The sequence below is a fragment of the Papaver somniferum genome, chromosome 5 (assembly GCF_003573695.1).
Source record: "Papaver somniferum cultivar HN1 chromosome 5, ASM357369v1, whole genome shotgun sequence".
In the NCBI taxonomy this organism is placed as follows: domain Eukaryota; kingdom Viridiplantae; phylum Streptophyta; class Magnoliopsida; order Ranunculales; family Papaveraceae; genus Papaver; species Papaver somniferum.
In genome coordinates, this window is record NC_039362.1 from 111457070 (window position 1) to 111529158 (window position 72089).

The window sequence follows — 72089 nt, forward strand, 5'->3', positions numbered from 1 at the left end:
TCTAAACCGAGCATGGGCTTGGTAAAGAACCCAAACCCACATCCATATTCGATGCATCAGAGTTTGATACACCCGTTCAACACCCAATATCTGTTCAAGATCCAACATCTCATCTTCCCAGTACATCAACATTTGAGATAGCTGCTCCACACCAAAATCACATCACTTTTTTTCTCCCCCGTCGAACCGATTCAACACCACATTCATTTCCCCTTCACTTACATTACTCCATATACTCCTCACCTCTTCACATAACTACCATCATTAACGCAATAATCAAAAGTCTATTCGCTACCTTTCTCAATCTTATCTATGTTCTTATCAAGAATTGTAACCCTAGAAGATAAGATTTAGAGAGATAGAGTTAGGGTTAGCTGCAAAATTGGGGGAGCATCAATTCAATGAAGTTGCAGAGGAATTGAAGGCAGAGAAAGTCAATATAGTATGGTTGGTGAGTTGGGTTCTTATTAATTGTCGAATTAAAGAAGGATGGAAAGAATTTTGTGTATAAACATGACCTTCTTCTCTGTAACAAATCATCCAAGTTAGCTAGGTCAATTGTCTAGTTTAATACCATTGTGTTTGCATCCTGTTAATCATGTTCTAATTTCCTTTGCCAGGGTTTAGATGAAGCCCTAGCTGATAGACACATTTTTGTGTCTAATTTGTCCTCAATGTCCGTATTGTTGGAACTCTATTTTTGTACTAATATTGTGTTTTTATGTATTTTTAGGAAATAAACATTTTTGGAAAATTCGGCTCGAAAAGTTGATTTTGGCACCCGGAGGACAAGTGTTATTCGCACCCCCAGGTCACCCCCAAGGCAGCTGCTATTCGCACCCCTACTCTGGATAGGGGGCATTCCTTCTCAAATTCGAATTATGAAAATTGGCGGAAAGAACCATGCACGCAGCAGATTTGGGTTTTGATTTGTGGACGATTTTTAAAGAGATTCAATCGCTGAATTCTCTTGGGCTAGGCATGTTAAGGCTAAACAGGGTCTGCAAGGACGTTTGGATCGATCATATTGGGATAGAATAGCCAGACTAAGTCGAACAGGGAAGAGAGATATTTTGGAAACAGAGAGAATATCGAGTTGTGTTTTTGGAAGATACTCGAGTAAAGAGGGAAGATATTGTACCTAGGAGGATATATATCGATCCTAGAAGATTGAATAACAAAATATCTGTTATTAACGCGTAAACAGAGTCCACAGGGAAAGAAATTTCGGACGTAGCCGTGAAGAATAAAAGAAGATATTGGGAGATATTCCGTGAGATTTGGTGGGGTTGTTACGTATAAATAAGCTTCCTTTGAGTCAGAGAAAGTTTTATCAAGAGTTTGGAGAGCTTTGGGACGCAGCAGGAGCAAAGAAGAAGAACCAGCAGCAATGTCCACCTGCTGCTGTTGAAGAGGAAGAAGGAGCTGAAGAACACGAAGAACGGACCAGCCAGGTCCGTCGTTCTTCAGCAGCGTCAACAGCACAGCGGAAGTGCCGCTGTTTACAGCGCTGAGGTGGTATCGTTTGTTTGCTACACATCAGTTTTGTTTTATACAACGAACTGTGACGCTTATAACTGTTGCGAATCTCTGTTTTAGCATTTTCTCATCTTTTAATCAACTTTTTGAGCTATAAAAATGTATTTTGAGAACATGATTAATATGAGTAGCTAAATCCCAACACTGGGATGATGGAGGAAGCCGTTCTTTACGCATACAATAATTATATTTAATTCTTTGTTGACTACTTGCACTTTTTATAAATTGTTTTATGATTTTTCTTAATTGGTTGTGATATCGTATGATGATGTATGCTTGGTCTTAGTGCTTTTTATGCGTCTTGCTAGTGATATACAATAAATCTTCTAAAAATCTACTTTGGCAAGAATAAGAGTCGATATCATTTGAGCTATAATTGTTTGGAATAAATATATGAATTGTGTGAATGATTAATGGTGGAATCCTGAGTCCTAGTGTCTCTTGATCCTGTGACAAATATTGTGTATATATTTTTATTTATAAATCTTTTCAATTCCGAGCAACGAACTCTTATTTACCGCACGAAAAATACTACAACACTAGCTTGCTGCTATGTTATTCATACTTTGTGTGATGTTCTTGAATGCTTAAAACTGTTTAGGATAGAATTGATCATAGTGCTTCAACATTTTGCTCTCACAGTGTATCTCATGTATCCATTGTAGTTAGAATACCACTGTGTTGATTGTGCTGCAACTCATGCTAAACCAGACTATTATTGATCCTTAAATTAGTTGTGCTTTAACTAGACAGTTAATGCTTTAGAGAAATACTTTATGAAAAAGCGGGGATCTAACAACCACACCCAATATTTCGTTTGGCAATCTGAATAGACAAACTCCAATATACTTTCAAGAGAATCAACTAAACAGTTAGACTCAATCTAAACGTTGACTGTTAGAGACCCGTTGACTGTCAGTTTGATCGTTAGTGACTGTTAGTTGACTGGGATGATCCCTATTTTTCCTAAATTGATATTTTGGACCCTTTATGGTCCTAATTGACCATTGAATCCTTCTAAAGGTTGTAGATATTCTTAAGACTTAGCTAATGAATTATAAAACCAATCTAATTAAATTAGTAGACCTTAGATATGCTAAAGATAGATGATGAAAAGGTGTAGAACCATAAATGGGTTTATAACCATTATATAATTCACTTAGATTATAACTGTAACTTGTATGAAATTATGTTGAGCCTTGTGTGAGCCTTTTGGATAGATTCTTAGAGATCTTGTGTGATTAACAGTTAATCTTTAATAACAACGATCGATTCAAAGGATGAACCAATGGATTGTGGATCTCGAGGTAGGCGAGGCTTGTCATCAAATCAGGTGGGAACTCTGTAACCTTCTTGTAATCATTAAGTGTTCCTTTATTTACGAGCATGATGAGACTTTACCATTTATGTGCATGATTGCATGTACTTTGATGTATTGCTTATGTGTTCTTGAAATGCAACGTATGTGATATCTGCGATTGCGATGTTTTCTATGAGTGTGTTTGTGTGTGATATGCATTATGAGATTTCCTTGCGAGGAGTGTCTGTGTTTCCCCACGGCTCCTTGCTAAGTTAAGTAAGGCGGATGGTCTTCCGTCGGCAATATTATTTAGTAGGGCGGATGCTATTCCGTTTGAATACTATATCTTTTAAATTTTATGGTCTTAAGAAAGTAGGGCGAGTGCTCTTCCGTTTTAATATTACTTAGTAGGGCGGATGCTCTTCCATTTGAATATATCCTTTAATTTTATTGTCTTAAGATAGTACGGCAGATGCTCTTCCGTTTTAATATTATTTAGTATGGTGGATGCCCTTCCGTCTTAATATTATATATACTATTTTATTTGAGGAAAATCACTAGTGTGCATATTATACTTGTTTTTTCTAACTTTCTGATCTTGATGGTAATATTCTGAATCATGGTTTGTATGGGCGCTCTGTGTGGATAATGTTATTATTAGTGATTAGGGTTGCTTTCGCGTCGTTTTCTCCAATGAGTTTGGCGAGGTTAGAGTGACACTTGCTTCGTGTTGCATAAATTGTTGAATGGTTAGTTTATTCTTGTATTTTTTTCTTTAATTTATAATCTTTTAGAACTGTGAAAAATGTTAGTGATTACTTGAGAGTTACATGTTTTCATTGAGCACCCTTTTGGGATGATATGCTCACTCGTTCCCACTTCAGTATTTTCAGTTATCAGAAGAGATGACGTGAATGAAGATGTTTGTTTCCGTAGTCCAAAGCGATAGCATATTAAGAATGTTATGTATCTTTATATATATGTATTCTTTGTTGTTTTTAAAACAATACACTTATACATTGATATCACTTGGGAGCGATTCAGTTATACAGTATCAGAGTGCTTGAGGATTAGTTTTGATTTCTTTTTGTAATTATGTTCCTTAAGATCGATGCTCTAAGAGTTGTTACTTCAGGTTTAAGCTTTAATCTTATTGTCTAAGCAGGTTTAGTAATTGGGGCGTCACACAATCCTGCTATAGATCCCAATAGAGATCAGTCATGCTATAGATCCCCAATAGGAATCATACCACCAATCCCATTAATTTTTTCAACTACGAAACAAGTTTCACAAATCTACTTCCTTAAACTCATGTAATTAAACATAGTTTTCTAGGTATAGAATCAATCCTAAGTTCAATATACAATCTAGTAACAAAGTGTCTATGTCGCAATTACGAAGTTCAAAAGATAAGCGATATACTTCGTAATTCAATATACCTAAGTTGTGATACAACTTGTATATTCTTCCTTGACACTTTGATCACAATAGGGTGATCAAATCTGTAATACTAGAGTTCCATATATATAATTTCGCATGTTATGTTTTCAATCCAAACGACTTGAAAGTAACATAAGTAGAATTGGAAACAAGTCAAGTTTACGTATTACTAACCTCAAGTAGAAGGATGATGTGTTTGTTGATGTCGGTACGTCTACGGATTCTCCAGGTCTTCGGAGTAATACTTGTATGTCTCAACATTTTTAGACCTCCTAGTCTAATCTAACGAAGTTGATTCTAATAATCTAATCAAGCGACCTTAAGATTTGAAACTAAAACATGACAACCAATCTTGACATAACAACGCTCCGCGGATTCAACCAAACAATGCTCTAACAATTATGAAGTTTACTATTTTCAATTTTTGTATTAACCAATCTCTCATTTGCATCTTTTATGGATTCTATTCTACTTTTTTTTGTATCTGTGGTTAGCTTTATCATCAAAGTATCGATTATTTATGTCTCCTAGAGCAATGTGTTGCTCTTCACTTTTCATCTTCCAAAGTTGTTCTTTACATTGTGACATTCAGTTAATTCTCTATTTAATTCTCTATTGAGTTTTTTGAGTTCCCTGGATTTTATAATTTAGATGACAGATTTCTATTGGCTCCATCGAGTTTCATTTTGGTGTTGTCGATGTTGGTATTGATGGTACCACACACCTCTCTATTCCATTTACTAAAAGATGAAATTAACATGTGTTAGTCTCTTGGTTGGGCAGAAAAGCTAACGAACCCCGGATATTAATGTTCCATGAAGCTTCTGTATGAATTTGCATTGAGGATGGTCCATCCAAGATCCAAAATGCTTGGAGGTTTGGCAGCATCCTTCTATCTGGTATGATTGCTTAGGCCGATGAGAACATGGTCAGAACGTAAGGGCGGAAGATGTGATATATTACATCAGGGAAATGTGTTTAGCCATTCACTATTTGTGCCTTATCAAGCCTCTGTTCTGTAAAATCATTATCAAATCTTCTATATTTGAGGTGACTAGAGTTTCTGTGGATCCTATGTCATGTAGATCTATGTTGTTTCCCACATCTAGAAATTTAGATGCGAGTTGTTTTCTTATTTAGGACTATGTTACAGTCACCAATTACAATCTTAGGTTCATTCATGTATTGGTCATATCGCTAACCATTTTTTGAATTATGTGTTATTAGAGTCTACTTTGCTTATGGTTGTCAAAACTTAAATCATATCACGTGAAAATGTCTGATGATCACTTGAATTATCAATCTCCTTAAATACTCATCCTACATTATTTCTTACCAGATTTTTCTTCTACTGCTAGTACTTCAATCATGCATGTCCTCCTCAAGTACGTGGAAATGACAATAGCAGATCTGTAGCCCATAAAGCAGATAACATAAAGAAATGAATCATCAAAATCCCATTTTTATTTTATGTTTTGGAATCTCATAAACCACAAACATTTTAGCAATGACACAGCTAAGTCAGTGGGACATTCATTTTGATTAGCACTGCACACCTAATTACAAATTTTATACAAAACTTTTCCTTCATTTCAAGGGTATAAAGTATGAACCAGTATCGAATATCTTGTGATTCGGTTTACAGGTATAGATTTTTTTGGAATGTTATAGCTAGAGAGAGGCCTAGGGCATTGCATCGGACATGCAGCGAGCTGCGAGCCCTATAAAAAGGAAATAACCTAATCCTTTTTTTGTCATGGTTGTAAATGCTTTCATTACTTGACATCACAATTGTCCCATATTCGCCTTTCACCTTCAATTAAATATATACGGATTAGAAACTTAATGATCTTGACATTTAAACACGAAAAAGCGTACCTTTTAGCAAGTGTGGGAGCCAAATTTTAGACAAGAGAAGAATATATGATTTGGCTGAATAACACCTATATCTATTAAGTGGGTTTCTTATTTGGCCGGAAGCTTTTGAACCATACGTTGGATTATGTTGTCTTTTGTTTCTTTTCTTCACTTTTTTGAGCAACCATTTGAATTTGACGACTTTCAATAATCATGCCTGGTTGTGCCGATATGCGAGTCAGCTATCCCATTGACATTTGTATTTGGATCATTCAATCGGCGCATGGCTAGTACACTCAACATCACTTTTGATGGTGTTAACAAGCTTGATCCAGCGCGCAATAGAAAGCCTGGCTGTCGATGTTTCAAACATTGCAAAAATTGCTGATTATAACGGTAAGTGCATAAAAGCAACATCTAAGATGACTCTTGATCACTCCCAACACATGCAAGATAAAAGACAGTTCGTCAAAGATTAGAAGTTTCCTTGCCGTATCAACAGACAATCCCCTAGGTTGGTGTATTAGCCAAAATGAAACTTACAAGTACGAAGTGTAAAGAAAAAGAAACCGGGAAGGTTCGAGGTAATTTAAAGGTGAGTTAATTACTATCCCGTATGCTATGAATGTCATAATGGCCTCCCGCTATTATACAGCCCCCCTAAACCTCTATTGTTTTTGTGAAAACAGACGACTGCTGACTGCTGTAAGAGCATCCACGGTGGCTGTAAATTCCGCAATAGTCGAGAAGTTTTGCCGTTTGAACGTGCCAAAGATGGCAAGGAGCTTAAGCCCCGTATGAACACAAAGTCGATCTAAGATTTCGTATGGAGTTGCTCATTTTGAAATGCCGCACTTACAACTTCTATAATTGTCAAGTCTTATAATTTCAATGTTGAACTATTCATCTCGTAGAAAAAAAATGTTGAGCGACACCGAAGATCCAACCAAATAAGTTTGGGGGTGGAGTCTTCGTTATAAAATAATATTTATGTTTTTTCAAAAGAGTTATCATCATTTTTTCAATTTAGAATGACAAAATGATAGTAACATATTTTGCAGAAAGGAAAATAGTACATTAGTCGGTTACTCATTGTTTTTTTCTTTATTCAGCCAAATGTCCGTTACATGTTAAAATTTGTAGCATGGCCTTGACTCATTGTAATGCTAGCTCGCTCCAAAGCACCAACGGTCTATCAATGGCCCCATGCCATATAAGTCTTATTCTCTTCCGGTGCTTCCACAAACATTAACGTACACAATTTGATTTTATAGTTGCAATTTGCAGAATAGTATCTCTCGTAAAACCTGAAGGAAGGTACTTTCCCCTCTTTTCTCTGCATCATTTCTTACAAGTTACAAGTTAATTCAACTCTGTTGAAAGAAAAGAAAATATTAAAAAAAAAACAACTCTGATCAGGTGATATAGTCAAGAACAGTAAGTAAACGTTGATGTAAAGCATGAAGGCCACATGTCAAAAATCAAAGACCAAACTGAAATTAAAAAATAGAGAATACCATGAAGTAATGTAGACTGGAGCGAGACAGTTCCCAATATTCGCTGCCATTGGGAAACATAAACATTTCACCACTACACATTTCCCCATTTTCTTCAAGAGATTACCAAGTCCTACAGTATCTTTTCTCTTTTTGAACAGTGCGGATTGTACTCCAGGAAGTTAGGGTTAAGCAACTTTCACCTCCCTTATCATCTCAAATCATCTCATATCATAAAAAGCGGACATAACCCTAGAACACTCCATCTGTACTTATAACATAGTTCACGTGTCAAAGTATGGGTATTAGAACCATGTGTATTAAACAAACTCCTGAAGTACATAATCAAGATTCTCTTCTCTGATTTTTTTCTTATTAAAATTCATTTATAATATTTAGTCTCGTAAATACTCCACAACAGCTCAACCTCAAACCATTTATTTATTTAAAACGCCCAAAATTGAAAATTACATAAACGAGCTATACTCTCTGTTACAACTCATTCTCAAGAACCTTTCTTAATCCTTGATCATCGTCACCACCATCATTGTCCTCATCGTTGACGTATTCGTCGATATCTCGATGATAATCGAACTGAAAAATCTCTGTTTTCGATGAGAAATTTCTGAATCTCATGTTGTTTATTTGCTTAGATCATCACCGGCAATGAAGAGGTGCTAGCATGCTCAACATCATCATTATCTTTGGTTCTGGAAGAACACTTTAATTTGAGGTATTTAAATACGAATTGATTAAACTTTCTATCCTGTTCTTGTTTTCTGATTTGAAACGCTCTGTTTTTTGTTTTAGTTGAAATGAGTAGTTCAGACTTCAGATACCGTTAGATTTGCATCAAACGGTGGTTGAGTGTTTAGATTGTGCAGTTTATGTCTTTAGCTGCATTTAATGCTAAACAGTAATAGTAGTTAGTTCTGAGTATCTGATCATTCACACGAACTATACATTCAAACAATGATATTAAATAATAATCATACAAAACAATAGGGGCATTTGTGTCATTTGCTTAGAAAACCAGCATCTCTGAAAAAATCTGAAAAATGCGTTCACAGTGTATTTCTCTGGATACGACCAGCACGAGAAATTGGCATATCTGATTTGATTTTGCTTCGTGCTCTCCAAACTGAACTGATTAAGATTCAGTAACTCATATCTTAGACATGCAAATATGGTGGCAGCCTCATTTGATAAATTTATCGCCAGATGGTTGGAACTTGAGATTTTTGGTGGTTTCATGTGGGTACTGAAAATCATTTCTAGGCTTCTAGTGGTCTTATTTGTGGTACTAACGGAGTCCAAATACCTTTCGGCATTTTTTTTAAATCTTTAGTGAGTGAAAGAAGATCGTGGGAGTTTCTTTAGATCATTTTATGGTACATGCATATAACATGACGTCGAACCACTTAAAATCCCATAACATGACGGAGGAAAGTAGACAAAGCTAACAAAAAGCCTTCGACAAAACAGAATTTTAAAATGCTTTGCAACTCAATTTGAAAGAGTCGATGGTTGAAGTTGAACCTAACTGACAACCTAGTAATTGGTGGTGGTCCTAAAAGAACATATTCAACATAAAAATACCCCCTTAAACATTAGCCCTTTTCTTTTGTTGTTAAACACTGGCTCTATACTAGTCTCAAAAGATAGATTTGACTACAAGATACCTAGCATTATTAGTATTAAAGTGACTTCATAGAACAAAAAAAGTCTTCTCATCTGAGACTCAAAGAAAATGTTCCAGTGTTAAGTCGTAGATCCAACTATTTCTTCTCCAGCACAAATTAATCTTGTAATTTTCTAATTTCGACTTTTAAACAAAATTTCTGATGAAAGTGTTTGCTAACTACTCATGACATGCTAGACTTGGGTTAAGGCTCAATAGATTTTTTTTTCAGTAATTCTTATGTGGAATTTTTGAGTAGGAATTTTGAGAAGTCTTATCTTTTCCAAATATGATTTGTGTTTGATTTTAGTTAGTAGTCACAACATGCAACTTTATAAGTTCACATATATGGATATACCCTTGTTATTGATGATCTAAAGGAGTTTGATTAACATTCTTAAAAATGAATAAATGCCGCCAAGTTTAAAAGAAAAGTTAAAATCCAAAAGGAAACTAGAAAACTATGAGCCCAAATAGCTAATTTCACTATTTAGGAACGAATCCATGTTATCAGCTTAACTAGTTAGGTTAATGGTTTGGGAATGAACACAAGCACATAAACCTAAAGTCACAGGACAAGGTATAATTTTAATTTAGACTTTAAGCAAGAGAACTAACAACTAATTGATCTAATTGATAGTGGCCTCTCAAAACTAAAATAAATCGGAAAAATCATGAATAGACATTGACATGGTCCTAATCATGTGATCGAGTTCGTGCACCAGCTAACTAGCTAGCTTGCAGCCTTGCACTGGCCCAATATGAAGAGATCGATACCCAAGGTGATGAATTTAGAAATACCATCATTAAATGTCTTATGTAATATTGCCTTATGCATCGATGCAAAATCTGAGATAAGAAAAGTGCTAATAATTGAACTCCAATCATGTCTGTCTAAGGTGTAACCACAAGCGAGATTATATTCATTAGGGTGGGGCACACTGGTCTACTACACCCGAAAGATTTTAAACTAGCTCTTAGTGGCATCAGTAGGCATGGTGCCGGACAATGACCATCAATGGGCATGTAGAAGTGACATAAGCAATGTGGTTCATCGATTAATAATGAGTTAGAAACTTAGAATAGTAGCAATTAGCTCAGAACTCAAACCAAAGCAAACACTAGATAGTACAGATCAAGTAATTAGGTCTGTGTTCCTAAGGCTCTCACTCTCTGTCTGATCCAAATTAAAGGTCATGTATAGGAATGAAAAAGATTCATAACACATGAAAGATGACATTAATATCTGACTTTTCTTGAACCAATTATAAGATTTCAAATAGTTAATAGCAGTGACTAGTGAGTAGTACTGGTGATCAGATGAACAAAGGGTTCTTTTTTACTGAGATAAGCCAAATTTGGTAGGGACATGAAGGACAAAGTTATATCACTCCTCTTTGTTTAAGGGCACGATATAAATAGGACCTGTTTTCATGAACAAGTGTTTTAGGGTTTGTTGCCTTAACCATGTTAGTTCTCTGATAAAGAGGTTGGTTGCTAGTCTAACTCATTAAACACTGTAGTCTGTACCAGCATAGATGCCCTATTTAATGACATTTCCTCTTTAAAGTGAAAATACACAACAACATCACTCGATTACTCACATAACATTTTCATCATAATAATCATACAAGTAGTCACTAGATTACTCGCATAACATTTTAAAATTACTCTGAAATTGAAGAGTAATGTTAAAACTTCTTTTGATGTCTTCTTCTTGTCAATTACCAAGTGAGGTATAATTTTTTATACAACTCCTCAGGAGCTGTTTCTTCAAGATTTCCCCAAATAATGAAATTTCATATGCATATACATGACTCCCTTACTTATTTTCACATGTCATAGGTGGGGTCAAATGGGATCCAATCTTATTGACATGTGTCGCAACAGGAATGTATGTCTGCCCATGACAATTTTATCATTTGTTTTTTACTTGGCCAATCTAGGTCGATGGGGTTTTGATGATAAACTCCGTTGACAGAGCATATTTTCTCATGTTGGTAATTTGTATGATTCATGAGAAGAGCACTATAAAAAAATTCCTAAGTGTTCATTTTCTGTGTGCCACTCTTGCAGGAATTTATTAGTTAACAGTACAAATCCACAGATCAAATGGTAGAAAATCCATCTCAAGTACCAAGTTCCAATCAGTTGGTAGATCAAGCCACGGAAAAAACTAGATCAACAACATCATCAAAGAGAAGAAGACATCCTCATGTAAATGATGATCATGCAGATGGTAATGCTGAAGTCATTGAATGCTCAGATGATCATTGTTCATCATGCACAGCAAATGCAGTAGCTGATTGCATAGCTGTTTGTTGTTGTCCATGTGCCATTGTAAACATGTTTATTCTAGCCTTCGTGAAAGTACCTTGGATGATGGGAAGAAAATGTTACAGATTTGTGAAGAAAAAGGGGAAAATGTTGGGAAAAAGTGATAGTAGCAATAGTAGTAGTACCAGTAGTAGTGGTGGTAGTGGCTTTAGTAGAAGAGAGTATAAGGATGTAGTGATAGAAAGAGAAAGGAGTAACACGAGAAGGGAAAGAGTAATGCTAGTAGATGATGAAAAACTGGTGGAGTTTTCAAGTGGGTTATTTGTAAATGGTAATGGTGATGATGGTCAACAACAAAACTTTTGCGCAAGGTTTGAAGCTGAAAAGGTATGGTTAGAGTTGTATCAGTTAGGTCATTTGGGATTTGGAAGAGTTTCCTTCACTGGAATAAGTACACATCAAGGGAAAGCAAATTAGGTACAAATAGAAGAATTTTAAAGGCTTACATTCTTTTTTGTTCTTCTTTTGTTCTGCTTTTTTGTTTTGACAAAATCATGTCTTATCAAAATAAGTTTTAACAAAACTAGAATTTCTTGTACACTAATTATATACTAATTAATCATATAAGGAGGGAGAAAAAGCCTTGATTAATTAAGTAATTACCTTGTTTTTTCTTCTAAATTGATATATCTTAGTATAGACTATTAACTTCGTACCTTCTAAATGTATTTCTTGCCTCCAAAGTGGGATACTTTTTGTTGAAGATGTAATTAAAATGTAAACGTTTTATACGTCTGTTGTGAAATTGAGGTGAATAAATATAATTTTGAGATAAAGTTGGTCTTTCCTTCCTTTCTTCTCCTAGCAAAGCATGCTTATGTGAACACTGATTTTAAGATTTTTAATTTATATGTATTTCTGAGTATTAGTTTAAAATAAAAAGGCTTAAGCCCATAATAGAGATTTTTGTCTTCAAGGATAAAGTTAAGAAATTGAGGTTTGATGTGTGTTGTATCCTCCCATACTGCATCTCCTGGAGCTGCATTAGAGCCCCGAACTATAATCAGTGTGTAATAGGAAAGTCGGCTTTAAGAATAGTTCTTGAGTTCAGTGTGTAATAGGAAAGTCGGCTTTAAGAATAGTTCTTGAGTTCAACACATCTACATGTTCTATCACAAATTGGCCAGTATGATTCACTAGGGTAGCTGAGGTAGTGTAGTAGCATCTAACCTAATCCTTTTCTTCAACTGTGACCACATGAAAGACTGGATGCATTCTAGACCCTAAAGGAAGTTTAAACTTATGTGCAACAACACCAACTTTCTGTAACACCTCAACAGGACCAAAGTACTTTGAAGATCTTTCTAAGAGCTATTGAAGCTTGCCTATAAGGATGTAACTTCAGAATCACCATGTCTCCAACTTCGGGAACTCTATCTGATCTTTTCTTGTCAACAAAAAACTTCATCATATTATGTGTTTTTGATAATTCATCCTAGAAGACCTGCAACATAACATCTCTCTCCTGCAAGTAATTCTCCAATGTTGTTGCCACAAAAGTGGAAGTAGAAATAGGACAAAACAGGTGAGGTGGTTTGTACCCATAGAGAGCTTGAAATGGAGACATCTTAAGACTTATATGATAGTTAGTGATGAACCATCATTCAACTAGAGCAAACCATTGTACCCGTTGCTTAGGATGAGAGCTTGTCATACATCTCAGATACTACTCAACACAAGCATTTTTCCTCTCAGTTTGACCATCTGTTTGAGGATGGTAAGAAGTACTAAGCTTCAATGTATGATAAGGGACGTATTTAGGGGCATCTTATGCGAGTCTTGTTGCTAGTCTATATTTCTTGGTTAGTTTCAATTGTTAGGATTTACCTAGTTTTGTTAGATGATTAGATAAGTCAGAAGAGTAATAAGTTATCGAAACTCTAGTGATAAGTCAATAGACTTATTCGTGAGGTTATTTAGGAGTTGAGTTGTTAGGGATAACTATACACGTATGTGTAGTTCAGGTATAAGTAGTCTTTGTTTCGGTCATTGTAATCTAGCTTGCGAGCTCGTCTATTGAATTATTATTAACCAGTTGGTTGTTATTTGGGTTAAACTCCATTGTTACTTTCTTTAGATCTTGGATTAGAGTTTGCTCCTGGATTGAAGTGTTTTATCGGTTACTTTAAGGAGTGGATTCTCCTTATTTTCAAATCGCTTCCGTGTGCCATATCAATGTAGTGCCCAAGGATTTGAATATCGCGCGCCCACTAAAATTAACTGATAAAAATCTTGTATTTGTCACTAAGAATAGACCTAGGAAGACCATGCAGTTTAAATACATTACAGAGAAATTCCTTAGCAACTGTGATGTCAGTTAATGGATGTGTAAGAGAGAAGAAATGGCTATACTTGGAGAGTCTGTCCACAACCACCAAGATGACATTATTCTTGTATGACATACGTAACCCTTCTATGAAATCCAAAAATATGTGTTGCCATGCAGTGTCAGGAATAAGGAGAGGTTGAAGAAGATCCCCCAGAAGTGAATGCTCTCCCTTGTTACATTAGCATACATCACAAATAGAGACAAATTGAATGATGTCATGCTTCATATTAGGCAAAAAAAAGTGAGCCTTAGCTCTATTATAAGTACCCAAAATGACAGAATGGCCACCCATAGAACAAGAGTGTAAAGAATGCAAGACAGGAGTTCTGATGTCATTACCCGAACCAATGTAAAGCCATCATTTGAATCTGAAAATACCCTGCTGGTACGAGTAATGTTGCAGAATTGGAGTCACAAGGAGCTGAGCAATGAGTTATTGAGCTGGTGCATCTGACTCATACCTAGATATAATATCATATGCCCATTGAAGTTGAGATAAAGACATAAGAGAGAAAGAAGTATTTGGAAACCTTGATAAGACATCAATAGCCTTATTTTCCAAAACCTTTTTATATCTAATCACATAATCAAAACCTATCAGTTTGATGAGCCATTATTGCTGTAATGCAATACACAATTTTTGCTCCATCAAGTACTTCAGACGTTGATGGTCATATTAATAATAAACTGATGAGTTCTCATATAATACTTATATTTCTGGACAACCATGACAATAACAAGAAATTATTTCTCATAAGTGGACAAGCCTAAAGTTTTAGGTCCCATGGATAAACTAAAGAAGGAAAATGGTCTATCTTCTTGCATAGTACATATCCTACACCTCTAGAGCATGCATCAGTCTCCAATGTGAAGGGTTAATTTGGAGAAATCTGCTAAGGCCGGAACTGGTGCAGAAGTCAATGTAGACTTGACTGTAGAAAAGGAAATAATGGCTTCACGCTCCAAAAGATGGAGTCCTTCTTAAGCAAGTCGGGTAAGAGGTTTAACAATTGCCTCATATCCTTGAATGAACTTTCCGTAGTAAAAATTTTACAAACACTTTTGTATTCCCAAAAAGGTATTGTTGCACATAAAAGCTCAATATAATTATGTGAGAGTCACTTTTCTATAGTTCAATGTTAAATCCATCAATTTTACTTAAGTTTAAGTATCAACTTTGATGATAGATAAATCTAAGAGCATAGATTATATATTAGCTTGTTATGTAGAATTCCCATGGATCGTGTTCTTGTCTCTTTCTTAGGAGTCAGAGAGGCAGGGAGAATATAATACAAAGAGCATAAGATTTATTGATACCCCCATCAAGTCATTACATTTTGGACTTTACGAATGATGTGGTTGCACCAAGTCAATAACTTACGATGAAGGTGCATAAAAAGCAACAATAATAAACATTTGTTCAATCATTGAACCATTAGTCACGTAACCATTTGAAGATTGGTACATCTCGTGGAGCAGGGGATCAACAGATGGAGATGTCAATTCTTGTCTTTCTTTACAACTAATAGGACACAACAATTTGGTATAGTATTTGAGCAAATTACAAGCAAACAAGTTGATGGGAATAAAGTGTAAGGAGATATATATAACAGAACTATGTAAAACAAATAGAACATCTGTTAATTAGAGATCCTCATCTTACATGATTTTTGGATATGATGAGGATCCAAATCTATATTTCTTAGAACGCACAAGGGCGATTATTTTCATACTTACCACGAGATACAAGCCAACGTGTATATTTATGTATTACTCTTATTTTTGAGTTTCTACCATTTGGATTGCAAAAGTAATCATAAAAATCATTGTCATCGTGAAAGAAAATGAAGTTAGAAACTTTACCTGAGTTTGTCTGTTTTTCCTTGAAGATGCAAGATAAGTTTTTGATGAGATTGTTGTACCCAGTTATCATCATGTTCATTTTATCTAGTTGGACAGTTTCCCTAGCCGATAGCTCATTGTAATCCTTTGTAGTAGAATGATTACTTTTAGGAACCCATATTTTCTAAGGTTTCTTCCAGCTCTTCTAGGAGTGTTTTGTGCCAATACTCTTGCTTGCAGCTCGTTCATTAGTGGAGTAAGCAGAACTGACAGTCTTGGGATACGATGCCTTGAAGCAAGGATCAACACTCGTTTTCTTGAACTGAGAGGTTTAGAATTTTGAATATCAGTAACACGTTTTAGGATGATATTCAAGGTTTTTTGTAGATTTTTGAAAAGACTATCCTCAAATCTAAGCTTACACTTTCTACGAACGTGTCCTTCTATATTGCAGAAGTAGCAAAAATTTTGAGTCCTGATGGGTTCAGAATGAGTTGACTTGACATAAAAAACACCAGATGAGCCTTCCCTTTTTGGAGAAATTGTTTTTTCTTGGTCAGAGAAATTCAACTGTTCATTCCTTACCAAAGTAGTGACACTTTGAACATGATCTTCTGACGGAGATTTTGTTAGTTTATTGATGGCTTTCATAAGTGCAATCAAATTAAATCACTTATTTTCACACAATTAATTGGTAATATAATGGAAGTAAGGATCGTTCCCACGAAGAGCAGTGAGTTTTAGTTGTCAAAGTGTCACAACTAAATAGAGATATGATCGATAGAGATATGATAGAGATAAGTGCAACCTATGTAAGTTGTGAGCAATAAATAGAGATATGATCGAGGAATCCTTATTCGTTACTAAACTGTCAATGAGTTAATATATTCATCTATTCTTCATTAATCATAGATTATCACCAACCGTAGGAAAGAAGCTAGAGCAGTGTTATCCTCTAAACTTTGGTTACTGGATACCGAAGCGCTCGAATACCAGATTCTATTCGTCCAAACCACCAAGTAGTAGTGCACTCAAGGTGTATCTTGGTCGAATGCTTTATGTTTTATGACTTAGGTCAATCATAGTAGTTAAACTCTTAGCGCAAGGTCCATTTTCTAGTGTTGTTTCTACACGCGATTGCTCCACAAAATCCCTCTGCAAGGTTTCACGCTTTCTACTTGTGTAGGGGTTATTCAACAATTACACGGATATCCTAACCCTTTACTAGATTTATATTAATCAAGAAACTAATTTAGTTTGCTACCTAGAACAATCAATCATAAACATTATTATAGTAGAAACAAACGATAATCATATGAAGAAATCAAAATAGATTCATATATTAATTCGAATCAAGTTTAGAACTTAGAATTCATCCTCAATCAATAGGTGTTTAGCTACTCATGGATGTAGAAACAACCATGATATACATATAAGAAAAGTAAAGAGATACCATTACCATTGATGAACCACTCTGAAACCCTAGCTTACGTTCCGTGTGTTGTTTCTCCCCTCCAAGACTCAGAATTTTGTGCCCTCCCTTTACATGGCCAAATAACTCTTTATATATGTTTACATTTCTTGGCATTCAAGTATCTAAGTAGGTTCAAGAACCCGACCCTGAACTACGATAGAAAGACCTAAAAGATAGTTCGTGAGTTTTAGCCTTCATGATACACGTACCAGTATGCATACCATCTTTTTAGAAAAGTAACCAGGAACTTTTTGGTATCTATACCAGTATGCATATCCTCCAGTTCAAGAAACTCAGAGTTTTCATGGTACATGTACCAGTATGCGTACCCTCTTGTCTTCGGTATTCGATAAACTTGTTTTTCCCATAACTTCTTCTTCCGAACTCGGAATGACCCCAATATTCTTTTTCCATTCTCTTTGTAATTGAATTCTCTTCAAGATATTGATAAGAAATACTGAATTCGAATGAGTTAATTTTGGTCTTTGGCGCATCTCTTGATTTTGATCATTTTTGCGCGGTTTCGTCGCACTTCTTCCACTTCTCTTCGACTTGGGAACTTGGATACTTGGAATACTTCTCTTATTGGATCTTTTTAGCACCTTGTAGCTCCTTTTTGGATGATTCACCTAATAGAGACAAATAAGAGAAAACAAAATTAATAATACGAAAATATGCAAGAATAATAGCTAAAACAAATATGGAATGGACACTAAAATCATATGAATTATGCACTTATCATTTATTATGAGTACCATTTGAAAACGTGGGGGTACCAAAATACACCACCAACTTTTTTTTAGCCAACTTGTATGGACAAAACCTAAATACAATTCCGAGAGTTCAACTTAATGAATCTCAATCGAGGAATAATATTCAGAGTTATATCTATTTCTCTCACAATCAAAAAGTTGACAAAACCAAATCCGTGAACCTGATTTACGTGTGAGAGTTCTTGGACGATCTCAAAAATCAATATCCAAGAATCAATCAAGTCGTATCCAACAAACAAGGATGGATGTATCTATTTTGATTGATTTACGTACAACATGTGATATTTCAATTATAAAGATAAATAATATAATGCAGAAAAGAAATAACACATATACCAAAAGTTTTGTTAACGAGGAAACCGCAAGTGCAGAAAAACCCCGGGGCCTAGTCCATATTTGAACACCAAACTGTATTAAGCCGCTACAGACACTAGCCTACTACCAATTAACTTCGGACTGGAATGTTAGTTGAGACCGAATTAGACCCTCACAACAATTCAGTTACAGTCGCGTTCCTTGCGCCTTTTGAATCCCAACAGGACTCCGTGCAAATGATTCCCTTAGTTGACGTCCTTTATAGCCTAAGAGGCTTCAACTCAATTGAAGACTTTAAACCAATCTTCCTCCCACGGATAAGTCTATATGGTGATTTCCTTTTTGATCGTAGATCAAGGTGAGACTGGAAATCAATAGCAATAGACAAAGTCTAGCTAACCTCAAAATTCGGACTTATGCTTCCCGAAGAGCAGCCAAGATTATTAGTCACCTCACAAGTATTAAACCTGTGGAATCACAAAGTCTGAGACGAAGAGAACTTTGCGATTTCTATCTATCTTGTTCAAGTGAGCATCTCAACAATCAAACAAGATCAGGATACACGAACTATTAAGATAAAAGATAGTTGGACCTGGCTTCATGAATCCCTGTGAAGTATTTTTAGTCGCTAAACCCTAGAAGGGTTTTAGGAAGATGACGACTCTAGTTTACAACTAGGACACACAAAGAGTAGTGTCGGTATTCATAGATCCCAGTTGCTTGAGGTTCCCCTATTATAGACTTTCAAAGTATAGGTTGCTTTAGGTTTAAGATAAGACAACTTTAAGATGAACCGTAACCGAACCGTGTACAAAGACATTGTTCATGGACGGTTAGCCGAAACCAGGCGATTGAACCATAAACCTAATCATTTTCATAAACCATTAAGACTCTCAAGTATAAATCACAATCATAGGTTATAATGTGATCAATCATGTCTATATAATTTTTTTTTAGAGATTTATTCAAATGTTAATTTTCTCGCAGAAATAATTTTATGTGCATCTGAAAATATTCGACAAGGCAAGTACATGTACCAAGTACCTGTACTCAACCTTGTTCGTGATTATATTTGTCATGGTACATGTATCGGGTATGTATACCCTTAAGACAAATATAAATTCCGAATATTACATAACTTTTCCATTTTGCGTACCGGGTATGTATACCACACCGGTTTCAAAACTAACAATTCTTTTTTTTGTATACATACTAGGTATGCGTACCAATCTAGGTTCACGAGTTCACAAACTATTTGTGGTATGGATACCGGGTATGCGTACCACTAAGTCTCTATCGACATATAGCTACTCTGGTACATGTAATGAGTACATGTACTACGGTTCCGGACATATAACAGTTTTCACCACTATGTAAGCTGGTACGCATACTGTCATGTATCCAGATTTACAGTAGTTCTATATTTATGTCCAAATCAATTCAAAACATTCCCAAATAACATCAACGATACATATCACTGTTCTAGGCTATTTTCGAATGATAATTCTTGAATCACAATTTAGATTATAAACAATAAATTGACCTTAACCGAAATTCATCAAGTATGAACAAACGTTCATTAAGCTTAGTCATATATATTTCGAGAACTAATTACCAAGATAAACATGAATCGAAATTCTTGTTATGCTTGTAACAGTTTAATCAGTCATGCGACAACGTTACATGGATAGAAGGATGAATATAATTTGACAAATAGGTGATTCATTTTTCACTTACATTTTGTTGAAGAAGTTCTCTAAAAGGTTTGGTTGATCTTCACTTCAAACGGTAGAACACAGTGATGTACGATTCTCAACTACATACTTCTATCATAATCCGAGACTTAACTAATTGTAGATTAGAAATCAAGATATAGTTTTGACAACAAGATTGAGATATCAACACTCGTGAGTTCGACTGAGCAATGCTCTAACACCATTGGCAATAACTTTTTCTAACTCCTTAATTTTTTCAGAAGACATGAATAAGGATAATTTTTCTGATTCAAAGACAGTACTACAAGTAGTAGAGGGAGCATCTTGTAGACGTATAAGTTCCAAGGCACTTTCGTTTAGACGCAACTCTAGTGAGATAATTTTCTTATCCAACAGAGCTTTTTCTTCGAGAATGATCCTTATTCGTGAATCGTTTTCATTAACCTTACCATGAGAGTATTGACTTTGTTTTTCATCCTGTTGACCTCAGAAGCATGAATTCTGAGATTTTTTTAGAATTTAAGCATTTTCTTTGTCTGCTTCCGTTTATACTTCCCAGTCAGACTCATCAGTGAGAAAATATGGGTTAATAAAACTTGATTATTTTATAGGAATAGAATGTTAGCCTATTTTTGAGAAGGATCCGACCTTGTTAATAGAATCCATAAAGATAGCGCTTTTGACAATTGGTGATACTTTATCAGAGTTTGAACTCTTGTCCATAGATTCAGATCGCTGCAAACACATACTTGTTAGGTATAACAGTGTTTGCCTGCTCTGATACCAATTGAAAAAGAGAGGGTTCCAAGTACACTACTAACTTTTTGTTTCGGCAACCTGTGTGGACAAAACCAATACAATTGCAAGTAGATATAAATTAAAGATCCTTAAACAATCTGTATTTAGAATTTTTCTCTTTCTCTTCCACAATCAGTATTTCTATACTTATAAGGTCGTGAACCTAAATATGTAGAAGAGTTCTTGGACGATCTCACGAATCAATATTCAATAACAATCTAGTCGTATCCAAATTAAGAGGATCTGAATTCTAACAATTATTAAACTTGTAATCTATATTTAAGATACGAAATAAGAGGACTTAAACTACCTAGATTTAATGAGTATTACTTGTGTTATTCGTATTATAAAGATAAAACAATATAATATGAAAAAGGAAAAACACAAGACACCAAAAGTTTTGTTAACAAGGAAAATTGCACCTCCAGAGAAACCCCTCGGACCTCGTCCATCTATGAATACCAAACTGTATAAAGTCGCTACAAACACTAGCCTATTATCATACTTCAGACTAAATTATAGTTGAAACGGAATTAACACTCCAAGCAGTTCAACTGCAATTTTGCTCCTTACATATCTTGAACCTCGCAAGGATCTATGCAATTGATTCTCTTAGCTGAAGTCTTTTACAGCCGAAGAGTTGCTTCAACCCAAGTGAAGACTTTTGATACCAATCTGCCTCTAACAGATAAGCTTATTTGATTTCCCTTTTAATCTTTCAATCTAGGTTGGAAATCTGTTCGCAATAGACAAAGTCTAGCAAGCCTCATGAATCTGAAACACTTACATTCAGTTATCTAGGAAGCCTGGATTACTAAACACCTCTCAAGAACAATCTAAACAAATCAATAAAAAAGAGTTGTAGGTATCTATAGAAGAACTTTGTGATTTTATCTATCTCGTTCCCGATCAAAGATTGACGAAAACCTCAACGATCAATAAGAACAAGATTATGATACAAAAACAATCAGGTAAAACATAGTTGGACTTGGTTACACGAGTCCCCAAGTGAAGTCTTCAAGGTGTAAACCTAATTATGTCTCACAAAGGGAACTTAGGTTAATAAAGGGCGACTCTGGCAAGCAACTAGGACGCAGAAGTGAAAAGGCAAGGGTACCCAAATGTACCTCAAGCTAAAACTTTTCCTACCTATAAGTCCTTTCTCCGAAAGTGATTGTTTATGGACTGAGTCGTGACAATGCAACTAACCGGTTCACACTTCGTGTGATCGTCTATGGATACGAGATCGAGATAATACAACAATGAAGTATGTTTACTTGATAAAAAGGTTCGGACTTAACCAAACACAATAGGATTGCTTATCAAGTAAATAGGAATTAATGTTTGTGTAATTTACTTTAATTATAATAAAACAATTATAATGCAGAAATATAGTGTAACACCCCTTGTTTTTAGCATGGCGCATGCTAAAAGATGCGCCATTGCTCGAGATGAAGCTTCATCCAAAGCTTCCGTTGCATGTGAGATGCATTTGGCCCAGGGCCAATATCCGGTGCCAAGTAAGGCACATCGCGTATGCATATTGGCTAAGGCCAATATGGCATTAGTTGTAGGCTACATTGTCCAAGAACCAATCTTGCATCAAATGATGCATTAGGCCAGTTGGGTAGATGGCCTTGAATATGTACAGCCAACATGGCTGGACATCGGGTTGGGAATGTACAACCATCACGGCTGGGCATAAGAGTGGCCTACGTGCCAAAGCTATAATACAACCATCCTGGCTGGACATCGAGTTGACATTTGAATGTCCTATGGGCCAAAGTCAGAAATACAACCATCACGACCCTTCATCGGGTTTGGCTCAGGAAGTGTTCAGCCATCCTGGCCGGGCATAGGAACTGGCATGTGAGCCAGAACTGAATGTATAACCATCTTGGCCGGTTATTCAGGAAAATACATGGCAACGTCCATGAATAGTAAAAGTGGGGAGTTGATGAATGATTTTTGCTCCCCCAATTTAAGTTGTAAAAATGTCAAATTAACATATATAGGGAGGGGTAGTTGGTTGAAGGTGCATATGCGGACCATGTACCAAGTAAGCTTCACAGCTTAGCCGAAATGCTATGAATGATGCCTAAGGCTCATTCTAAGTTGCGTAGCCTTACGAATGGAGCATATGATGCTGAGGCATCACTATGCCATTCCACGGACTCGATGATGCATCACTTGGATGTACTTGACGGAACAACCTGTACGGACTAGGCCATTACCACTATTGCTTGGCCACGGACTAGCAAACGAGTTGTATTAAGTTTCTGTCCCTTCGAGGATGAACTACGGTATGTGCTTGATCCCTTTAGAGTAGGGAAGGGTACGTAGGCAGCCACAATGAGTTGCAGCATTGTCGGTCCAACACTTTGTCGCTTATATCATCTAATTGGGAGATGATTGCGACATTCTGGCCTCTCATATCATCTGGCTTGGTAGCTCGACGCAAGAGATGATTACAGCAAGACTTGATGAGGAATGTTGCAGGCCATCAAGTGGATGCTCATACTTCCTATCAAGCTACGAAGAGTCGGTAAAGCGTAGTAAGAGAATGGCAATAGGCTTAGAGCGGCCTATGCCTAAGTCCACGGCTTATGCCTTAAGTCTGGATATGACTCGAGAGCTGACGGTTGCTCATCCAGATAGGAAATTCAGTGATGAAGTCTCTACGTTGAGGCACAGCCAGTGATGCGTTCAATACGCATTGGCCATAACCTCTATGGCTTGAACTCTTGGCAACGTCCTTATGGCCATATACCCTCCTGCGGACAAGGGTGACTTTGGAACGGTGTGGAAGCTAAGTTAGCTGCATCATGCTCCACGAGCATGCTTGCAAGGGCAAGATGGACGTGCATTTTCCTGGGGATGAGGCCCGAATCGTAGCTTCATCATGGCGCACCGAAGGAGTTACGGCCTGCGGGGAGACGCGCCAAAGGCGTAATTTTCCGATTCATCACATATAAAGTAAATGACACAACAAGATTTTGTTAACGAGGAAACCGCAAATGCAGAAAAACCCCGGGACCTTGTCCAGAATTGAATACTCTCAGGATTAAGCCTCTACAAAAAATTAAACCTAACTTCGTATAGTTGAGACCAAGCAACTAAACCTATAGTTCACCTAGTTCCGTCTGTATTCCCACGCCTCCAACTTATGAATAAGTCACGTACTTGGAATAATTCCTTTGGTTCGTATTCCAAACAGTAAAGGAACAACAAATCTCTTTGGTATCAACTCTATTCAACCAAGTGATGTGAGTCGGACAAAGGCTCTTCTGTTTATCTTAACATAAACTCCTTCGTCAGGTTGTTGGATCTATCTTATGTTCAATCACCAAAGGTAATTGTTAATATTTTTCAATCAATACTTTTAATCATAAAGAATTCAATTGATGCTGATCTACATAACTAATCAATCCAATCTACCACAAGGATAAACCGATTATAGTTGGATCCTCTTATACCGAAACAAGTATTGTGCATACCAAAGATTATGAACCCCAAATCAGAAATCTTCAATATCTTCTTTGTCTTCAAATCTTCTTAGATCTTCAATAAACACCTGCACACAACAACTTGAATCTCTTGTGATCAATCACGCACAAAACGGAGTCTGTTAACAATGGATTATCATAAGATCGTCTTTAGCACTAACAACAGTCTAAAGATCCCTGTCGAAACTTCGATCTAGTTTGAGTGAATCTTATATCAGAAGAGAAGATTATCAAGCATAAACAAACTAGGTGCAATCAAAGTTCAACCACTGTTAGTCAATCAAATCAATCGAAAACACAAGATAAACCGCAATTCTCTAGTTTCCCACCAACGGTACTCGTAGATCTTCTCAATCCCAAAGAAGACTGTAAACTGAGCGGTCGTAAAAGATTTCGCCTAATTAGGTTACTCTCCTCTCCGAATATGCGGCTACACCAGTAACAACACAACCGAGGAAGTTTGCTGTCACGAAGGATTAGTTTGTTAGAAATGCAAACTTCAAGTATTTATAGACAAGGAAGTTTGGACACCAAGGAATTTCCAAAACCGAAAATATTCTCAAAGATATTCAATATATTCCAAATTCGGTTTTCATAATTCCTGGAAATGCTCTGTCCAAAATAATGACCGAAAATCTCTTTGGAAAATCTCAACTAGTAAATGCACATTACTAATTCTCATTTTCCTAAAATAAAATTAACAACCTTAATTAAAAGATTCTCAACTTATTTATATTTCGATCCTGGGATTTTCTTTCTGTAGCTATTAAGGAATAACTTTGAACAATAAAAGATAAACATTATTGTACGTGTTCAAAGTATGCCGACATCCTTACTTTGTAAGTCCTCTTTCATACTTACAACCTTGAAACCGATTTGCCACACTTCCAAACAATTTTAGAATTGGTTCATCTGACTTTCAAGAACTATGTGATTGATTAAGAAACACTCAATCACAAATCACGGGTTTAACGGTTCTACCAAAACAACTTTCGGTTCTACCTCCATGTGAGTACTGTGCATAGTCATACTAGCTTTCCAAAATTCGGTTGACTAGGTACTAGGATCGGTTCCCCACATATATATGGTATCCAAATCATATGTGTTGCACATGTCCATAGGATCGGTTCCCCTTTGCCTAAAAACGTGTTGCACATGTCCATAGGATCGGTTCCCCTTTCTGCTACAAACTTGCTGCACCTCATATAAGGATCGATTCCCCTTTGTTATGTGTTGTACCTCTTCATAGGATCGGTTCCCCTTTACCCAAATTCGGTTCAAAAAAACACAAACTCGATCATACCATCTCATGTGATTACTTAAGATCGGTTTCACTGATAAAAGTCATACCAATACATAAGTCAGGCCTTTGTGAATAGTTTTACCAAGAACACAAACAAATCGTATGAACTTACTTCCTTAAAACACATGTAAAACATTGTTTCCTAGGATGAAATTCTCACCTCATACCCATACATAATCAGAATAGCATTTAAACGATTATGTCGATGTCTTATCTACAAAGTTTAATGGTTAAGAAATAAACTTCATATTGTATTCCTTAATACTATGTCTATCTAGAGTGTTCATGCTTCGCAGTTTCGTTTTCAATATGCATGACTTGAAAAATACGTTAGGGAATGAAACAGTTCAAGTCAAATATCACTAACCTCAAGTGGAACGATGATGTTGTCATTGTAGCTTCTTACTTCTTCACTTCTTCAAGTCTTCCCAATACTTGTAATGTCTCATATCCCAATACTTTCAAGCTAACCTATACGAAGTTGACTCTAGTACATAATCAAGCGACTCTTAAAATGAGTTTTGATTCACTAAAATATGACAACCAAACTTGACATACTAACGCTTGGTGGATTCAACCGAGCTATGCTCTAACAAGAAGTATCAGGGATTAATAACTATAGTTGCAAGAGCATCTGTATTTAGAGATTTTCAAGGTTCTAGGTAGCTTCGAATTCAAGCTAATTAAGATAAATTGAGATCCAGGTAAACACTTTCTCAGTTTAAATGAAGTTCTTATTAGGAATTCATGTGATCATGTGAGAAGTTCGCCTTGAAATTACACAGAAGAATATACATTATAGTCCAAGGTACTGGAACTGTGTACATTGATATTTCATGGCAAATATGCCTTATGAACTTATAAGCATAACTCGTGTTCATTAACGCTCAAGACTTAAAACGTAATTCACAAAGTAATTTAGTGAATAAAGTTGTCTTGGAAGTGTTTATAAGAGTTGTAGCAATGCCAAACGTATTTAGGAAAATAGTTTATGAGCATCTTCTTAGTTCGATACTGGGTAGGTATTATAGGTGTACGCATACCTATAGACCAGTTTGTGAACTCATGTTGTTGCGGTACACGTACTGCGTATGTGTACCTTTAGTCGTTCTCGAACTCAGGCCCTTTGGATACACGTGCCTCCCTCCCGTTTACAAAATCAAAACCTTAGGGTGCTCGTACTGGGTATGTATACCCTTACCCATTCCGGAACTCAGACCACTAGGGTACGCATAGTGGGTATGCGTACCTGCCCTGCATCCAATTTCAATAACTTCTTAAAACTCTCTTTAAGAAATTTTAAACATTCTCGCCATAAAGAATAAATATCATTGCAATTTCCAAATGATCAACTTGAAATAAAAATAGTTCATGAAAAATAAATTGCTCTTAACCAAGATTGTTAAGGATCTATGGACATTTATTGCTTGAATAATATTTCGAGAGAGTTATCAAGACAAACTTGACTCGCAATTTCTTCGTTGCAATATAAAAACTACCAAAGTCATACGACATAGTCTCATAAAATAGATGGTATATTCCGTGACTAAATAGGATGGTTCAGTCTTCACATACCTCTTTATCGACGAATTTCTCCAAATGTCTTCCTTTGATCTTCTGTCTTCAATCTTCGAAGGTTATTCAGTGATGTCTGATACTCAATTACTATACTCTAATCCTAGTCGGGGACTTAACTTTAGTAGACTAATAATCAAGATGTACTTTTGTTCATCTAACAGTGACAACAAGCTTGGGATAGCAAAACTTACGAGTTTGACCAAGCAGTGCTCTAACACGCTCATCCCTGGATTATTCCCGCCCGAGCACGCTTAACTACGGAGTTTTCTGCTAACTCTAGTGCCAATTGTGCTGAAAGTTCCTGGGTGTTAGGAAAGGACAAACCATTACCTATATTCCAATAATCGAATCCTACCTGCCGAATCGGGGTACTACATCCTAGTGAGGAATCCACGTAAGTATATAAAAAAGCATGTCTTGAAATTAAACATAAGAATACGTACTATGGTCCGGAAAATATGGAACAATGCACAATGATAGTCCACATAGGCCAAGTAAGGTCTTGAACTTACAAGCAATGATGGTGTTCAAGAACACTCCAGACTAAACAATAATCCACAAGCCCAAAAGGATTTTGTGAGTAAAGTTTCCTTGAAAGTGTATGAGAGATATAACAAAAGAAAACTATATCCATGGTCAAGGTAAGCACAACGAGTATGCTTAGCCTTAGGTAGTTCGTATTTTTTCCTTTGAACTTAAGCTCCATGACTGGGTCAGATCGACCAGGTATACATACTGAGTATGTGTACCCATGGAAGTTTGCAGACTCAGATCATCAAGCTATACATATCCAATATTGTACTCTTGGAATTTCGTGAAGTTAGATCTAAAGGGTATGCAAACTGGGTATGTGTACCCTTGGCAGATCACGAACTCAGATCAAAAATGCATGCATACTGGGTACGCGTACCTTTGGCAGTTCGTGAAGTCAGATTGACTTGGTATCCATACTAGGTATGTACACCTCCAAGAAGTTTGTGTACTTTGCTTTCCTATTCACAAACATTCCCAATACCCATAGTACACATACTAGGTATGCATACCCTAAACAGATCGTGAATTGTTTGCTTGGGCAATTTTCCGAAGATCAATTTAAACAAAAATAGTTTGTGAACAATAAATTGTTCTAATTAAGATTGCTAAAGATTAACGTCGACATAGTCTCATAAGATAGAATGGTAGATGCAATGAGTAAATAGGATACATCGGTCTTCACATATATCTTTGTTGATGAATTTCTCCCAAATATCTTCGTTTTGTTCTTCAGTATTTAATCTTGTAGGGCCTTCGGTGATATCTGATACTCAACTACCATGCTCTAATCCTAGTCCGTGACTTGACTTTAGTAGACTAGAAATCAGAATATTATTTTGTACATCTACCATTAACAACAAGCTTGAGGTCCAAAAATTGTGAGTTCGACTGAGCGATGCTATAACAAAATCAAAATTGGTGAAGTAACTCAAGTTTGACAAGTTTTGGGTTAACTATATCCTACATAGTTTGTTTCTAGCAACTTTGACAATAAGGTTCAAACTGGAGGAGCTTAATTTTATATTACAAGTGCTTACTCTTTTTTGGATTTTGATGATTTTATTTCTTTCCCTTGTTATGAGCTATGGAATTATATCGTACCAAAAAGTATCTTTAACTGGTATGAGCTTTATGCTATAATGGGGCACCAACACTAGATTTTATATCAAGAATAAGCAGTAATACCTTTACCATATGCTTTATAAATTTGAGCAGTAAACAAACCAACATCTAACTATTCTTATTGTAAAGATTCAGAATGTATGAATAACACTATGTCTGAATGACTATCTGAGTCTATCTGAGTCAGTGTAATAGAAAGTCTTATCAGTATGTCAGTGTGTATATCACACACTTTATTTTCTTTCTATTACTGTTAATAACTGAAACTGTCAGAGACACTCTGTCTTGTAACAACCTTATATAGGCTTTGTCTCCCTCTGTAATTCTTTTATCAAAAACTTTAATAAAGATTTTACTTCTTATTCATCTCTAAAATCTTTCATGGTATCAGTCTTCTAAGAAAGATCTTGATTCTTTCATCTTTTGATCCAAAATTTCTAAAAATTTCCGCTACAAATTCTACTACTGCTTAAAAATTCTAGTATCAAACTCTGAAAATTCTTAAATCATTATTATCTGATTTCTAGATCTGCATTCTTGATTTCAAGATTTGATCTAATTTTTACAATTCTCTTAATAATGATGTCTTCTACATCTTCTTCATTACCTTTTCAGAACATCACCAATTTTGTTTCTGTAAAACTCAAAGAAGATGGTTCAAACTATCTCATCTGGAAGAATCAATTTGAGTCAATTCTCATAACAACATATTTATATGAGTTTGTTGATGGAACAATAGCTAAACCACATGAAATAATAGATCTTGATGGAGATATTTTTCCGAATCCGCTGTTTCTTAATTGGTGCAAGATGAATCGATTTATAATGTCATGTTTGAATGCAACCTTTGATGAAACTATTTTTCGTTGGATTATTGGGTTTTCTTCTGCACGAGAGATTTGGGTTTACTTGGAGCGCGAATTCATTCAGAAATTTTCAGCAAAGAAATCTCTTCTGAGAAGTCAACTTCATTCAATCAAGAAAGGTACTAATAGCATTTCAGTTTACTTTGATGATTTAAAGGTCATTACTGATTCACTTGCTGCAATAGGAGAAATTGTTGATGAGTCTGACATTGTCATGTATGCTCTCAAGGGATTAGGAAAAGATTATATACAGTTTGTTATTTCTGCTCATAATAGAGAGACTGAATTTTCTTTACAGGAACTTGTCTCGAGATTATTACATCATGAGCAATGGCTCAAAGCAGAGGATATTGAGTCTTCTTCACTTCTTGATTCTCAGAGTTCTGCTTACTATACTAAGCATAATAATTCTCATGGTGAATCTACTTCTAAATCTCAGCCTGAGAATCATAAGATAAATCTATTATCCATGATTTTAGTGAAGTATAATGTCAAATTTGTAAGAAGACAGGACACACAACAAATAGGTGTCGTTTTAGGTATATTCCTAATAAAGCCTCAACTGGTCCTACAAAGAAAGATAAATCTGAAACTGATGGTGCTTCTAATACTCTTCAACAGGCTTTTGCTTCAATACAAGTTAATTATGTTTCAATCTCTAATTCAGATCAGAATGTTGCTTCAGTATGGTTACCTGATTCTGGTGCTACCAGTCATTTGACAAATAATGAAAAACTTTTGGAGAAGACTAAACTATATGATGGATCAGATAAAGTCATGGTAGGAGATGGTACATTGTTACCTATTGAGAAAACAGGTAATATTATTCTTGATACAAATTCAACCCCATTCCATCTTGACGATGTTCTATATGCGCCTACTATCAAACAAAATCTTCTCTCCATTGCTAAATTCACTAAGGATAATAAGGTTTCAGTGGAGTTTTTTGATTGGGGCTATGAAATCAAATGTGTGAAGACTAGGAAACTTCTAGCTGAAGGAAAAATTAAGAACAATTTATATCCTATGGAAGGTCTCATTTCATTTGCTCTAACAGCAAGTACTTCTTCATCAAAAACCTCTCTCTGGCACAATAGATTGGGTCATACATCTGATTTGGTTCTTAAGAAGGTTGCAAGTACTTCTTCTCTCCCAATTGCATCAACAAATACGTGTTTGTGTGAGGCTTGTCAACAAGGTAAGAATCATAAATTGCCATTCTATAATTCCAAAAGAACTACTTCTTCACCATTACATTTAGTCCACTGTGATATTTGGGGTCCAACTCCAGTTGTTTCTTCTTTGGGTTTCAAGTATTATATCTTATTTGTGGATGATTACTCAAGATATCATTGGATTTATCCTTTAAAGAGCAGAGATGAAAGTTTGTCTTGCTTTCAACATTTCAAAGCAACATCAGAAAATATGTTATCTTGTACTATTAAGTTCTTTCAATGTGACAATGCTTTGGAGTTAGTCAAAGGGCAGTTTAAGGATTTTCTAGATCAACAAGGGATTGTCTTAAGAGCATATTGTCCTCACATTCATCAACAAAATGAATTGGCAGAAAGAAAGCACAGGCACATTACATAAATGGGGAATACTCTATCTTTTCAGGCTTCTCTTCCTAAGCATTTCCGGTATGATTCCTTTTTGACTGCAACCTACATTATAAATAGACTTTCCCACTAAGGTTATACGTTTTCAATCTCCATATGAAATCGTATTCAACACATTACCAGATTACTCATTCTTTAGAGTTTTTGGATGTTGTTGTTACCCAAATCTAGAACCTTATAGAGCTGATAAATTGAGTCCTAAGTCTGTAAAGTGTGTATTTTTAGGGTACAGATTCACAAAGGATATAAATGTTATGACATGGTTAGAAAGAAAACATATATATATATATATATATATTAGTCGAAACTAATAAATATAAATAGTGATTGAAAGATAATTTAGAAAATTAAAAGGAATCTTCATAATTAAAAGAAATTTAAAACATAGATAACGGGTAGAGATACTTACAAAGTAGTCTTTTATTCCTTAATAGATAGCACACCAAACAACTTCAAACTCACACTTAGAACATGAAAACACTCACAAACTATCACTCTCAAAGCAGGAAACACTCAGAAACTTTCACTCTCAAACTTATAGACAATGACTCTTGAGAACTAAAAACTTGCCCTTTCCCTTTCCCTTAACGGGTATTTATATAGGGGAAAGTTTGCAAGAAACAAAAGAGATGAGATTTTCTTTTTTGAGAATCCTATCTATAATTACAACAACCTATAAGTGGTAGACAAGTGGAAGACATATCTAAGGTGGAAATCTTAGATAAGATTTACCTTTTTTCTTTTTTGGAAAATATTAAACCTTTTCACTTTTACTATTTTGAAGCAAATACGTGTCCTTGATGAATAGTGGAGTCGATCCTGCTTCCTGTTGATGAAAAGTTGACCAAATTTTTTTTTTTTTTTTTGCCAGAAAATAATTAGAATTTTCCTATCTTCTTCGAACCATTTAAACCCTAAATCATTCCAAAGCAATCATCACCATTTGCATTTAGGTCTTCTGTATTTTCCGATTTTATCTCTTCTTCCTCAAAGGTTTTTGACGAGGACGGTTGGGAACCCAAATCTTCGTTATCAAGTGCCTCCAAAATGCTTCTTAAATTCTTCCTTTGACAAGTCCCCGTGCCTATGCTTTAGTGCGAGTATGTGGGTTGAGAATTCCATCGGCATTGAGGTGGTTGATGCCGATACCATAAGCTGAGCTGCAACAAACTGCATGTTAAATGTAGATGGTTGTAGATGTGCTGCATTATATCTATCCCACCATTTGATATATAATTGCCTTTCTAAATAAGGGATATAATCCCAATCAGGATCATTATCTTGTGGAATCGAATAATTCCATCTTAGAATCCATGGGATTTCATACAGTATAAAGAACCACTGCATTAATCTTCTATATCATAAGATTGGCTATTAGCCTTGATAAACTTATTTAACATATCTACAATATATGCAGGTAAAATCTCCGGGCATGGCCCCCAGATACTTAGCCATGCTCTGAACCAATTTGGTAGCTCTTTGATTGTATTGAGTTTAAACCAATATACCAGGAATGAGAGAATCTCTGAGTTTGATAGCAAAAAATATGTGTCCATGCTTTAATATAATCAGTATAAGAATATGATCTCGGTTTGATATGGGGGTGATCATTGAATTTTTTTAACCCATGAGGGTTCATTCCCCAATCTCGGTATGATAATACCTTAAGAATAACAAGCTTGGAGAACGCAGGAGGACCATTACCATTACTGTTGGCCGTGTTATGTGTTAAAAGGATAGATCCTGTCTCTATGAGTATTGTTTCATAAAACTCTCTAGTTTTACCATAATGTGGTAAAATATGCTCTTTTAAGTACATGCTTGCAACTTCTGCAGGATCTCTGTTAGCATGTTCTGTTTCACCGCTAAAAGCGGTATTGATGTGGACATTATAAATGCCGACTTTTCTTCTGAAGAAGAATATTGTTTTCCCTTATTTGGGTTTCCTTTAATCATAATAGGATTACTTTTGTTCCTTTTATTAGGAGATGGGTAAGAAAATTGAGGAGCCTTTCCCCTAGTTATCTGGCAGTCCATGCTTCCCCTGCAAAAATTCACGAGTCAAGAAATCAGGTAGAGAATTAGTTTCACCTTTTATATATTCAATTTGAAATCAAACGCTGATAAAATGGCTTGCCATCTTGCAAAAATTTGCCGAGAGGCTAAATTTTTAACATCCTTTACCAATACTTCCTTAGCTGCCTGACAATCCACTCTAATAAGAAATTCCTGGTTTAACAAATCACTTTCAAATTTAGTAACACAATGAATTATTGCCAATATTTCTTTTTTAATGGTTGAGTAATTTTGTTGTGCCGATTTCCATACACCTGAGGTATATCTTACTAATTGCTCTTTATTATGAATCCTTTGTTTAAGGATTCCTCCATATCCGACATCTGAAGCATCAGTCTCAACTATTTTGTAGGCTGGTTGGATTCGCTATAGTTAGGCATGGCAATTTTTAGCTTTAGCTTTGATTTTTATAACAGCAGTTGTATGCTCACTGCTCCAATTAGCAGGGTTTTTCCGTAATCTTGCATATAGAGGTTTGCTATCCTTAGCTAAATCCTTATAAAAATCTGCTATATAATTTAAGCTTCCTAAGAATCTTTGTAATTGTTTTTTATCCTTGATTTCATCAGGAAATTTATCAGCAAAGGATATAGCCCGTTCTATAGGTATTATAGTACCTTTATTAATATTGTGACCAAGGAATCTAACCTGGGTTTGAAATATTTTCATCTTTTTTGCAGATACCACTAATCCGGCCTGTTTTACTATTTTGAGGAATATTGATAAGTGTTTAAAATGTTGCTCAATTGATTCAGAATATATTAATACATCATCAATGTATACAATTGTAAAAGTTGAATAAGAATTAAATATGTTATTCATAATATGTTGAAATTCTGATGGAGCATTTTTTAAACCAAATGGCATAACATTCCATTCATAATGTCCAAAGGGAACCGTAAATGCAGTTTTATACTTGTCTTTTTCTGCGATTTGAATTTGCCAATATCCTGACTTTAAGTCAAATTTTGAAAATATGACAGCATTATGTAATCTATCTAAAAGATCTTTTTTATTAGGAATTGGATACCTAATCCATCTTAATGCTTTATTCAAAGGCTTATAGTTGATGACTAATCTCGGAACTCCTCTTTCTAATTCAGCTGCTTTTTCTACATAAAATGCAGGACAACTCCAAGGAGAGTAACTTTTTCTAATCAAACCTTTATCTAGTAAATCTTGAATTTCAGATTTACATATTTCTAATAATCTATTGTTCATTTGAATTGGTCTGGCTTTTGTTGGAATCATTTTTTCAGAAAAATCTGGTTCATAAGGTAATTCTACTATATGTTGTTTTCTTTCCCAGAATGCATTTGGGATTTCAGCACAAACTTCTTTCACTAGAAGATCATTAAAATCATTGATTTGTTTTTGGAGTTTTGGGCAATTTAGTTTCTCTTCTATTTGCTTATATTGAATCTCCTCTTTTAAGAAGAACAAAAAATTTTCTTTGTGCTTGATTTTTTCTTGAACCTGGTTAATAAATTTTTGCCTAGGTTCAGAGACAAATTCAAATAATTTTATGTCCCTGAATGAGGGCTTCAATGCCCGTATTGTTAATACTTAACGGGTATAACATATTCAAGAATGGAGTCCCTAATATGCAGGATTGAGATAAATTCTTTACCATGATAAATGGTGTCGCTAGACAAATACCATTATTACACACCGCAGCATCAGATAATTTGTAATTAATTATCAATTTGTTTCCATCTGCGGTATTAAGAACTTGGGTTGTTTTGCTAAAATACTTTGTGGGAACTAATCCTTCATTTAAGCAGTTTAGATCTGCACCCGAATCTATGAGTGCCATAGTTTCGAAACGGTATTCTTTTCCTATGATTAGGGTGACTAAGGTGTACCACTTTTGAGTGATTACTTTATCTATTATATTAATGAATTGCATGTTTTCGATATCCTTGTTATTAGTAGGTGATTATGGTTTATCTATATGTGTAGTAATATGAGCCTGGTAGTTTTGTAAAATTTCATCAAAAGAGTTTTCTTCTTGTGAGTCATACTCACAGTCTACTGGTTTATGAAGTTCCAATATCTGGACTCTTTGCTTAAGACTTCTTAATTCTTCTTTAACCTGATTAACTTCTGCCCTAAGATCATTGACTGATGGTTCTTTTTTAATGTGATGATTTTCTACTCTTGCCATTATTTCCTTAAAACTATAAGGTTTGTAAGAAGTTTCGATTTTCTCTTGTTTTGGTGCTCTTTTAGCTACTTCAATATATTTTTCTAAAGCTATTCGCTTTGATTCTGGATTTTCAATTTTATCAATTAACTCTAATATAAAATTTTCTTCATTGGTGAGGACATTAATTCCTAGACTAGATATTTGTTTATGAAAACAATTTTTACAAGAACAACCATCTGTACATTCATCATCCTCCAATCCTGAAATTGTCCCTGAATCATTTTCTGAGGAGGATGATTCATCCTCTTCAGATAGATCGGAGTCCATTAAGAGGACTTGTTCTAATTGACGTTTGAGACCTTCGTCTAGATTAAGCTCATTTATTTTTTGTTTTGTACGACACTTATTACTATAATGCCCAATTTTTCCACACTTGTAACAGACCGGAAGTGACTTATTAGTATTTTTATTTAATTATTGTGTCTTATTGTTGTTTTTCCTAAAATTGGGTCGTTTAGATTTCAACGGATACCTATTAGGATATCTAGTAGTCTTAGGATTGTTATGGGAAGGTTGTCGAGTACCTTTCTTCCTAGATAATAATGCGGATGGTGTATTAGTGTATCCAAATTGCTCACAAAAATCACCTAACTCTTGCTTGTTAGATAATTTATTCTTTTGTATTTGTCTATGTAGCTTTATGTCTGAGCATAAAGTTAAACCATCACATACAATTTCGGAAGATAGTTGGCCAAAAGTATATTCGCCATACTCAATACGTTGTTGAATATTTTTTGATTTTAGTCTATTTCTAACCCTTTCAGCAAACAGAGGGGGTAATCCTGAGACGAATTTCTCTTTCCAAAAATCAGAATTAGAGGAACAATCTTCTCTGCTAAACAATTTTGAGAAGAATACATCCTTGTACCATCTATAATTGGAGAGGGTAGGACATTTAAGATTAATAAGTAATTCCCTAGATCTTTCCATTTGTTGGCTATTACTTCCTACAAAGTGCAGGCCAATGGTATAAAGTAGGGTACTAACAATATCTTCCTGAGAGTATTCAGTACCATCTTCTAGCTTGATTGGTTTCTTTGCCATATAAATGCTATATTTTGCCTGGTCGGACATATGGAAATCCCACCATCCTTTAAGTTGGCCAGTAAAGCCAGTAACTATGGATTCAACAATTTGTTTTTCTAGGTTTTTAATGAGTCTAGAAGCAGAAGCATACATCGACATTTGTCTTATGATATTTACTATTTGGTATTCTGTCATACCATCTATGTTCCACTCAACTATGGATCTTCCATCAAACGAAGTCTGATTCCAATTATAATCCTCTTCCAGTTGTAAATCTACCAGTGTTGGTCTAGGGTAATAATTTCTAGTAGGAACTGTCGGTGTATATTTATTTTTTCCAAAAGATATTTTATTAATGTCATCAGAATTGTTGTTAATATTACCAGAATTTGATGAATGAAAAATTTCTTCCAGTTCTTCTATATCTATATCACTGTATTCTTCGTGTTTGGACAGAACATTTATTCCTTCTTTTGATTGTTTGGATGCTTTAGATGGGCCTAAAGCAGACTTCTTAATTCTTCTTTATTCCAGTTAGATGGGCCTCACACTTATATATACCATATATATATATATCAGTTCATGTTAACTTTGATGAAGCCCATTTTCCTTTTGACACAACTTCCACAGCAACATCTGAGCTTACTGTCAATTCTGACAACATTATTTCTTCACAAGATGAAACTACTTCTGATAATTCTGCAACTACTAGTGCTCCAGTTTCTAGTATTACTACCAGATCAAAAGCTGGAATATCAAAGTCAAAACCACTACCTTCTGACTTTGTTTCTCATTGTTTGATTAAGTATCCTCTTCATTCTGTTTTTCAAGCAGCTACATCGGCATTATTATAGCTTAAATCTTTCAAAACTGCAGTCAAACACCCTGAATGGTTGCAAGCAATACAGGATGAGTATATATCCTTACTTGAGAATGGCACTTGGATTTTAGTACCAAATTATTCAAGCTACAATGTACTTGGAAATAAATGGGTATATAAGATCAAATTGAGGGCAGATGGTACTATATAAAGATTTAAGGCTAGACTTGTAGCAAAAGGCTACAATCAGCTTGATAAAGTGGATTTTTTTGAGATATTCAGTCCAGTAGTAAAAGCAACAACTGTCAGAGTTATTCTTACATTAGTACTCTCAAGAAAGTGGTCTATTAGGCAATTGGACATTAGTAATGCCTTTTTACATGGTTTTCTTGATGAGGATGTTTATATGGTTCAGGCTAAAGGTTTTGAAGATCCTCAGCATCCAACCTATGTATGTAAGCTCAAGAAAAGCTTGTATGGACTCAAACAGGCACCAAGGGCCTGGTTTGAGAGATTTTGTGGATCTTTAATAGAGTTTGGCTTTTCCAGATCAGAATGTGATCATTCAATATTTCTCTATCAAACTGCTACTACAATGGATGTCATTCTACTTTATGTGGATGACATTATCTTAACATGTTCTTCTTCAGTACTAAGTGATAAGATTGTTTCTTTTCTTAAGAACATTTATTTAGTAAAAGATCTGGGTTCAATACATTACTTCTTGGGAATAGAGGCGGTCTTTCAGAACAACTCTCATCTTGTTGACTCAGAAGAAGTATATTGTATAATTGTTGCAGAAATATGATCTTCTTAACTACAAGCCTTCTAAGACACCAGTTACAAAGGGTTCAAGACTATTTGTATCTACTGGTACTCTCTTATCAGATGCAACTGAGTATAGAAGAATGGTAGGTGCTCTGCAATATCTAACCATGACAAGGCCTGACATCTGTTATAGTGTGAATTATGTTGCACAATTCATGCAATCTCCAACTGATGAACATTTGTTGTTAGTTAAGAGGATACTTAGGTACTTAAAAGGTACTATTGGAACTGGAGTTTTGCTTTCAGCTGGTGATATTAGTTCCATCTCTGCATATTCAGATTCAGATTGGGTAGGGTGCCCTGATACTAGAAGATCTACTTCTGGCATGTGTGTCTTTTTAGGCTCATCCTTAGTATCATGGTCTTCAAAGAAGCAGCCTACTATATCCAAATCATCAACAAAAGCAAAATACAAGTCTCTAGCTTTTGCTGCAGCTGAGGTGGTATGGCTTTCATTCCTCTTAACTGAACTTGATGTTTCTCTGAATATGCCATTATCTTTGTTCTGTGATAACATCTCTGCTAATAGTCTGGCAACCAACCCAGTTTTTCATGCAAGAACCAAACACATAGAGATTGATTATCATTTTATCAGAGAAATAGTGAGTTCTGGATTTCTGTAAGTCAGTTATGTTTCTTCAGAAAATCAACTTGCTGATTTGTTTACTAAGGTATTGGTTCATTGTGTGTTTCTTTCTTTGGCTGGCAAGCTACTCTGCTTAAATCAGTATCAGCTTGAGGGGGGTTGTAAATATTCAGAATGTCTGAATAACACTATGTCTGAATGACTATCTGAGTCTATCTGAGTCAGTGTAATAGAAAGTCTTATCTGTATGTCAGTGTGCATATCACACACTTTACTTTCATTCTATTATTGTTAATAACTGAAACTGTCAGAGACAGTCTGTCTTGTAACATCCTTATATAGGCTTTGTCTCCCTCTGTAATTCTTTTATCAAAAACTTTAATAAAGATTTTACTTCTTATTCATCTCTAAAATCTTTCACTTATATTGGAAAGAAGAAAGGAGTTTGCGCAGATATTTTTTGGATAATTTTGGAGTTGAGAGGGTTTTCTTAGGCGATATCAGAGCTAATAGTAATATGTGGGAATGGATACTACGAAGAGCAAGAAGATTGTGAGAAGAATATGGAGGTATGAACTATTTGCTGTTTAGTGGACCATTTGGAAAGAATGCAACAAAGAAATTATACGGAGTAAGTTTAGAAATTTGAATTTGTTGATAGTCGCATTTAAATTTACTCGGTTACTCCCACGGGAATTTCTTTGATAATATGTAATATATGTTGCTACTTTGTTTCAGGATGAGATTGATAAACGATTCCATAAAAGGATTTTTGTCTAAGAGGGGATCCAAAGAGGATGAGAACAAACATGAAGGTGGAGACGATGGAAAAGAACTTGCTGGGGAGCTACTCTTGTGAAGGTTTCAGCTACCATAGCTGACCGAATTCTATGGGCTATGACTATAACCAGCATTAGTCTTGGCATAACCTAAAGGCCTGTGAATTTCCCATCTCTCTCTCTCATCAATCGCAATCTCTTCTTCAGTTTTAGTCCCACACAAACCTAATACAAGTGACACTTCGACACGTCACACATTATCACCATGGTCAGGTCATTGAGTTTTCATACCTAGATCATCTAAGTTCAAAATTTCTCGAATGTAATGCTACGATTGAGAAGAAACAGACACATGAGTCGCATGACTGAACTGTGAAATTCTACCTCAAAATGAATTATAACATCAACAACTAAACACATTAAATCTGTAAAAAAAAAGGATAACGAGGGGATAAAAATAGAAAGAAAATCTGTTGAGCAAAAAAAAAAAAAGACAAGGTGAGATTCACCTCAACATCTCAACTATTCATTCTAAACAATGGAAACCTTAGCTCCGGCTTCTTCAAGCTGTTTTTTAGCATCGTCAGCTTCTTCTTTTGACACGGCTTCTTTGAATTTCTTAGGAAGTCCTTCAATCAATTCCTTAGCTTCTTTCAATGCCAAACTTGTTAATGCTCTAACAGCTTTAATTGTAGAAATCCTTGCACTACTTGGAACTTCGTCAATAACCACATCAAACTCAGTTTTCTCCTCAACAACAGCTGGTGCCTCAGCTCCAGCTCCAGGAGCTACGGCGACGGCAGCAGGAGCAAATGCAGCTGCAGAAACACCAAGTTCCTCTTGTAACCAATCTACAAGTCCGCGAGCTTCTTCTAAGGTCAGGTTTTTGAGTTCAGTCCCTATCTTTTCAATCTTCTCTGAGGCCACAGCATTGATTGGTGGTAGAAATGTGGCTTTCCGGGACAATTTGGAGTTTCGGGAAGGGAAATCTGGTGTTTGTTGGGGAAACGTCGAAGATGAGGATGTAGGAAAAGCAGAGGTTAGTGCAGGAGTGCGAAGAGTGATAGCCGAAAGAGTGGAAGCCATTTTTACTGAGCCTTGAAAGGTCGAGAGAGAGAGAGAGAGAGAGAGAGCAAGAAGGAATGGAAGAGGAATGGATAGGATGAGGTTGTTATATTGGGAGGGACTTGGGAGCGTAATGGGCTAAAACAGATAAACCCGAGGCTAGTTTTGTTGACCTTCGTGCCAATTGGGTAACATTCACCCACTGACCATAATTGTCAAAGAACAATATTACTGCTGAAGTACAGAATAACAATGCTGGATTGTTCAAAAAAATGGCTAACATTTTCTGTATATTAATCGTGTCACTAAAATCTTTACAACGTGTCTACATTGTATTAAGTAGAGAATTTAAAGAATAATAATAAATTATACTAGTTTCAGTCAGCTGGTTCAAATCGGCAGACACAGTCGTATATACTTCCTTTCAATAGTTTCTCTGCTAACCTTTGGTTCTTCACCATTGCAAGCTGAAATAACAGATCAATTCATTTTAATGTAACGGCAGACTCGAGAACTACTCTAGTGATGAATTTAAAAGAAAATATTTCAGAATAGATATTCACCTTCAGAGCATCACATTTAAAGTGAGCATTGAAGTTGGTGTGAATAGCACGACCCATTCCTTCCAAGATAATCTGACGAACTCAAGTAAGCCAAGTTTTAGGATGACATCTATATTGGAACAGTGTTTATCTATTTGCCGTTGCTTTAGACTTGTAAATCTTAAGAAGAAAGATGTGCAAGTCAAGTTAAGCTTGACAAAGATTTCAAGAAATGGTAGTAAAAGTTTACCAGATCTGCATCATTAGCAGCGGCAGCAAGCTCTGAGCTAACTTGGCGGAAGTCTATGCATGGACCTCCACATCCACTCTCAATAACCGTTAGAGGCACTGATGGTATACTTGTTGCCATTGTATCCATGAGCAGGCCCCCTGCTTCAGCGGCTTTCCGCAGAATATCACAGTACTGTGGGAGGCGGATTAATATGATAGGTTTGTTAACATCACTAAAGAAGAAGAAGAAGAAGAACTATAGGAGAGGCTAGATGATCAAATAGAGATCATATGCCCAAAAAAATTCTTACAAGGGTAATAAATTGAGAAGTGAATCCTTGAAAAGGACTCCATGAGAATATATAACAACTGAAGTAAATGTTACGTATTCTTAGAAACAGACCTTTGAAGCCTCGGTAACAATTTCAAGAAGTTCCATCGCAGTCACATCATTTAGGGCAGGAAGGGAGTTTCCGACCAGAACAACCTAAAATAAGATATAAAAAGCCTAACTGTTCAACAAAAACAGATTAAGCACTACTTTTCAGAATTGGGTCATAGAGACAAACGAACTCACCTCAGTTCCACGGTGTAGGAGTTCCCGAGCTAGTGGAAGCATTCCAAGAACAATATCGGCACCAGAGTTGTCCACAAATAGCAATGCTCTCCTATGTGGCTTAGGTTTCTCGGTAGCAGAGCCTAGCACTCTGTCCCTAAATATATCGAAGTCATCCACCTGAAAGCATAAGAACTCGGATAGTCAGATTCCAGCAACTTTAAACAAGCTCCAATATATGGTGATATACGCTACTTACACGCCAAGGCCGACACATTTTGTTGCGACTCATATATTTCAATAATGCTTCCATTATGATACAGGTCCACACATGCACGTGATCCCCAATCAAATATATTTGCAGCAAGAACACCTTCAATTACAGAATGTAATCGATTCTCCTGCAGATTACAGGACCCCACTAGTCAATAGCGCGCAGGTCAATCACCTCTAAAGGAGATATTCAATATCTAGCAACTCTTGTTAGGTAGAGTAGTAAGTCACCACTGGACATACCTCAGTCATACTATCGAGCTCCATTAAAAGGTCAGGGAAAACTACAAGTGATGCTTCATTTTCTCTGCCACATAGGGAGAACATGGTGAGGCTCGGGAAATCATGCTATGTAAAAGCATCAAAAGAAACATTTCATCTTGTTCACTTCTACCTCAGTTTTATGGTTTTATACGCATCAACAAACTGAAACTCCCTCAAGCAATCTTCTCTTAACTCCAGAAGAGTTGCAAGTCCCAGCTTCCCGTAAGCAGCAGGCTCTTCCATCAATCTATTTTTTTAATGCAAAAATAACTGAAATTAGTGGTCAGCAATCATAAACATGAGAGTTATACAATAAATAGTTACTACTTTTGTAGAAGCTGTGCATAAACATGTTATTTGCCAAGTTATGCCAGAAATTATTTATGTTACTGCAAGTTACCTAGCCAAATGAGCTGAGAATGCATGTGCAAAGCCGTCACCCTTTCTTCTAGCAATGTCTGTTCCACCTTCACTTGCTACCGCCTGCCATGATGCACACAAAAAAGCCCGGACTGTTAAAATAACATTCTTAGGATAGCCTCTAAATGTAATAAGATTAAGAAAATAAAATCGAAAACAGTCATCTAGCAATGCAGTTGTTCGAGCACACTGAAAACTTCGCATCATAAATTTATACTCAGAATCTTTAGTACTCTATCTCTGGAAGATGATTTAGAGAACTTCGTATGCCTTTTAACAGTGCTAGTTTTCCTCTCTAATACATGCACACACACACACACACACACACATTTGACATCCAACTCACAAGCATATAGATGCTTACCTTATCAACAAGGTCGGGCAAAACTTCTGATAGGATGGTCAACCAATACCTACAGAGAGGTTTTGTTACAATCATAAGATAGGCATTACATTAATGATTACAGTCATCAAAGCAGTTGAGAGATAGTCAAACAAGTAGACAGAACAAATGCACTACTCACTTTAGTTCTGTTTGATCTGAGAGATCAAAAGTGTTAGGGTCATACCTGTAGACAAGAGATTGATATGGTGTTAGGAGTTCCATGCTTACAAAGGCTAATCCAAATAAATAATATTGTGATGGGTTACTTATCACCACCACAAATACAAATGCAGCTAAGACTTATCTATGTTGTTCTTCTTCAATCTTTACCTTTACAAACTGATGAAGTGCCTAGCAGAGGTTATTGACAATAGGATACTAGAGAAGGAGAGGATTACAACATAAGAACTTAAGGAAAAGCGAAGAGTAGGAGGCGTTGTTCGCAGTTGATCTAGTCGAAGTGGAAATATGTACTTATTTCAATACAAATAAGATATGATAAAGAATGAGATGTGACGCACGTTTTAGGATCAGCCAATAATGGAAACACCTAGAGTGTCGGTACGACATGAAGAACTCCAACGTTTAAAGCGTCTCCTTTCGAGGAAGAATGTGACAAGCCTTCAGGACCCCTGATTCCCTTTAAAACAATGGGTACCGGTGCAATAATCTCAGTTCCTTTCTGGACAAATTTTTTCATCCATGTAATCTACAAAAAAATGGTCAGTCAGATTTCAGTTCGCTCAGCTACATACATTTGTGACATAGGGTTCTTACATGCTTTGGATCCACTACTCAAACTTATCAGATATAACAAGTAGAAAAAAATAAAAAAATAAACAGAATTGATTCCATATACTAATTGCACTATCCAGTGGCTGTGTTACGAGCTTTTTAGTTGCTGCCACGTCACTTCTGAGCTCGGTCATCAAACCACTTGGAGCTGCTTGTTGTTCTCTCACTTCCTCTTTGCAATGCTTTGGATGTCCAGACATTCTATTCTTTTTGGCGAAACAAAAACTTATTTCAAGGATAGATCATCCATGCATTGGTAGGGATGAGGTTATCTATATGTAGACAGGTTTTTGCATTTCTGTAACTAGTATCATGCTCAAATATATGATTTTTTATTGTACTTGCCTTCTCATTTAGATCTCTAATAGGTGGACCATGGATCCTTCCTCCCACATAAGGTGCGCCCATTGGAAATCGCTCTACTAGCTGGTGTGGCATTAAGTCATCCAGACCGTGCTTTTCAGAGCTCAGGAATGCACCCAAAGCTCCTAGAAACCCCTCATGCCGTAAAAACATAGCTTGTGCCTCACCCTTTGACCTAAATGAAAATATTGTATAGAAGATGCACTACATCAGTACACAATGGAGAATATATAATACATATTAACTGGGTAAGTACGGGCAATAACTTGGGTTCCTGGCATGTTACAGAAGCCAACAGTATAATGTAGCATGTTATACAAATTCATGTATTACCAGTAATTGAACGCATTGGAGATAGTATTCATGGTATAAGCATGACCCCGAATAAAAAAACCTCCAAAAAATATCTGCTTGATCCCAAACCTAAATGCATTCAAGTAAGCGATCTACTGTCCAAACGTCCAATCAAAATTACCATTAATCAGAATCTAGCAAGCTCATAAATACTGCATGTGAAAGAGAATGACCAAGAATTATTAAATTACTTTAGAGAGAAACAAAAAGATCTGACTATAGATTTATATAACAAAAGAAAGCCAAAATGTTACATACAAGAAATTTGATTAGCTGAAACTCACCTGCCCAATATTGTACGATATCATTCTCAAGAGAGATAAGGTGAGATCTTCAGGCCTGTAGTCGTCGAGCTCCTTATTTTCAGAAATTGCCTTCCCAAAGCTAGAAGCAATATTTGTTGCTGACAGACCAATCTACAACCGTCAAAGGAATAACCAAATAAGAATATGCTTAATGATTCTGAAAAGGAACATGAAAACTGAATGCTGGAATCCAAAATAAAAAATCTTATACCAGCTAACATTTGCAGTGACTAGTAGAGCTTTGAAGTTCAAACCTGGTGTGTATCTAAGATCCTATCAACAATTGTAGTGTAGTCTAATCACAAGTTTTGTACTTTCACCTTACCACTGAAAGTCAAAGAGTGTGTCCACATTTAGTTCAGTGGTTACGGTCACATAGGTCCTAACGAGTCCACCAGCAGATAGCCAGAACAACTATTTTTGCAGAGGCAAACCTATCAAGCACTTTAAATTCCTGATAACTTCCATTGTCATCAACTGGAATAGGAGAATTGCATTACAAACTTGCTTGTCAAATCTGTTTTCAGGCATATGATGTAATTTTTGGAACTAAACATCATCTTGAGTTCTGCAATTTCAACAATTTGATTCCCATGCATACCATATCTCTATTATGAGCTAAGATACATTTGAAGAGCACATACTTGCTAAACCAACAAGGTAACAAGAGAAGAGACTAGAATAAAGAACAATAAATAAAGATACCTTGGAATAGTCCATACCACCATAGATGTCTCCAACAAACATGTCTACAGCTTTAATATCACCTCGCTGACTCATCTCAAGCAACTCATCAAAACTGGATGACAGATGCATGTGAGGAATAAATTGAAAGTTTATATTCAGAGGACAAGATTAAGGACAAGTATAGTAAGACCAAACCCAACGAACCTTTGACACTTTGTCAAAAGCTTTCCCAATCCCCAAAAAGTACCACCTCCAACGTTTGTCCCACTAACCCGCTCAAACGTACCATCTCCATCCACCTAAAATCCAGCTCAGGTTTGGCAGAATGATTAGATTTTCAAATATTGAACCTTGCTAGGCTAATGGTCACAAAGTAGGACTCTGTTGTTACCTTTATTATACTAACGCCAGAGCCGATATTAACAAGAAGATAGGGGTACAAGTCATCATGGTCAATCTGCACAAATTCTTTCTGTCCCCCAACATGTGTGAAAGCTTCATGAGAAATCGCCTGATAAAAAGTGCATTAAAGACATTAGATGGCATACCAATCTGCCGAACTTCCCTACAATACTATGGACTTTGTTGTTCTCTCTACAATACTTCCCTGATATACCAAAAATCTTAGAAAAAGAGATGATGCATTTAAAGACATGGATAAGTCTCGACTGAAAATAAAGGCTACGGTTGTTTCGCATGTCATGCCATAATCAGTCAACAATCTAATGTCATCGATGATAAGCCCATGCATAACCAAAAAAGAAAAGAAAAGTGAATCCACCTTCAACAAAAAATTTGCTCCAGCCACCAAAGCATCCATCTCATCTTCCTTATCAATGCTAACCCCAAGTTTCTCTTTGAACAAATCAGCAAACTTAAACGCCCCGCCACCTGTTGCCTGCTCATAAGCTCAGTTAATAGTTCTCACATACGTTAAGCATCGATACAAGTCAACTACGACAATTCTATTATAATATCAATTTGCAAGTAAATCCGCATACCATGATTTACATCTTATATTACAGTATTTTCTCACTGGCAAACATAATAAACCTCCAAAAATGTACTGTTTAGAAGTAAATTCTTGGCATAGAAATTACCTTAATAGTTGCAGAATTTCCGGAAGACATTTCAGAAGAACCAAGATGAAGTTGCTTAGAAGAAATGAATTCCAAACACTCATTAATCTTCTGTGTTTCAAAGTTGACAAAATGCAGCCTCCCACCACCAGAAGAACTAGCAGATAACATGTTCCTCCTATTAAAACTAGAACTCCCAACTGTATGCTTTGGTGATTTCTTAGAACGATCTTGATCATGTCTTGAAAAGTATACTAACTTAATCAATGATCCTATCGAACACAAACAAAACACAAAACCCTAGAGATCAAGAAATGATATGAAAATATAATGGTTCCTGATTAATGAGTTGATTAGTTAGTTAATTACCTCCAATGTCTAGAGCTAGATGAGAAATATCATCAGATTGATTTGGTAATAAGATAGTTGGATCTTTTTCTTCATAATTTCCTTGAATCTCAGCACCTCTTAAATTCAATTGAGGCCGCACAATATGCTTCTTCTGTACAACATCCTCCATTTCTCTCTCAATCTCAACTTCTTCTGTATCTTTGTTATTCATTTTATCAAAATGAATCAATCAAATCAACACTTTATTAAAATTCTCACACTATACAGTTATTTAAATCTCTCTGTCTCTCAGTCTCTGATTAAGTATCACTTGTTAATCAGAATCTCAGCTAACAGTATTTTCAACTGTAATTCAAAAAAGAGAGAGATATTGACAAGAGAGAATGGAGGAATTAAAGATTATTTAATGAGAGTCTGAGAAACATCAAAGTGGAAGATGAATCAGTTAACGGTGGAAAAATGTTTATTTACCAACTAGTAATAAGTGTTGCTTATGCGTATCTTTGTGGCATTTATTTTTTTTCTTTTACTTTTTTTGTTCCGTCGAGCGACCACATTGCCACTGTTTGAAACGGCCGAGCCACGAATGAAAATAAACAAGGCAAAAAAGAAAAAGAAAAAAAACAAACTCTGAAAAACGAATGCATTCCGTTTTTAAAAAAAGCACCGTGAACATTACTTCCACTTTTTTTTTTTGTTCGTTTGTTAAACTTAAAACTTAAAACCAAAATTTTCCAAAGTTTCATGCGTTTCAGGAGATCCCAGATTCCAGTCCCCAATGGCATATTGCAGGAATTAATATAGAAGGTAGAGTTAGCTTGCCCCTTTGTGAAACAATTTTAGCCCTCATCCGCTTCGGCTCCCTTGGTTAGGTTATCCATGAGGCTCGCTGGTAAACTAGCACGGCAACCTGTTCGATTAATGTAGTAGTACGTTGTTGGAGCTTAGCTTGTTAGGCTTCCAACTAGTCAATATAATACTCTTTATTTATCTAATAGTAATAATTTAAAATCAATATTTATTTACTAAGATGTTGTTGTGTCTATTAGGCTTTTTTCTATTCTATAAACAGAATTAAAAATCTTTGTAATACATGCACATTAATGGAATTTTCTTAGAATGCGCAATTGGGGATACTTATATTAATTGGGGGATATGAATTACTATCCCCATTCAATAGTGTCTGCTAAGGGGTGTTTTTTGGGGTGGAAATACTAAAATATCCTTTGGTTAATTGAAAACATTATGAAAAGACCATACTATCCTTCCCACAAAATAAAAATCTTAAAGCTTAAAATCAAAAAACCAAAACATACCACCCCATCTATTCTGGCACTCCTCTAGGTTTAGGGTTTTGAAGAAAAAAAATCTTCATCGTCGATTCATAAATATCTTCGTCGATTACCCGAATCTATAATCATGACGCCACGAAAGAAACCCAATCTCAATCCGCAATCAAAATCAAAATCAATAGCTCAACAGAAACAAGAAGAAATGATCAATCAGATTGCTCTTGAAGAAGAAAAAGGGGAAGAAGAAGAGGATTCAGACCATCAAATTCTCGAACAAATGACTTCTAAGAGAAGGGAAGTGATTCTGAACTGTTCTGTAAGTGTTTTGATCGATTTAAGGCGGTGGGTTTAGGTTAGAATCTCGAACCCTAACTCAAACAGTTGAGTTACAGTCAATACCGACATTAAAGTTACTACGGATACAATGTCGGTAACTGGTTTCGGCATTGAATTTAGTATGAATATTATGCCGTCTACAAAACTAAAATCACCTGAAACTGAATGTTTCCCGACATTAAAATTAGGATGAATACCATGTCGGTACTTTATTACGACATTGTTTTAAATTTTTTCGCCTATGCCGGCAGTGCTCTTTTGGTATACATGAATAGCCTAGGAATTACCTAAGACTACCGGCATTGAAAATAGGATGAATACCATGTCGATACAGAGTTATGGCATTGTTTTAGATTTTTTCGCCTATGCCGGCAGTGCTCTTTTGGTATACAGTAATAACCTAGGAATTACCTAAGACTACCGGCATTGTCGAATAAATGTCGACAATGCCGGCTTCATGTCCCGGCATAGTTTATTTTTAAATTACAATGCCGTTTTTTGGTCTCGGCATGGACGGTATTTCGTTAATCAATACCGGCATTTATGATTTTATGTCGTTATTCAGTATATCTATGCCGACATCAGATATGAATGTGAGTTGTCTTATATTTATTTCGCGTTTCTTTTGATATAGGGCTAAATCCTAGGAAAATAAGAAAGGAAAAGCTAAAGATGCTGGCATTAAGAAAAGAAAGAAGAACGATCTTGGTACTCCTAAGTCTCTGCCTCCTCAAGGGAAAGAACAAGGTCGCAGCAAGCGTTTGGGGGCAGGCTCTACAAGAGGGAAAATTTGGGAGAGTGGTGGTGATCGTAGAAAACTCTCCGTGAACATACTGGAACAGTTGAGTACGATGAGCATGATGAAGAGGAAGCCGAGGAGGAACATAATGAGGTTGAAGGGGAAGAGGGTGAGCCAAGTCAATTAGCAACCCAAACCGTAGTTTTTGAGGAAGATGGTGGGACAAGTCAACAACCGATACAAGGTGAAGGGGATCAAGAGAAGAATAAAGTAGTCAAAATAAAAGGTTCGCACCTTCCTCATTCTGATGACATGATACCTGATCTTGGTGGTGATAAATTTTGGGGTGAAACTGATGATCTGGTACAACTATTTGGCTACAAGGACACGTGGGTTCGTACTATCTATCAAACCTATGTAAAAAATTTTATCGCGTGCATATGTATTGTTTTGTACTTATGTAAAATCTCTTAATTGTATTGTCTCCTAAATAAAGGATCATAAAAAAGTTGTGCGTGTTTGCCGACACCAAGCCGTGAATGATTAGCCTTTGAATAAGGAATGTAAATAGGTCCGGAAATTAGTAAAGGACTCAGGTCTATATCCTTTGGTTGAAAATTATGCGAAGTATGATTCTGTGACAGTCAATTGCTTCGTCGAGAGGTATCATGGTGAAACTGATACCATGAACTTCCCGTTTGGGGAGATGACCTTGATCCCTGATAATGCTCAGAACATTCTAGGCTTATGGGTTACCGGCAAATCAGTTGCAGAAGGAGATAAGTGTCTGGACCTAGAATGGTCAAAGTTACACGCTTTGACTAATGAGTTGTTTGGTTGTGACTACGGAAATTTTGTGGAAAGCTTCTATGTATCCAAGAAAAGTAGGACAAAGACAATCGAGCTGAAGATGCTTAAGGAGAGATTTGAAAGGACCAAGGAGAGACAAAATAAGGATGGATGGAACCCTGCACAAATTCATTATACAACTGTTGCGTACCTGTTATTCATCTTGGGCACTAAGGTATTCCCTAACACTAGTGGGAACAGGGCGAGCGCAAACCACCTACAATACTTGGATCCGTTGGAAGAAGTTTGTCGTGGTAATGGCACATTTGATGGCGGAGATGAGAAGGGACTCTAAGGCTGTTACCAACCAATTTGTCGGGAATTTCACTCTACTCCAGGTAATTTTGTTTTTAAACTTATGTTCTTATATATATATTGTTAACATGTACCCTTATTAATAGAAACAAAATTTACTGCTTCTTATATGCATCATTCCACATTGGCATAGGTGTGGGCTTATGAACACTTCCCAACATTGTTCATGAACTACAAATTCTTGAAGATAAAAAAAACATTTCTGATCCCGATGAGCCTAGAGCTAAGAAATACGAGTTCAACAATATTCCGAAACCCGATAACAATCGTCGACTGACAGATATGAGATTGGATCTTGACGCGATGACTACCAAAGAGGTTGTGTTTGACCCTTATAAGGATGCTAGAGAAAACCGCCACTTTCTGAGGTATAGCAACGTTGTATTTTACAATGGACCGTTGTTCCACCCAAAGGGATACTGTTAGAGCATTGCTCGTTCGAACTCGCATGCGTTTCTATCTCAAGCATGTTTGTCAAGTTTAGTCGTCAAAACTATATGTCTTGATTTCTAGACTACTTATAGCTAAGTCTCGGTTTAGGACAATTTAGTGTGGTTGAGCTCCAGACTCCATGGCGATCATCTTACAAAGAAGAAGAACTACTCAAGGAACCAGTGGAACTTCATCCGACTAAAAGGTATGTGGAGACTTGAACTTATCTATCACTCAAAAGTCTATCTACTCTATCTCCTACTCTTGAGACAACGTCTTATAAGTATGATAGTTTTCATACATACACATTTGCTATTTCGAGCCGAGTTTACTCGCCTATCTTTTTCTCGAAATATGTGTTGGTAAGCTTTCGCTTTAACCACTTTTCATCTTAACCCGTGACGAAAGTCATGATGACGTTTCAATCTTGAAAATAGCCTTGATGACGATATTAGTGAATAGCGACTATTATAACATTATAGAAGAATTTTTCAATGATTGAAATGTAGAGTTGAGATTACGTAACCAACTATGGATATAAGCATATATAGTGTGTTCGCACATTAGTGTATAAATCCATGTGTCGGAAACCAAGTGTGTGCATATGTGTGCATACAGTACTGGTAAAGGAGACAGGTTGGGTACGCGTACCAGCGGAAGTTTTCGAACCGAAAATTTCTGCTGAGTTTGTAAGTTTGCAAACTGTTAAACCAGTCACCTTAGGTACGCATACCCGTACGCGTACCCACGGAAGTTTTCGAACCGAAAATTTCTGCTGAGTTTCTAAACTCAAATCCGGTAGCTATGGTACACGTACCCGTACGCGTACCCAAGCTGGTTATATTTCTCAAATCGGAAGTTCATGAACTTAAACAATAAATCAATAAGGAATGCAATCTTTGAAAACCGTGATTATATTGTTCATGAATTGATTCAAGTGAATCAAACCGATTTTGTTTCAATTGTTTCTATTCATAAAGACCTAAGCAAAAACTCTTCAACTAGTTCTTATGAGTCATTTGAACTAGTTATGTGAAGAAGATGAATACGGTTAATATGAAAGTACTCATACGTCTAACCATTGGTTAACTATTTGTGAACCAACTAAGTGTACACGTTTAGGTACGGTTACTCAAACCTAAATGAAATACATTTCATTTGTGTGTGACAAGCTAAGTTTTGATCTAACGGTTGAAACATATTAGCTTGGTTAAATCAGGTTTTTCATCTAACGGTGAATATTGAATGCTTTGTTACCAAGTTAACTAAGATTGCAAACCCTGATTTGAAAACTATATAAAGGAGACATCTAGCAACTGGAAAACCCAATCCCCACACCTCCTGTGTGATACTAGTTGGTTTTGCTAGAGTCGGTTCTCCTTTAACCTTAGGTTTCTTCTCGAGACCTTATAGGTTAACGACTAAAAGACTTCATTGGGATTGTGAAACCAGACGAAACTACTTGTAGTTGAGCGATCTGATCTTGCCATTTTCTATCGTACGAGTTCAGTTGAATAATTGACTTGAGATTATATCTCCGATAGGGAAAGATAAAAATAAATCACAAACATCTTCGTCTCATCGTTTGTGATTCCACAATATCTAGTTTCGCTACCATACGATTTAGATTATTGTGAGGTGATTGATAATTCTAGACTGTTCTTCAGGAATATGAGTCTGGGTTATCAATTGGTTCCTGTTCACCTTGATTTTATCAAAAGACGGAACAAAACTCTTAGGTTTATCTGTGGGAGACAAATTTATCTATCATCATAGACTTTTTTGTGTGATACAAATTTGTTTATTAAAGTCTTCGACTTTGGGTCGTAGCAACTCTTGGTTGTGGGTGAGATCAGCTAAGGGAATCAAGTGCGTAGTATCTTGTTGGGATCAGAGATGTAAGGAAAGCACTTCTACCTTGAATCAATGTGATATTGATTGGGGCTCAACTACAGTCCAGACCGAAGTTAGTTTGTAGTAGGCTAGTGTATGTAGCGGCTTAATACAGTGTGGTGTTCAATCTGGGCTAGGTCCCGAGGGTTTTCTGCATTTGCGGTTTCCTCGTTAACAAAATTTCTGGTGTCTGAATTATTTCTATTCCGCATTATATTTTGTTATATAATTTAAATATCACAGTTTGTGCGTTAAGATCAATCAATTAGAATATCCAACCTTTGGTTGTTGATTTAAATTGATTGACACTTGGATATTGGTCTTTGGTACCATCCAATTTTATCTCTCTAGTATTTGATAAAGACTCGCAGATTTCCATTTGCTTGAGTAAAGATCAAATCGAGAGATTGAGATATTAACTCTTTGATATACTTTTATCTATATTGAGTCTGACTGTCTAGTTGATTCTCCAGAAAGTATATTGGAGTTAGTCCATACAGATTGCTAATCGAAATATTGGGTGAGGTTGTTAGACCCCCGCTTTTTCAATTGGTATCAGAGCAGGAAAACACCTTAAACCTTATAAGTTTGTGTTTGTTCGATCCTCAAAAGTCTATCCCTATGGGAAATCTCTTTGGGAGGCTTTCTCATGGCATCTGTAACGCACACCAGAGTTTCTTAAATATTGTTCAGAGATTATTTTTCAGACCTACGGTTTCTCATGATAATCTTATGCCATCTAGAATATCGGAAAATCTAGATGTGAAGAAACAGTCTAAAGAAAAATTCAAAAATTTCTCTAAAGAGAATCGTCAAAGAAAACATGATCAATGCTCAATGGTATGGACCCTCACGAGAATTACTCTTATTCTCTTTGAGGAATACTATCATAAAGGATCAATCGACAATGATCTATTTAGAGCGTTTGAAAATGTTTTAAAATTCGTAGAAAAGCTTAATTCCATAGAAGAATTGAATCGTTCCGACAAAAGTTTTGTACCAGTCAAATCATGTTCTAATGATGTACAAATTGTTCCAACTACCAACTCTCTTGAAGTTGATAAAAAGATTTCCTGTAAGATTGGTAAAGGAACCATTTATCAGAAAAAGCCATTTCTGCGTCATAAGAAAAAGAGACCAGCGGATTCTGAGTTTTATCACTGATTTTACTCCTAAGTCTGGTCACAAATGTCAACCAAAGAATTTGCATGAGAAATTCTCTGCATTCTACACCACCTGAATTCAGGAATGGCGTCACCCCATTTGTATATAACTTGAAATGGGGCAAGTAACTGGTTGACTTTGTTTATGAATTCTCTTTCCTATTTTCCTTGTGGAAAAAGCTTTTCAAGAAGTTTTTGCAAGTATTCTTTCCTCATACTGGTATTTTTATCCCAGTATGTGTACCTCTAAAAATCCTACATTCCTTATGTGGGTCGCGGTTCTGAACGGCTCCAAGCCCAACTGTGGGTATAAAAGAAGTACGGGTACGCAAACCCTCCTTCCTACCTCATCTGTCCGCGTTCGTGAACTTTTGGGGTTCAATTTTTTTTTCCATTAAAGCTTGTTGGAGAACAATTTGTGAAGGGATTCCTCAAGATAAAAGTCAAGTAAGTAATCTCTTGCCCACTCCCTTATTTCCTTCTAGAATCATGAAGAATGTTAAGGGTTCAAAAGGTTTTTCAAATAACCTAGGTTCTTCATCCTCTTCAATGGATCTTCCTACTGAACAAAATTCCATTAGGATTAGATTTGTGGATGAATCCTGTAGCAAAGTATTTGAAAATATTTCTTCTACTGGGTTTATTTTAGAAAAGAAATTGGATAATACAAGTGGGTATAAGGAGGATTTATCTTATTTTGAAAAATTCAAGCTTGGAAACATCTTTGATGGCCTTGGTGAAGGTTTTGATACTCTTACTAGAATCTTCTATGCCAATATTTACGATGTTGTCCCTGAGGAAATGGAATTCAAGACCATGGTTAATAGAGTGAGAATTTTAGTTAATATTATAGAATTGATTTCGAAAATTACCGAAATTCCTTTGGGTGATTTTTGCCTCCCTAGACCAAGCGATGAACGACCTTCACAAGAAGATATTTCAAAAGTGCTTTGTGGAAAGAGTGTTGTGTGGAATAGAGGAAAATTTCCCGCTTTTCAACTAAATTTTCCTTTATAGTCTTTTGGAAAATTGGGTATTTCGATCCTTTGTCCTTCCACGGTTGAGAATTCTCATTGGAGCTGTGAGTTTGCGGAATTAGTCTATTACCTTGTGATGGAAACCAAAGGTCTTGACATTTGTGGATTCATTATTTTGCAAATTATAGACATGACATCCGTTGAAAAGAAGTTAGGCTTCCCTTGCTTGATTGAGTGTATTTGTCACAACTTCTCCATTGAGCCAATTGGGAATTCCATTGGAACTCCCAAGCTTGTTCGACCGTGTACCTTCAGTCGAATGAGGGAATATGAATGCAAGAGGCAAAGGTGTGACACAATTGATGGCTCGAGTGATTCTTCTACGAAGCTTCTTCGCCAAATTTACAAAGGTGTTTGTAAGTTGAATACCAAAGTAAATTGTGTTCAAGAACAATTACTTGTGATTGCTACCAAGTATCCCGATATTAAAGAAGACATGGACAAAGTTTGTTCCACCTTCATGGTCTCCTAAGATGAAGATGATGAGTAACCTCTTGTACTTCTTTTTATTGGTGTTAAATTGTTTTGACTCTCATTTGTCTAGGAAGCTTCTTAAGAGAATTTTTATTCTTGTTTTTGTTTAAGAAGGATAACTAGGGTTTGTAATAGCCATTATTGTGAGTACACATAGCTATGTCCAACGTTTTCATCTTGCAATGTTTTTAGATTTATTTATTTAAATTCTAAAGTGATTTGGAAGATGATGTTTGCAGTATTAATCTTTATGGTTTTATATATTGCAATATGTTATGGGATATGTGTGTTTGCATCCGTGAACTATTATTGTATTATACGATTACAAAAGTTATCTCTTTCATATGTCGATATGCATGTATTGATACAAGATCGATGAACTTTTGACAAACAAAAGTTAAGCCTATTGTGTCAATTCTTTGATGGAAGATAGGTTAAAATCTTTTGTTTACAAAGATTATGTATATTATATGTCGTTATGCAAATACTGATGAAGATAGAATGAATCTTTGTATATTCCGCAGTATTGATCTTCCCTGATCCATATTTTATGTATATACTGTGTGGCTCATAAGTCTTCTTATGTGAGCATTTCCAACTAAACAAATCATAGATTCGTTTATGATTAATTTGGTTGTGTATTCCGATCAAATTAATCGTGGGTTCTCTTGTGATTAGTTTAATTGAGAATTTTTGGATACAAAATCATTTTGTGGTTTTTGGTGTCCAAATAAATCCTTATTTTCTTACAAAAGTAAGGTCCCTCTTGTTGTTCTTTCGGTAATGACATCAAATAGGGGAGAGCTCTTTTGAACTTGCGCTTAATCTTCATATCTTTGTGGGGAGTGCGGCTGTGGAATATTTTAGGGGTTATCTTGTATCTTTATAAACTCCTTGATGAATCATTTAGCTTCGGCTTTATGGTTGCATCTAAACAAGTTGATATGTATTTTCTTTGGTCTTGAAGCATCTCCATGGAAATTTCATTAGGATCCCGTTTTCGTACCTTTGCCAATTTTATTGACAAAAAAGGGGAGAATTAATATGTAGTTCACACTACAAATATGTGACGCCCCAACCTAATCACGTGCTTAGCTAATAGGATTACAACCTAAATCAAAGCATCAAACCTATATTACCGATCTTAAGAAAACTCAGTTACATAAGCTAATTCCGAACACAACCCATACACTCTAATATTGTATAAATGAAGAACTCTCTTGTGATATGAATATATTAATGTGTTGTTTTACAAAAATAACTAAAGAATAAAGATATATAAAAGATTCATAATATCTTTAATATTGCAAAAAGCTTTAAGCTACGATAACAGATATCTTCACGCGCACAATTTCTTCTGATTACTGAAACTGGAGTGGGAACAAGTGAGCACATCATCCCAAAGGGTTCCCAATGGAAACATATAACCTAAAAGTAATCACTAAAATGCTTCACAGTTCTAAAAGATAATGTAATTAAAACAGAATAATAGAAGAAAACAGATAACACCTTTTACACACAACACGAAGCAGAAGATTGCTTCAACTCTTATCCCCAGATATTGCGTCCATAGTGGCAATATCCGTGAAAGATCCACCACCGGATGGATCTATGAGAAAATAATTAAACAACCTAAACATATGTTATCCCAACCTCGTCTCACTCAATGGAGAAGAATATGCTAGGAATAACTCCAGTCTCAAATGATAGCAGGAATCCAGGTACCGTAAGATATTAACGTGGAATGCGTACACCTCATAAATCCCAATGCCACCATCTAAGTCTAAAATATAATAAAGTTTTGATTACTATGATCTGAACCCACACAGCAGGTTCACAAAAGGCCCAATCATTATTCGTATTCCGAAGTCTCCAAATAATAACCATATCCAGTCATGAACCTAAAATTTCTTCCTAAGTCAAGGTCATAGTAACCCAGTCATACTACTAAGACTGAACAATCAAGTATGATATGCACAGAGTAATATCCCCAAATAAAATGTAGTATATATACTATTTAACCGGGGTAAAGCCAGACTACTAGGTAATAATCAACCGGGATAAAGCCGGACTACTATCTTAAGACAATAAAATGTAATAATATTTATCCTGGGTAAGGCCGGGCTACTAAGTAATATTCAAACAACGTAGCATTGCCCTACTAAACTTAGCAAAGAGCTATGGGGAATCACAGAAAATCTTCGCGGGGAACCACCCAACGCATATCACACAACATACCCATTCAATTACAAACAACATGCTCACAGAAAATAAGGACTCATCATGCTCGAAGATAAAGTAACTTAATGATTAAAAAAAAAAGTTACAAAGTTCCCACCTGATTTGATGTCAAGCCACGCCTACCTTGAATCCACAATCCACTGGTTCATCCTTGGAATCATTCATTGTTAATATAGACTAACTGTTAATCACACAAGTACTCTAAGAGTTAGCCAAAAGGCTCATAACATAATCTCATACAATTCTCTAGTTATAGGCTAAGTGAACTATCTAATGGTTCTAAGCCCATTTATGGTTCTATATCTTATATTCTATATCTTTAGTTTGTCTGTGAGTTTACTAATCCTATTAGATTGGTTCTATAGTCCATTACATATGTTTATGAGTATCCACAACTTTGTAGAAGGAACCAAAGGCTAATGCGGACCACAAGTGGTCCAAGTCACCAAAGAAGGAAAACTATACCTAAGCCTAAGTCCACTAAACAGGCCCATTAACCAAAGGCCTGGTCCAGCAAATCAACTGACGGTCTCTAGCAGTCAAACGGGTCAACTAACATTCAACATCTAAGTCTAGGTCAAAGTACAGTCAACGGTCAACATGTCAGGGACAGTTCAGCTTGTCCAGGTCAAGTCAAAAGGGTTAACTCGGTCCACTGAGTCTGCTATGAGTTGAACTGATTCAACTCAGTCAGGTACATTGAGTTAGCATAGCTGACTGACAGATCTAAACCTTTGCACAGAACACTAAAGCACAAACAAAACACAAATGCAAACACATAACTTTTACAACCATTCTAAATGTAATCTTCAACTACAACATCATGTATATCACTTTCCATCACAAGGCTATTGGCAGAAACTCATCACCTCAACTATCTTTACAATCACCTAAGTTCCAATAGCTGTGACTATCTATGAAATGTTTCACCACTTCATTTCAACAACCACGGTCCCCTGCGACCTCAATTCATTCCTAAACAACTTGGCTCTCTGCCTTGTAGCTCTACATCATTATCAATATCAGTTTTTCATGTTCCATGTCAGTTCAATAACTCCACCACTTACAACTTTATTCATTGCACATGGTCACCACCTGCATCTCCATGTCTCATTACCAACAACATCAAGCTTCAGCAATATTGTTCCACTTGCAATTTAAACATATCTGTTATGACCTAACATTCATCTAACTCTTCAATCCACTCAATACTTCACCAGCTGAAACTTCAGTTCCAATTGTAACTGCAATACAGTTTACTCAACCCATACAACCCAGCCATCTGCAGCTTCTAACACAACCAGCAACATCAGTTCAATATTTAACTTAAATCTCCACCACTTACAACTTCAACTATCTTGTCATCAGCCTCAATTCGTATCAGTTCAACAACACCACAACCATAACCATCCTATATGGCTAGCCAAAATCCAGTTCATCTCCATCTTCAGATCACATAACCCTTATTCCAAATCACCAACAACAATCCCAATTCACCAATTCACCTTCCTCCAAAACCATTCGGTTAATCCTCAATTACAAATTCAAACCCCAGTTTCTAAATCCTCTCTGCAAAACCTTAAATCAACAAGCCAACCTCAAACACGTCTAATCAATTCATATTCTTCATCTGCAGATTCCGACTCACGCAATCTAACTTGTATGAACCCTATTTTTGGTTGATTTAGGGAAGAACCCGAAACCCTAATTCTATATGAAATCAAAATTAAACTCAATATACTCATCTCTACCTTAAATTGAAAGCAAACCCACCTATAATCAATCAAAATATAACCATTTCACAAAGAAGATCGAATTAAATCGAAACCCTAAATTTACTTACCAAATCATCTTCTTTTTGAGATCAACAAGCTTCAGTACCATCCCCACCAACAATTCATGTCTTCTGACATTCACTGATTCAATTGCTAACTTCAAATTTCTGCTCCATCGATCGACACGGGTGATGGAAGAACTTACAGGAAAAAAAGAAGAACAACAGAGAGAAGAAGGAAGAAAAAAAAGAAAGAAGAAGAGAAAAGAAGCAATGAATTTCTTCTCGATCGGTTGAGAGATAAGGACGATCAAAAACGATAAAGGCATCCGAGAAATGGATTAAGGGCAGCCAGGCGGTTTAAAGTAAAATGATAATTTGTCTTTCATAAAAAAAATTTGATGATTCCTTCTTCGTCCGACATCCGATTGACACGATCGAGTAGTCCATTTCACCTAAATTTTCGAGACCTATTTAATGGCACTAGTTTCGCATATGAATCGTTGTTAGATTAATTTCTATTAATTATAATATATATTACTAATCGAGTAATTATCGGTTAAGACATCTCTTGACTGGTCAAATAGCGTTGACGAGCTTGAGGGTCCTTACAAAATACATATGGTTTACGTATTTTACAGATCATTATGTAAGGGGGAGTGGTTTTCATGTTGAGATGAAAGTATTGACTAAGGGGGAGTGATACATATCACCATAGTATTGTTGTCAAAGTTATGATATAAGAACTTTGATACTGTGTAAAAATACTATGACACTATATAACAATGATCGGGAGCTTTTGTTTTCTCATTGTTATGGCTACGGATCTTCAACAACTATGATGCTGAATTGAACATCTATGGAATCATGGGAGTACTTGGAAAATACGAAGTTTTCGAGTAATGTTGAAGTACCAAGGAGATCAAGCATGTGGATGAGAAGCTACAAAGTTTTATTTATTTTGTAATCCATATGTATTGATAGTTTTGCCACTAAAATTGACAAAGGGGGAGAGTGTTAGAGCATTGCTCGGTCGAACTCGCATGCGTTGCTATCTCAAGCATGTTTGTCAAGTTTAGTTGTCAAAACTATATGTCTTGATTTCTAGACTACTTATAGCTAAGTCTCGGCTTAAGACAGTTTAGTGTAGTTGAGCTCCAGACTCCATGGCGATCATCCTACGAAGACGAAGAACTACTCAAGGAACCAGTGGAACTTCATCCGACTAAAAGGTACGTGGAGACTTGAACTTATCTATCACTCAAAAGTATATCTACTCTATCTCCTACTCTTGAGACAAAGTCGTATAAGTATGATAGTTTTCATACATACACATTTGCTATTTCGAGCCGAGTTTACTCGCCTATATTTTTCTCGAAATATGTGTTGGTAATCTTTTTCTTTAACCACTTTTCATCTTAACCCGTGACAGAAGTCATGATGATGTTTCAATCTTGAAAATAGCCTTGATGACGATAGTTGTGAATAACAACTATTATAACATTATAAAAGAATGTTTCAATGATTGAAATGTAGAGTTGAGATTACGTAACCAACTATAGATATAAGCATATATAGTATGTTCGCACATTAGTGTATAAATCCATGTGCCAGAAACCAAGTGTGTGCATATGTGTGCATACGGTATTGGTGAAGGAGACAGGTTGGGTACGCGTACCAGCGGAAGTTTTCGAACTGAAAATTTCTGCTGAGTTTGTAAGTTTTCAAACTGTTAAACCAGTCACCTTAGGTACGCGTACCCACGGAAGTTCTCGAACCGAAAATTTCTGCTGAGTTTCTAAACTCAAATCCGGTAGCTATGGTACACGTACCCGTACGCGTACCCAAGCTGGTTATATTTCTCAAATCGGAAGTTCATAAACTTAAACAATAAATCAATAAGGAATGCAATCTTTGCAAACCATGGCTATATTGTTCATGAATTGATTCAAGTGAATCAAACCGATTTTATTTCAATTGTGTCTATTCATAAAGACATAAGCAATTGAACAACTCTTCAACTAGTTCTTATGAGTCATTTGAACTAGTTATGTGAAGAAGATGAATACGGTTAATATGAAAGTACTCATATGGCTAACCATTGGTTAACTATTTGTGAACCAACTAAGTGTACACTTTTAGGTACGGCTACTCAAACCTAAATGAAATACATTTCATTTGTGTGTGAAGAGATAAGTTTTGATCTAACGGTTGAAACATATTAGCTTGGTTAAATCAGGTTTTTCATCTAACGGTGAATATTGAATGCTTTGTTACCAAGGTAACTAAGATTGCAAACCCTGATTTGAAAACTATATAAAGGAGACATCTAGCAACTGGAAAATCCAATCCCCACACCTCCTGTGTGATACTAGTTGGTTTTGCTAGAGTCGGTTCTCCTTTAACCTTAGGTTTCTTCTCAAGACCTTGTAGGTTAACGACTAAAAGACTTCACTGGGATTGTGAAGCCAGACGAAACTACTTCTCTTATAGTTGAGCGATCTGATCTTGCCATTTTCTATCGCACAAGTTCAATTGAATAATTGACTTGACATTATATCTCCGATAGGGCAAGATAAAAAGAAATCACAAACATCTTCGTCTCATCGTTTGTGATTCCACAATATCTAGTTCCGCTACCATGCGATTTATATTATTGTGAGATGATTGATAATTCTAGGCTGTTCTTTGGGAATATAAGTCCGGGTTATCAATTGGTTCATGTTCACCTTGATTTTATCAAAAGACGGAACAAAACTCTTAGGTTTATCTGTGGGAGACAAATTTATCTATCATCATAGACTTTTCTGTGTGATACAGATTTGTTTATTAAAGTCTTCGACTTTGGGTCGTAGCAACTCTTGGTTGTGGGTGAGATCAGCTAAGGGAATCAAGTGCGTAGTATCTTGTTGGGATCAGAGATGTAAGGAGCGCAATTGTACCTTGAATCAGTGTGATATTGATTGGGGTTCAACTACAGTCCAGACCGAAGTTAGTTTGTAGTAGGCTAGTGTATGTAGCGGCTTAATACAGTGTGGTGTTCAATCTGGACTGCGTCCCGGGGTTTTTCTGCATTTGCGGTTTCCTCGTTAACAAAATTTCTGGTATTTGTGTTATTTCTATTCCGCGTTATATTTTGTTATATAATTGAAATATCACAGGTTGTGCGTTAAGATCAATCAATTAGAATATCCAACCTTTGGTTGTTGATTTAAATTGATTGACACTTGGATATTGGTCTTTGGTACCATCCAAGTTTATCTCTCTAGTATTTGATAAAGACTCGCAGATTTCCATTTGCTTGAGTCAAGATCAAATCGAGAGATTGAGATATTATCTATTTTATATACTTTTATCTAGATTGAGTCTAACTGTCTAGTTGATTCTCTAGAAAGTATATTGGAGTTAGTCCATACATATTTCTAATCAAAATATTGGGTGAGGTTGTTAGACCCCCGCTTTTTCAGATACGTTATGGCTGATCCCCTACGTGTGATGCGGAAACTTGGATATGAACAAGAAACTAGTTGTGAGACCCTTTTGTTTGAAAGGTACACTGTTGAATATCGTCGGTGCATGTCATATTCCTTAAGTTTAAGGGTGGAGTATACGCCAAATCCAGAACCAACACATTGGAGGGATATAGAACCACATCGTTTAGTACATATTAGTAATTGGAAGATTGCGGAAAATGGTGATAAAGCCCATCCCGACTACATGTGGGATTACCTGCAACGGTCACATCCTTTTGTTGTGCGTCCGGATAACGTCAAAGTTCCATCCCAGAAAAACCCTCCCGTTCCAACTCGTAAAGAGGCACCACCTACAATTGTCGGGGCTTGAGAAGCCCGTTTGATTGCTAGTAAGTATTGTTAATTGCTTCGTCGTTTAATGTATATATAATCTTATATTAGCATATATATATACTAATTATGAGTTAAATGTATGAAACTAGCGACGTCGGCTTGGTAAGTTGAAGAAGATGTTTGGTTGCAAGAACGAGAAAGGAGAGGCACTATCCCCTGAAGAAATGAAGGAGTTTGAGGAAAAGCTTGATAAAATGGAAAACCCTAATGCAAAATCTTTTTTTGAGAAAACGTGGAATGTGGTCTCCAAGGAGAAAAAGACCAAGTGATATAAGATTTTGTATTTGTATTTGTGTTTCTTCATTTGGATAGTGGTTGTTACGTTTTGAACAATTTGGAACTTGTTTTTGTTTGTAACTCATGATGAACTCTTTAGTTGTTTGGTTTACTTTTGGTTTATGATAGCTGGATTAAGAACATTTAAGCACAATTCAGTTTTTTGGTTTATGTTGAACATGTTTAAATTTCTAGAAAATTTTTTTTTTGTAAGTTTTCTTTACACAACTGGCGTCGACATTGGAATCTTTAGGTACGCCAATGCCAGAAAGTTTTCCGGCATTGTTACGTAATTATAATTTCATGCTGAAACTAATTCCGGCAATCAATTTTGTTTTAAAATTATGCCGGTAAATAGGAATGAAAGTCACCAACTTCCTGTATAGAATTTTGACTCTGCCGGCATGGAAATCTTCTTATTAATAAGTTGTGCGTCCATCCTCGTTCTAGCATATCAGCATGGTGTCATCCCTTTACTAACCTCCATCTCAAAGATTCCTAATTGTTCGGTCACGGCATGATAGCCACAAATTCCATCTCAGTCGACATCATCTGTATATACAATATACTCGCGAATAATCTCGGGAAGTTGCTCTATATAAGACTCTATTTTGGTATGGTAAGTTCTAGTGGTCCTACCTGTTTTCGCATCCTTATACATCTTCATATTACCATTTTTTAGCTTTAGTATCTCCAATCCATCATCTTAAAACTCTATACTTCCAATGGATACAATATGTCATGGGAGTGTGTACTTCCTTGGCATACCTCATCGTTTTGGAACCGAAACTACATCAATTTTGGTCGTGCCTACGGAGTTGTCACCATCGTGTTGTTGTTGACTATACATAGGTCGCTTACCTTTTCTATCACTTATATTTGGTATGGCTTCGAAATTTTCACCTTGATGTGCTTGACTTGATGTAGGTTACTTATTCGGCCTTCCCTTTTTGTTTGGCACTGCCGCCCCATCAACTATGGGTGTGCCTTCGTAATGCTAACCTTGTTGTTATTTGTCACTTGATGTTAGTACCTTCATCGGCCTACCCCTTTTCTTTGGAACCTTCGCTCCACCGACTCTAGGTGTGGCATCCGCATCCTCGGCTTATTTTTTTTTTTCAATCTATATGGGTACCTTCTTCGGTCTACTCATTTTCTTTGGAACCTCCGCTCCATCGACTTTTGGTGTGGATACGAAATGCGCCGATTGTTATTGACTTGATAGCGGTTCCTTCCTCGGCATACCCCTTTTGTTTGGAACCGGCGCTTCTGTGAACCTTGCTTCTGAAATCTCACATGCGGTTGGATCTCGTTTCTTACTTGCCTCGAGTTCACATTCACGTTGACTCATTTCTTTCAATTCTTTTCTTTGTCTTATCCTTTCCATTTTGGTTTGTGGTATACTGGGAGGATCTCACTTTGTTGGATCTTCATTTTGTGTTGTCCATGGGCGAGTAATTAGCCTTAGTTCGCTTAACAAGACTTGTCGGCTAGCCGAGTTGCCACGTGAGTGAGCTTCGAAAAATTCCTTTACTTCGTTCGTATCTGATGGTGATTGTCCGGGAGCTTCCGTAGGGGGAGGGGTGAAAGATAGTTGCTTCCAAAACGGATCGATAACCTCAATAGGTATCACATATGTTATAGCATAGCTCCGTCGACCTCGCATGCGTTGCTATATCAAGCATGTTTGTCAATGTTAGTGACCAAAACTATGAGTCTTGATTTCTAGTCTATTATAGCTAAGTCTCGGACTAGGATAGAAAAATGTAGTTGAGCTCAAGGACTTCATGGTGATTCATCATACAACGACGAAGATCTACTCAAGGAACCGTGGAACTTCATCAACAAAAAGGTATGTGGAGACTTGAACTTATCTATCACTTAAAAGTATATCTATTCTATCTCCTACTTCTTATGAGACAAAAAGTCGTATGCTATATAGACTAGATCATACACATTTGACATTTCGAGTTGAGTATTCACTACTTATCTTTTTCTCGAAATCGTGTGTTGGTAAAGCGTTTCGCTTTGATCAAGTTTATCTTCACCTAGTGACGAAAGTCATGAAAAGTTTCAATGACTTTGAGAATTGCTCTGACGTGAAACGGTCTGTGAATAGCGGATATATAACGTCCTCTGAGAATGTCTCGATGATTGGAATGAAAGTTTAGATTACATAACCATGTATTCCTTAATCCGAAGTTTTCGAACTTTGTTGATTGAGAGAAACCGGAGGAATTGGCTTTGCCAAGTCCGCGAACTCAATTTGCGAACTCAGTACGCGAACTGACGGAAGTTCTCTAACCGAGAATTTCTGATGGGATTTTCCAAAAACTCGTTTGCGTGTTTAGTCCGCGAAACTAGTCCGCGAACTGGCGGAAGTCTCTTTGCCGAGACCTTCTGCTGAGTTTGGAAAACTCTGCCGGTTGCCTTAAGTCCGCGAACTTGTTTGTGAGCTTAAGTGGTTATGATCTAAAGATGTGCTCTGAACATGAAACTTAAATTACTAAGGAATGCTTTATGCAAACCGTGGCTATAAAGTTCATGAGCTGATACATCGAATCAAATCATCTTTGTTTCAATTGTGTCTTGTGTAATTACATAAGATCTTATAGCAATTGAACAACTCTCTAACTAGTTCATTTGAGTCAATTGAACTAGTTATGGTGGAGAAGAACTAGGTTAATATGAATTGCTCATATGGTTAACCTTTTGGGTTACTATGTTGAACTAACATACACGTACACGTTTGGGCATGATTTTCACAAACCCGGTAAACGTCTACCCAAGTGTGTGTGACAAGCTAATTTTTCGATCTAACAGTTGAGAAATATTAGCTTGAATCTAAATAAGGTTTTCATCCAACGGTGAATATGGATTTCTTTGTAACTAAGGCAAAACCCTGATTTGAAGGCTATATAAAGGAGACATCTAGCATTGTGCAAAACTAATCCCCACACGTATGTGTGATACTAGTGCGCTCGCTAGAGTCGATTCTCCTTTAACCTTTGGATTTCTTCTCTAAAACCAGGTTAACGACTTAAAGACTTCATTGGGATTGTGAAGCCAGACCGATACTACTTTTATCGTAGTTGTGTGATCTGATCGTGCATCTTCTATCGTACGAGTACAAGCTATTGATTTTCTTGAGATCGTGAGAGTTCTCCGATAGGCAAGATAAAAAAGTCATAAACATCTTCGTCTCACTGTTTGTGATTCCTCGACAAACCGCTTGTGTAGTCAAGAAGGATTGTTGAGAGGTGATTGATTAATCTAGGTTGTTCTTCGGGAATATAAAACCGGATTATCAATTTGTTCCTGTTCACCTTGATTTTATATCTTAAGACGAAACAAAACCTAGGGTTTTTCTGTGAGAGACATATTTATCCTTTGATAGACTTTTCTGTGTGAGACAGATTTGTTTATTATCAAGTCTGCGATTTTGGGTTGCAGCAACTATTGGTTGTGGGTGAGATCAGCTAAGGGAATCAAGTGCGCAGTATCCTGCTGGGATCAGAGGTGTATGAGTACAACTGTACCTTGAATCGGTGGGAGACTGATTGGGGTTCAACTATAGTCCAGTCCGAAGTTAGCTTGTAGTAGGCTAGTGTCTGTAGCGGCTTAATACAGTGTGTATTCAATCTGGACTAGGTCCCGTGATTTTTATGCATTTGCGGTTTCCTCGTTAACAAAACCTCTGGTGTCTGTGTTATTTCAATTTTTGCATTATATTGTTTTATCTTTATAATTTGAAATAATACAGGTTTTGCGTTAAAGTTTAATTGATTGGAGATCCGACCTTGTGGTTGTCGATTTCATTGATTAACAACATTGATCTTTGGTACCGTCCAAGTTATTCCTTGTATTTGATAAAGACTCGCTATTGCTTTTAGCTTGAGTAAAAATAAAATCAAGAGAGCGATATTAACTCCTTGAGATACTTTTATTTTGATTGAGTCTGACTGTCTAGTTGATTCTCTAGCAAAGCATTTCAGAGTTAGTCCATACAGATTGCTAAGCTAAATATTGGGTGGTGTTGTTAGACCCCCGCTTTTTCAATTGGTATCAGAGCAGGCAAACACATTAAAGACCTTATAAGTCTGTGTTTGTAAGCGATCTGACTCTATAGACAGTAGTGCTATCTCAATAAATGCACCACCAGATCCAGGAATTTCTGAATTCTCTTCCATGAATGATTTAATTAAATCTGTAGAAGAAATTCTATCTAAACCTCCACCAGGTTTAAAATTCCTTGAAGTGTTTTCAGGGCTTGAAAATAAGCTTGAGAGCTTATCTCTTGATGTTGAATTATACCTCCAGAAAGAGCAAGAGTCTTGACAGGCTAAATCAAGTTATGATGAATAATATTTATATTGAGGTTGATATTGATTTACTAATCAGTGAGAGCAATGCTCCTCCTCTGCGTAATCCAATTAGTTGTAACAAACTAAACGAATTACAAGAGGAGTTTAAATCTCAGTCATCTGAGTGTATCACCTCAAAGCATGAATTGATTCGTTGCTCAATTCCTGATACTTCATATCAAGATAGTAGTATTGCCTTCTTTTATGAAGAAGTTAGGATGTCTCTGTTTATCAAAAGAGTTTCCCCTCGCAGTACTAAAAACTATCTGCAGAAACTGTTTTTTATAAGTTGGAAAACAAGAAATCATAAATACAAATCCTTTTGGGTTCTCTTGAAGTTCTCTGATAGACTTATAAAAACAGTTCCTTGGGTGTTTCTCAACACTACAAGATGTAAGAGTTGCTGGAAAGAAACTCTCTCTTGGTGTCATGGTGAGCAAGACAATGTTCATCTCAACACAACTTGTTTGTGTTGAAAGTGCATCCTCACCAAGGAATGCCTTGTTACGGTAAAGGAAGCACGAGAACTGGGGTACACAGATTGTGTTCAGTAAGGCTGTAGAATTCGATTAAATTCTTATAAAAAGGTATGTCTATAAACTTGAGCAATATTTGTGTTTTTACTTGCTTAAGTACTTATTATGATCCATGTACCTTTCTTATCGTTCATTTCTACCTAACTTGATCCGTGTTTAAGGTTCTTATATGTTTAGGTTTGAAAATAACTGTTCGGGATGTTTGGACTTCATTCCAGGGGTGCATACCATCATTTAAAATCAAAATCCAGGGGTTTAAGTTCGCAAACCCAGCCTGCAAACTTTTTTTTGTCATGAAAATTCGTTTGCAAACCCGTATGCATACTTGACGTCGATATTCGGTAAACTTGTCTTGGCCGTAACTTCTTCGTCCGAACTTGGAATGAACTCATTTTATTTGAATTCTCTTCCTATTTGAATTCTCTTCAAAATGGAGATGAGAATTATTGATTTTGGATGATTTAAGATTGGTATTTGTCCTGTCTCTTGTTTTTGAGTGTTTTGCTCCATTTCGTCGCACTTGTTCCACTTTTCTTGGACTTGGGCACTTGGATTCTTGGAGTAATACTCTTCCAAGCTAATTTGTAGCTTTTACTAGAATGTTGTTGGTGAATCACAAAGAAGGAAGTTCAAGAATGGAAATTAGTACGCATTGGTATGGGATTCTTGAATGTCCACAATCATCCTTTGTGAACTATGGTGCATGGTCGTTCGTGACTTTGTATGTTCTTTTTTGTGAAAATATTTTTATACTCCTTTTGTAGCTATTATTGGTGTAAATCCGGACGGAAAAGATTGATTCTACCCTCTAAGGACAACTCATCTTATATGTGCATTACGAGTTTATCTTGATGCCTAGGAAACTTCTTATGAGAATTTATTCTTGTTTTTGAGAAGGATTACTAGAGTTTGGAATAGCCATTATTATGATTACACATAGATATGTCCAACTTTTTCATCTTCATGTTTTTTAGGTTTATTGGTTTTTAAATTCTAAAAACATTTGGAGGATGATATTATTGCAGTATTAATCTGTTTTGAAGTATTGCAATATTTTTATGGGATATGTATTGTTTGCGTCCGTGAACTTGAAGGTCCCATATTGTGTCAAAACTAAAGTCGTTCATAAATTGATATTCGTATTGATGAAAGGATGAATGGACTTTTGAAAATTACAAAAGTTATGCCTATGCAGTCATTTATTTGGTGGAAAATAAGATGAAATCTTTTGTTTGACAAGGATAAAGTCTATTATGTCGTTATGAAAATAGTGATGGAAAATATAATAGATCCTTGTATGTTATCCACGATATTGATCTTCATTGATCCATTTTGTTATGTTTTACCGTGAAGGCTCCATTGTGTATCTTATGTTGAGCACCTTATAACTATGTCTATTAATATTGGCCTTGTTGGTTGTTCCATGAGATGTTATATGTTGAGCATTCTTGAACTAAATTAATCATCTTGATTGGTTATTTAGTTATTTGCTCCGAAAGTCTTCTTTTGTCGAGCAAAATCTTTTGACAATTAAATTGATTGCTTCGGTGATTAGGTTGGTTGTGTATTCCAATTAGATTAATTATAGGTTCTCTTGTAATTAATCTAGTCGAGTTTTTCATATATTCCACAAGTTCTTGTGTTGAGTATATGAACGGCTATACTAATCATGTTCTATTGGTTGATGTAGTCATATATTCCGTAAGGTTTTCCTTATGTTGAGTATTTGAATGGTTAAGGTAGTCATCTCCGTGTGGTTATCTTAGTCGTAGCTCCGTGAGTTTTCTTATGTTGAGCACAATAAATTAAATTGATCACTTTTGTGGTTTGATTTAGTTGCGTATTCCGATTAAATTAATCATGGGTTTACTTGTGATTAATTTGGTTGAGTTTTGGATATAGGAAATCATTTCCATGGTTTTTAGTGTCCAATTAAAAAATCCTTCTTTTCTTTCGAAATTAAGGTCGCTCTTGTTGTTCTTTCGGGAATGACATCAAATGGGGGAGAGTTCTTTTGAACTTGTGCTTAATGGTAATATCTTGCGGGGTGTGCGGCTGTGGAATTTTATAGGGGTTATCTTGTATCTTAAAACTCCTTGATGAATGCATTTAGCTTAGGCTTTATGATTGCATCTAAATTAAGTTGGTATGTATTTTTCTTTTAGTCTATGAAATGTCTCTTGTGGAAATTTCATTATGATCCCGTTCTTTTACCTTTGCCAATTTTATTGACAAAAAGGGGGAGAAATAATGTAGTTCAAACTACAAATACATATGGTTTTCGGATCATTTTGTAAGGGGGAGTGGTTTCCATGATCGAGATGGAGTATTGACTAAGGGGGAGTAATACATATCACCATAGTATTGTTGTTAAAGTCGTGATGCAATTGGACTTTGATGTTACATAATGATACTATGACACTGTATAATAATGATCCAGAATCTCTATTTCTCTCATTGTTATAGCTACGGATCTTCAACAACGGTGGTGCTAAACTTACAACCTTTGGGATCATTGGAGTACTTGGAAGGACGAAGATTTCAAGGAACGTTGAAGATTAGACTATGGAATAGGAGCCACTAAAGTTTATCTTTTTTGTATTCCATATGTATTAATAGTTTTGTCACTAAAATTGACAAAGGGGGAGATTGTTAGAGCATAGCTCGGTCGACCTCGCATGCGTTGCTATATCAAACATGTTTGTCAATGTTAGTGATCAAAACTATGAGTCTTGATTTCTAGTCTATTATAGCTAAGTATCGGACTAGGATAGAAAAGTGTAGTTGAGCTCAAGGACTTCATGGCGATTCATCATACAACGACGAAGATCTACTCAAGGAACCGTGGAACTTCATCAACAAAAAGGTATGTGGAGACTTGAACTTATGTATCACTCAAAAGTCTATATATTCTATCTCCTACTTCTTATGAGACAAAAAGTCGTATACTATATAGACTGGATCATACACATTGACATTTCGAGCTGAGTATTCACTACTTATCTTTTTCTCGAAATCGTGTGTTGGTAAAGCTTTTCCCTAGATCAAGTTTATCTTCACCTAGTGACGAAAGTCATGAAAAGT

The 72089-nt window shown here is 36.1% G+C and overlaps 2 protein-coding genes, 1 long non-coding RNA gene and 1 pseudogene across 6 annotated transcripts; 1 reads left to right on the forward strand and 3 right to left on the reverse strand.

Annotated features, from left to right (window-relative positions):
* The first annotated feature begins 8053 nt into the window (after positions 1 to 8053).
* On the forward strand, positions 8054 to 12397 carry LOC113282419. Of its 3 annotated transcripts, none has more exons than XM_026531412.1 (2): positions 8054 to 8365; positions 11390 to 12397. In XM_026531412.1, the coding sequence occupies exon 2, from the start codon at positions 11426 to 11428 to the stop codon at positions 12065 to 12067; it is 642 nt and encodes a 213-aa protein (XP_026387197.1). In that variant the 5' UTR covers positions 8054 to 8365; positions 11390 to 11425; the 3' UTR covers positions 12068 to 12397. The 3 variants fall into 3 exon arrangements, with proteins under 3 accessions (XP_026387197.1, XP_026387198.1, XP_026387199.1); XM_026531413.1 differs by lacking the exon at positions 8054 to 8365 and adding an exon at positions 8419 to 8886; XM_026531414.1 differs by lacking the exon at positions 8054 to 8365 and adding an exon at positions 10619 to 11207.
* Positions 12398 to 40105: 27708 nt separating this feature from the next.
* On the reverse strand, positions 40106 to 40897 carry LOC113282422 (50S ribosomal protein L12, chloroplastic-like). Its single transcript, XM_026531416.1, has one exon. It carries the CDS (start codon positions 40832 to 40834, stop codon positions 40280 to 40282), a length of 555 nt encoding a protein of 184 aa, XP_026387201.1. The 5' UTR covers positions 40835 to 40897; the 3' UTR covers positions 40106 to 40279.
* Positions 40898 to 41086: 189 nt separating this feature from the next.
* On the reverse strand, positions 41087 to 47800 carry LOC113282421 (annotated as a pseudogene).
* A 9347-nt stretch (positions 47801 to 57147) lies between these two features.
* On the reverse strand, positions 57148 to 60250 carry LOC113282423. 2 transcript variants are annotated; one of them, XR_003326917.1, is made up of 2 exons: positions 60033 to 60250; positions 57148 to 57318 (listed from the first exon to the last, which is right to left on the reverse strand). It is a non-coding gene; the product is annotated as an uncharacterized LOC113282423 (long non-coding RNA). The 2 variants fall into 2 exon arrangements; XR_003326916.1 differs by having other exon boundaries at positions 57148 to 57376.
* Between the last annotated feature and the right edge of the window lie 11839 nt (positions 60251 to 72089).

Excerpts from the sequence above, each read along its gene's own strand:
- LOC113282419 (XM_026531412.1), top strand. The coding sequence starts at position 11,426 with ATGGTAGAAAATCCATCTCAAGTACCAAGTTCCAATCAGTTGGTAGAT.
- LOC113282422 (XM_026531416.1), bottom strand. The coding sequence starts at position 40,834 with ATGGCTTCCACTCTTTCGGCTATCACTCTTCGCACTCCTGCACTAACC.